Here is a 72,089-nt window from a genome sequence, read left to right as displayed (position 1 = left end):
CTAAATGATCAAAATGTAGCTTGTTTTCACTCCAAAGAATCTGAAAAGTGGCTATGGAACAAAAGATTGGGCCATGCAAGCATGTTCCAAATAAATAAGCTAGTCATAAAGGGATTAGTAAGAGGTCTTCCTTTGATAAAATTTGACAAAGATATCAGTTGTGATGCTTGTCAAATGGGTAAACAAACAAAGAATTCTTTTAAATCAAAGGAAGACATCTCTACTAAAAGACCACTTGAAATGCTACATATTGATCTATTTTATCCAACAAGAACTCAAAGCTTAGGTGGTAAACATTATGGTTTGGTGATTGTGGACGACTACCTGATTTGGTTGGGTTTTGTTTCTTGCTCATAAAAATGATGCATTTGCGGCTTTTGAAGTTTTTAGTAAAAGAATTCAAAACGAAAACGATTTAAAGATTGTTTCCATTAGAAGTGATCATGGCAAAGAATTTGAAAACCAATATTTTGAATCCTTTTGTGAGGAATTTGGAATATCACAAAATTTCTCTTGCCCAGAATACCACAACAGAATGGTATTGTGGAAAGAAGAAATAGAAGCATACAAGAAATGGCAAGAGCTATGTTATGTGAAAGTGATGTTCCAAATTCCTTTGGGCTGAAGCTGTTAATACTGCTTGCCATATTAGAACAATCATAAGGAAATTTTTGAAGAAAACTCCTTATGAATTTTGGAAAGGTCACCTACCAAATCTGAATTATTTACATATCTTTGGATGCAAATGTTTTATTTTGAATAACAAAGAAAACTTAGGAAAATTTGATCCAAAGGCATATGAGTGTTTATTTGTAGAATATTCCACCACTAGAAAAGCTTATAGAGTTTATCATCAAGATGCTAGAATTATTGAGGAGTCCATACATGTTACCTTTTATGACACTAACTTGGTTCAAAGTATCTTAAAAGATTGTGATGCAGGAACTCAAGTTAAAGGCAACAAAGCAGAAGCCCAAAATCTTGAAAAAGAAATTTCTAGGTCACCTAAATTTGAAATTGCTACTGCAGAAGATCCTGCAGGAGACAATTCTGTTTTGTCTCCTGAAATAGGCAAAATTCCTAAGAATATCAGTTCCTTGGATCCCTCAGTGACTGAATCTGCTCTTAAGTCCACTAGACCCCGTGAGTGAAGATTTTTAAAGAATTATCCACAAGAATTTGTCATTGGAGACATCTCTCAAGGTGTCAAAACTTGATCCTCCACTAGAAAAGCAAATAAAGAATCAAACCTAGCTTTTCTCTCTCAAATAGAGCCATAAAACATCAAGAAAGCACTTGATGACCTCTATTGGGTAAATGCTATGGTGGAAGAGCTTCATAAATTTGAAAAAAAGTCAAGTTTGGACACTTATTCCAAAGCCAAATGAAAAGAAAGTGACCAGCACCAAGTGGATCTTCAGGAACAAGTTGGGTGAAGATGGAAGCATAGCTAAAAACAAAGCAAGATTGGTGGCACAAGGATATGATCAAAAGGAAGGAATAGACTTTGATGAATTCTTTGCCCCTGTTACCCGAATGGAAGCCATAGGACTTCTTGCTTAGGCTACTTATTATGGTTTTAAATTATTTCAAACGGATGTGAAATGTACATTTTTGAATGGAGTAATAGATAGAGAACTGGTTTTGAAAATAAAGAGCTTCCAAATCATGTTTTTAAACTTTCAAAGGCTCTTTATGGCTTAAGACTAGTTCCTAGAGCTTGGTATGAAAGACTTAGTTTTTTCCTCTTGAAAAATGGATTTTAAAGAAGCACCATAGAAACTATTCTATTTATGAAAAATTCAAATGATTCTTTCATTCTAGTCCAAATTTATGTTGATGACATCATTTTTGGATATGCTAATGAAACCCTTTGTGCTGAATTTGGAAAACTCATGACAAGTGAATTTGACATGAGTATGATGGGTGAACTTAATTTCTTTCTTGGGCTTCAAGTAAAGCAAACGAAAAATGGAAATTTTATTCATTAAGAGAAGTATGCCAAGGAACTAGTTAAGAAATTTGGTATGGAAAATGCCAAACCTTTGGAAACACCCATGCACTCTAACTCAAAGTTAGAAAAGGGTGAAGCTGAGAAAGATGTTGATGAGAGTAGGTATAGAGGAATGATTGGTTCTCTCATGTACCTAACATCCTCTAAACCTGATATAATGCAAAGTGTTGGAATTTGTTCCAAATTCCAATCACAACCTAAAGAGTCACATCTTTCTGTAGTTAAAAGGATTATTTGATATGTTCATGGCACATACAATTTTGGTTTATGGTATCACAAGACTAACGAGTTTTCTGCAGTTGGTTATTATGACGCAGACTTTGCCAAAGATAGAGTTGATAAAAGAAGTACATCAGGCATATGTTATTTTCTTGGAAGGTCTTCAAATGTTTGGTTTAGTAAGAAGCAATTTACAGCGGCTTTATCCACTACTGAGGCTGAGTATATTGCTGCCTCCTCTTGTTGTTCTCAGCTTCTTTGGTTGAAAACTCAACTTGCTGATTATAAATTAAATGCTAATAACATTCCATTGTTGTGTGACAACATAAGTGCTATAAATATTTCCAAAATTCCAGTGTTGCACTCAAGAACTAAACATATTGAAGTGAGATTTCACTCAATAAGGGAACATGTTTAAAAAGGGAATATTAGCATTCAATTTGTCAAATCAGAAGATCAATTAGCTGATATTTTCACCAAACCTCTAGCTGAGAACAGATTTAGTAAACTAAGAACTAATCTAGGCATTCTGAGTTATGATTCCTTATTTGAAACTTGCTGATGTATTTGTTGAAGTTCTGTCTCTCAGGTTGGGAAGAGACAATTCTGGGCAAATGAAGAACCATCATCCTGAATATAAATTTCTGGGCTCAATGGCAAGTTTTGAATCTTCTGGGCCAACCTTTCAGTTCAGAGTTCTCGTGGTCCAATATGTTTTCTTAAATTCTATTATCTTTGCGCCCAATGAGTGTTACATCATCCATGTGTGCTTTATATTTTGTCTTTTAGTGAAAAAGGTTTCATTTTAAAATTAGTTTTGTTTTACCAAGTATTTTACTTTTTAATAAAATCAAATCAAAATTTTTTTTTGAATGATGTCAAATCTTTTCAAGGTGTAGTCATAGGTGATGCAATTGCATATTTTCAAGAAACCTCTTTTTTGTTGCAGTTACCAAACCTCTCTCTTTATAACTCCTTCCACAACCTCTTCGATTCCTCCCCACTATCAATAGTGTCTTGTTTGTGCGGTACCCTTGTTCCATACCAATGAGGAAGAAAACTGTTATTCAAAATAGTCCCAGGGCCAAAATCTTCAAATTTCCTAAAAAACCTAGAAATTTTCCTCGCTCAAAAGATCAAACTTTTACACCATCACCCTCTCCTCCAACCTCTCCTCTTCGCACCGATCCAATGGCACGTAACAAAATAACTCCAAGGTATCCTTCATCTTCCAAGCTGACGGCTCCACCCAGTGCTCCCTCTCGGCCAAGCACTTTGAAGGGGAATCGTCCTGCTACTGAGGAGTGATAAACCCCATTTTTAGGGTTTATCTTGTGTTGAATTTAGAGGGTTTTGTCAAATTTTCCCACATTTATCCAATGAAATAGCATGGTCTTTGTTTTTCTCCTTTAATTGTGCTTAAGAGTGAAAACATGCTTTTTAGGTCTTAAAATAGCTAAATTTAATTCACCTTGATTCTATTAGATGCCTTGATATGTTTGTTAAGTGATTTCAGGTTTAGGAGGCAAAGATTGGATCAAGGGAATAAAGGAAAATCATGTAAAAATGGAGAACTCATGAAAAAATGAAGTCGCAAAAACTGTCAAGCCGACCTCTTCGCACTAAATCGACCATAACTTGAGCTACAGAGGTCCAAATGATACGGTTCCAGTTGCGTTGAAAAGCTAACATCTGGGGCTTCAAAATAATATAAGATTTGTCATAGTTGCATCGAGGATAGGGGCGCGCATGCACATGGTATGTGTACACGCTGATTTACATGTGATTCATTAAATGCAAATTCGTGGCCAGCGAATTCTAAAGCCTTGTGGGCCCAATCCAACTCATTTATGATGCTATTTAAGCCAAGGATTGAAGGGGAATTGGGGGACTTTACATACTTTTGATCATTAGTTTAGTTTATGTTAGTTTTAGAGAGAGAAGCTCTCACTTCTCTCTAGGATTAGGATTAGGTTTTAGATCTAGATCTAGTTCTTCTTCTCTCTTCTAATTTTCCTTTTCCTTCATTAATTGTTCTCTTGTAGTTGTAGAATTCTTCTTCTCTTGTAATTCCTTTGTATTGTTAGTTGTAGTTTATGAACTTTCTTTTGTAGATCTACATTTCTTCTTTAATGCAATTGGTAAGTTCTTTATTGTTTCATAATTGTCTTCCTTTTCTATTGTTGATCTCTTGCTATTCTAGTTAGATCTCTCTTTAATTCTTGCAATTCATGTTGTTTAATTTTATTGCCTACTAAGTGTTTGTTAAAATGCTTCTTTTAGTTATGAGTTTACTTTTCTATTGTTTTGCCTTTCTATTGTTAGTCTCTTACTTTTGTAGTTGTAGATTCCTTTAATTCTTGCAATTTTACTATGCTTTTATTTTGTGCCTTCTAAGTGTTTGATGAAATGCTTGGTTGGATTTTAGAGTAGATTTTAGTGCTCTTGGCTTGGGAAGGTAACTTAGGAACTCTTGAGTTACTAATGTCCAAGTGATTGACAATTAGGAGCCATTAACTCTAGATCTCACTAATTAATTTGGTGGAGAACTAGGACTTGTGGACTTGGATTGACATAGCTCACTTGACTTTCCTCTACTATTAGTTAGGGGTTAACTTAGTGGGGTTGATCCGTGCCAATTCTCATGTTGTGGTTAGTGATTAGGATAGAGATCCTTGACCACCAACCCTTGCCAAGGCCTTTTTAGCTATTAGTTTAATTCATTGCCATTTACATTTCATGTCTCTTATCAAAAACCCCAAAATATAACTCATAACCAATAGCAAGAACACTTTATTGTAATTCCTAGGGAGAACGACCCGAGGTTTAATACTTCGGTTTATAAATTTAGGGGTTTGTACTTGTGACAAACAATATTTTGTATGAAAGGATTATTGTTGGTTTAGAAACTATACTTGCAACGAGAATTTATTTGAGAAATTCTAGACCACACAAAAGTTCTCTCATCAAAATGGCGCCGTTGCCGGGGAGTTGCAATGGTGTTATGTTATTGGTTATTGTACATGTGTGAATATTGTGAATAGGTTTATCTTTTGCTTGTTTACTAGTTTAGTTAGTTTTATTTTGTTTCTTCACTATGAATTCTCACATTGGCTATGAGTTTGGTTCTTACTATGTTGTAGGAAATGTGGACTTTAATGACAACATGTACCAAGGATGGAACACTTCAAGATGGGAGGAGCTTCAAGGAATTGATCACTCCTATGGGCAACAACCTCCAGATACGTATAGGTATAATTTCCATCCTAATGCATGTCAATTCAATGGCTTTAGTGAAACTTTATGTGAAAATCAACTACCACCATCACATGCCTATGAATCTTGTCCTCAACATGAACCTCAACCATACTCGCAAGCCTTTCCATACCAAATACCTTCCTATAATCCATATCCATTACATGACCAATCACCCATACCATATTCTTATGACCATTATGAGCAAGAACCTTTGGAACCACCACAACCTTATCATGACTACTACGAAGAACCACCTCAATGCACACCATCTCTATACCCTTACCAAGAAGAACCACCTTCCTACTATGAACCCTTTCTCCAAAATAATAAACCCTCTTATCCACCCCAAGCCCCAATAGATGATTCTCTCACCTTGCTTCTTCAAGGCCAAGTGGATATGCAAAGGAACACCCTAGAGTTTGTGACTAATTTGACTAAGGTAGTGGACACTTTAGCCAACCAATGCTTGAACACTTAAGGTGCTTCCGTGGCCACATGTGAAATATCAAAAGAAGAGCAAGGCATGAAAGAGAGATTGAAAAATCTGGTGGAGAAGAAGGAAGAGTCAAGCTTCGTATTGGAACAATTGGAGAAGCCTAGGATCATTGAAGAAAAGGAAGAAGTGGTTGAAGATCTAGGGGATGCGAAACCACCATGGACGTCTCAACAACCTCCGGAGCATATCAAGATTGACGAATATGAGAAGGATGATCAGGAGATGGATTCAATAATCAATGATTTTCTATCAAATATTGACTCCTCTCCCATGGAACATGAAATTGAAGCCCGTGAAGACAACTCAACACCAAACGATGGTGATGATCTCATTGAAGACTCTTCCATCAAATGTGAAGTTGATATGGAAGTAGATCTCACACAACCTCCCAAGTTTGATTTGATTGATGATGAGGAGGAATTGGAAGAAAGCAACAAGCATGAAGAAGATGAAAAAAGTTGTCAAGAGGTGGAAACACACAAAGAGGAGAAAAAGGAAACCGACCTTGCATTGTCTAAGTGTGGGGAGGTCGCCCTCTCTAAATCACCATCCGACACACTATTCAAGTGGGCAAAACTCTTAACCTTAGGCTTCACCTTCTCACTTGAATATGGCTTGATTGAAACGGATGGGCAACTTAGAGCTCTTTGTGAGATCAAGAGTAGAAAGGAGTTGTGTAGTGGTTGGAAGTTTGGAATTAAGCTCATTGAGGTCAAAGCTTCAAAATGTGGAAACTATGATTGGAAGCATGCTACTTTGTGTTGGTCTAGGAAGAAGTCTTGCTATGCTAGAGAGAATTCTTCTTGTTCTACTTGCCAACCACCCGGATGGAAGAATCATGATAATCAACTAGAAGATGGGTGTGAGAATAAGATATGGGATCCCAGATCGAAGCATGAAGACCAACTAAAGAAGCTCATATCTTGGGTGGAACTCCATCCAAACTTGGTGAAGAAGGTTGGAATTTCTATCAACCATTTGAGGAGCATAGATCCTTGGAGAATCAAGGATGAGTACAAGCATAAGCCACCATGACAAAAGCTTTCCAAAAGTGCTAGTGGGAGACACCCCACCATGGTAACTTCTTTTCATTTTCTCTTTTTTTTTTTACATATTGGTAATTAGTTTAAATTCATGTTTTTGGTTGATTTGTTGAGTATAATTGATAGTTTAGTATGTTAAATAAGGTTTTATGGTGTTTTGGTAGCTGTTTGGAGGTTTGGAATGCTTGGATTGGCGCAAAAACATGGAAATTTTTTTGAAAAATAGAGCACCATCCGTGCGTACGTGCACTGCACGCGTACACGTGCATCAAGCATTTTCGCCTACCCATGCGGACACACCATGTACGCGTACACGTGGATTGAGAAATTCCACCCCAAGCCAAAAACCCGAGAGTTGTGCGAACGTTGCGCGCGCATTGTGTCTTTCGCACAAACCAACTCGCGCGTACGCGCACATGACGCGTACGCGCCACTCTGAAAATAAGCCATTGACGCGGACACGCCATGTGCGCGTACGCGTCGCGTCCATTGTACCACCATCCGCGCGCGCGCGCCATGTGTGCGTACGCGCGGATGTCCTTCCTTCAACACATATCTTTTCTTCTCCTCTTTCCATTTCTTTCCTTCTCCTTTTTTCTTCCCTTCTTCTACCCCTCATCCAACACTCCCAAACACCATTGATAACCATTTATTTTAGTTAACTAATTAGTTAGTTAGTTAGTTAGTTTTAGTTAGTTTTCATTTCATTTTCTCTTTTTCATTGTAAGTGTTGGATTGTTATTCTTGTTTACCATTAATTGCTGCTAAGTATTAAAAAGGGATGTTATCTTAACATCATTATGTTTATAATCTTTGTTGGATTCTATTGTCGAGGTTATATTTTGCTACTTAGTTTTGAGTTTTTCATGCTTACCTTTTAAGAATACAAAGTGATGAGAATTGCCTTCGAGCTTGTAACTCTTCTTGAATTGCATAATTTGGCCAACATGTAATTTCAATCCTTTTCCTCGATTAGGCAACCTCTTGATGGATGTTGTGCATTTACTTCAATGCATTGTATTCCATGATCATATGTATCCATACGCTTTTAGCTTGAATGCTCTCATGCTTCCCTAATGCTTATTTTACCTTACAAGCCTACTTAAAGCATCTGAAGCATACTAGAATGAGTAAAGTGCATGCTTCTTTAGTGACATAGCTTTTATGCTAATGTGTGTTCTACACCACGCGCAATTTAGAATTCACACACTTATTTGTCATTAATGTTACACTAATTCACTCACTCAATTCTAGTGATTAGTACCTCATTCTAACAATGTTTTCTTCTTTGCTTTTGTTTTCTCATCTTATGGTGTTATATTTTTGTTTTTTATGAATAATGCACCGCAAGCAAAAACAGAAGCGAGAGAAAGAACATGCTGCAACCGATTGACCTACCAGCTGAAGGTAGCAATCCGGAGAGTCACCGTACCCTCTTGCTCATCTTTGAATGCACCGAGGACGATGCAAAATTTTATGTGTGGGGAGGTCGTCCGACCGGTCGGCGATTTTGGGTGACAAGTTTCTAATCTCAACACTTTTGCATTTCATTTTTAGGTTTTTAGGATTTTTAGTTTCATTTTCTTATTTTTGCATATATATACATAATAAACTTAGTCAAAATAATGAAATTTTTTGAGAAATTTTATCTATAGGGCACCAATTGATTTAAGTGAAAACCTCTCATAGAACTTGCTTGAATTATATACATTGTGGATCATGTTTTTGAGCTAAGAATACAAGCAAGTGAGATTTGAGCCTAATTGTGTGGTTACATTATATAGCCACTTATTTTTCCTTCTTGTATGCATTATTCTCTTTCTATGATTGTGATCTTTGATTTGTTTGATTCTTTATGTCCATTATTTTGTGTACTCATGTATTTATATGATTAAGGCCATCATTTTATTTGGCTCACTTACCCAAATAGTCCTACCTCTTATCATCCATTGTTAGCCAATTTTGAGCCTATGATTAACCCACTTGTTCTTAATTTAGCACATTACAAGTCTAAAGCGGAAAACAATAAATGTCCTTTATTTGGATCTTTGATTGGCTTAGGCTAGTGAGTGTTAGGGGTGGGCAAAAAAATCCAAAATTTGGATTTTAAACCAAATCCAAACCAAACCATTAAAAAAAAAACCAATTTTAAACTAAAAAAAAATCCAAACCAAACCAAATTTATTTTATAATTTGGTTTTAAATCCAATCCATTTAAATGGTTTTAAATCTGAATCCAGATCCAGATCCAGATTAAACTCCAAATCTCAAAAACACCCTAATTCTTCATTTCTGATTTGGTGAACCAGTTTTAATTAGCACGAATCCTTTTCTCCTTCGCCCGCAGCCGGCACCGCCGCACCGGAGTAGGCAACTGTCACTGCAGTTTCGTAGCTGCCACCACCACCACAAGCGCGTCGTGCCACTGCTCTGTTTCGCCATCCACAGTTCCGCCGTCCGCCTTTTCTCGTCGTGACCCAGCTCTGTTCTTCTCCGTTCTCTGGGTACCCTCAAGGCGCCGTCTGCCTTTTCTCGCCGTGACCCAACTTTGTTCTTCTCCATTCTCTGGGTACCCTCAAGGTTAGATAGGTTTACCATTAAGTAATTAATTTGGTAGATTGAAATGTTGTGAAGCAATAGAGAAGAACCACAGAGTGAATCTATCATCTGAGAAAAGGAATTGAGTATTAGATAGGGATTTACTACATTTGTGATTATATAGTTGAAATTGCCAAAGGTGCTTCCATGTTCTTTTCTGTTCTGTTCCATTCCATCAATTTGAAAAACTTAACAAGGTTTGATTGCTTATGCTGTTATGCATATCGAGTGTTTGTGTTAATGCCACTTTTCTATGGTTTTCTTTATTATTTTTTTATTTTCCTATTTTTATAGGATTATGATGATTTATCTTTTTATATTTCTAATAGCCCCATTTTAGTGCTTGGGGAAAACATATGAAGCTTTACTATGAAATAGTAGACATTCGGTTATATGCATGTTTTCTGTAAAAATTAGCTTTTCTAGTGCACAAATAATTTAGTGATCTGTAACTAATTATTCATATTGCATTTGCAGCTAACATTGTACTAGGATCTGGATCACTTATCGGGCGTATTCTATCTTTACCTTTTACTGCTCTAAATGTGCCAAACAATAGGATGCATCCTCTTTCTCTTAGCTCTCTGCAGGTATGTGTAGTGTTATTGTATTTTGAATTATCATGTACTTATCGTTTTGTAAATCAAGTGATCAAGACCTTGATCCTTTGGCAAATAGATTCAAATGCTTTTGCTTTTGAATATTCTCTCTAAACCCCACATATTTTGGAATCCTAGGTGAAAATTCAATTGATAAGCTATGAATTTAACAGACTTTTTTTTTATCATGCCTTTTGAATCAATGCCCATCAACCCCAACTTAGCCGACTGTTGTCATTTGAGAACTAAAGGGTGCACATCAATTAGGAGGTTCAGTAAGTGAAGAAGCTTCAGGATAATTAAGATAGCACAATTTTGTCATTGTATATGTAGCCGACTCAATCTAATATGAAAAGATTGTCATTGTATATGCTTGTATGGTCTCATCACTGGAGTTAGTTTGATATTGCGACTCAGTGTCTTGAATGTCTGAGGTATTGTTTGTAAAGACGTAGGCAGGCAGTGGATGTTTATTTAGAACTGATTATGTATATTTTGTTGAAATATTAATGTAAATTTTTCACATGATAAAAGCAAGCCTTAATAAATATATTCAAACTTATAATTCATCAGTATTTTGATTCCTTCACTGTCTTATTTTTGGAGTGTGCCTATCTTTTATATTAGTATATGTTGAAGAATGGCATCTTATTGCATTTTGTAGAATTTTATCTATTGTTTGTAGTTTATATATTATTTGTTATGTAACCTGTTGCTTATTGTTCTTTGTTATTTATTCCTTTTGTAGGAAGAAAGACTAAGAAATTTGAGGCACCAGCTTGAAGTGCCCTTTGATGGTTCCAAAACAGAGCACCAAGTATGTGGTTAATGCAAGTTTTGTAATTTTCAAATCAATATTCTGAAATTCGCTACTATACCCTGCATTCTATCATATCCAATTTTTTCTCTTGTTTTGATCCAATCTTCACTTTTATGCTACTGTTCAAGTTTGCTTTGCATGGCTTACTTAATAAATAGTCTTAATGTTGTTGATCTACAATGTGGTGACAATAACTACTTGACGTGCAAATTCATGTTAATAAGGAAATGTTTAGGGAGAAATAGAAATATTTTAAATTGAGTTGCCTTATTGGATTAACCAATAGGTTGCAAAGAAAATTACTATCCGTTTCTTTGTTGCATGTCTATATTAGTACATTGATACCTAGTGCACATTATTTTTAAAATTGGATTTTTAAAAACTAGTTTTAAAATTGGATTTTTGTTTAAAGAAACTGATTTTAAAACTGGATTTTCAAAAATTGGTTTTAAAACTGAATTTTTGGTTAAAAAATATGGTTTTAAAACTGGATTTTATAAAAAAAAACCGGATTTTAGATTTGGATTAAAAAAAACCGGATTTTAGATTTGGATTTAAAAAAACCGAATTTAAAACCAGTTTATAAGTAAAACCGGATTTAAATTCTAAAACCGGTTTAAAACCGGTTTTTATTTTTTCAAACCGGTTCAGAACCGGTTTTTCTCTTCAATACAGTTCTGGTTTGGTTTTATGAACCATAAAACTGGTTCTGAAATGGATCCAGTTTGGATTTATAAAAATCCAAACCATGCCCACCCCTAGTGAGTGTGTAACATTCAAGTGTGGAAAAACTTGGGACATTGGGAGAATAAAAGGGTAGTTTTGTATTTTTATTGAAATTATTGGGAATTGGGTACATGCTCATGTATTGATTAAATGTATAGACCTTATACATTGATGTCCTTGTATATAGTTTGAAAGAAAGAAAAAAAAATGAGAAAAACAAAAGAAAAAAAGAGAAAGAAACAAAAAAAAATAAGAGCATAGAAAAGAAAAGAAAAGAAAAAAAATAGAAAAAAAAAGAAACAAATAAAAAGAAAGAAATAAAAAGGGGACAAAATGCCCCAAAATCAAAGCTCAATAAGGGTCAATGCATAAGTGTTGTGAAATGAAAAGGAAATGCATGAGTATGTGAAAAAGTGAAATGGGTAGTTAGGTTAACTTTGAAATTGTATAGGATGTCATAGGTTAGGTGGAAAGTTTAAGCTTATCAAAGATTCAAATTTTAAGCTCACTTGACCAAATATGCACCCTTACCTTGACCCTAGCCCCATTACAACCTATAAAAGACCTCATGATACTTGTATGCATGCATTGAATAAATGTTGATTGTTAGAAGAAAAATAAATCTTAGAAAGCATGAAATAGAGGAGAATTGAGAGAATCAACTCTAAACACTTGAGCGAATAGAGTGCAAACACATCCGGTGAGGATTTGATGCTCAATTACATGTTTTCACCTATAATCATCACTTTTCTTGCAAGTTTGAAAAAATATTTAATAACTCAATTCAATTGTGGATTAGACTTGCTAGTCCTTAGCCCTCGTGCATATATTCGTCTTGGGAATTGATTTATTTTGACCAAGCAATTGCATTCATATAGATAGATGCATATAGTTTAGGTTGCATTTAGATTAGTTCACATTGAATAAATGTTAATACCCTTTGCTTTCTCTTGGTTTAAGCATGAGGACATGCTTGGTTTAAGTGTGGGGAGGTTGATAAACCCCATTTTTAGGGTTTATCTTGTGTTGAATTTAGAGGGTTTTGTCAACTTTTCCTACATTTATCCAATGAAATAGCATGGTTTTTGTTATTCTCCTTTAATTGTGTTTAAGAGTGAAAACATGCCTTTTAGGTCTTAACATAGCTAAATTTAATTCACCTTGATTCTATTAGATGCCTTGATATGTTTGTTAAGTGATTTCAGGTTTAGGAGGCAAAGATTAGATCAAGGGAATGAAGGAAAAGCATGTAAAAATGGAGAACTCATGAAGAAATGGAGGAGTCGCAAAAGCTGTCAAGCCGACCTCTTTGCACTAAATCGACCATAACTTGAGCTACAGAGGTCCAAATGATACGGTTCTAGTTGCGTTGGAAAGATAACATTCGGGGCTTCAAAATGATATAAGATTTGTCATATTTGCATCGTGGATAAGGGTGCGCACGTGCATGGTACGCGTACACACCGATTTACATGTGATTCATTAAATGTAAATTCGTGGCCAGCAAATTCTAAAGCCTTGTGGTCCCAATCCAACTCATTTATGATGCTATTTAAGCCAAGGATTGAAGGGGAATTGGGGGACTTTACATACTTTTGATCATTAGTTTAGTTTAGGTTAGTTTTAGAGAGAGAAGCTCTCACTTCTCTCTAGGATTAGGATTAGGTTTTAGATCTAGATCTAGTTCTTCTTCTCTCTTCTAATTTTCCTTTTCCTTCCTTAATTGTTCTCTTGTAGTTGTAGAATTTTTCTTCTCTTGTAATTCCTTTGTATTGTTAGTTGTAGTTTATGAACTTTCTTTTGTAGATCTACATTTCTTCTTTAATGCAATTGGTAAGTTCTTTATTATTTTATAATTGTCTTCCTTTTCTATTGTTGATCTCTTGCTATTCTAGTTAGATCTCTCTTTAATTCTTGCAATTCATGTTGTTTAATTTTATTACCTACTAAGTGTTTGTTAAAATGCTTCTTTTAGTTATGAGTTTACTTTTCTATTGTTTTGCCTTTCTATTGTTAGTCTCTTACTTTTGTAGTTGTAGATTCCTTTAATTCATGCAATTTTACTATGCTTTTATTTTGTGCCTTCCAAGTGTTTGATGAAATGCTTGGTTGGATTTTAGAATAGATTTTAGTGCTCTTGGCTTGGGAAGGTAACTTAGGAACTCTTGAGTTACTAATGTCCAAGTGATTGACAATTAGGAGCCATTAACTCTAGATCTCACAAATTAATTTGGTGGAGAACTAGGACTTATGGACTTGGATTGACATAGCTCACTTGACTTTCCTCTACTATTAGTTAGGGGTTAACTTAGTGGGGTTGATCCTTGCCAATTCTCATGTTGTGGTTAGTGATTAGGATAGAGATCCTTGACCACCAACCCTTGCCAAGGCCTTTTTAGCTATTAGTTTAATTCATTGCCATTTACATTTCATGTCTCTTATCAAAAACCCCGTTCATACCCTGGATCGAGCTGTCCAACCCGGGATGTTTAGCAACAAAGCAACCGACCTCTTCAGGTCGTACTATCCGACCTCTTCTCAAAGAGCTCGGCCAAATTGACAGGAAAGCCCAATAAAGGGCCCAAATAGAGGAATATGACGCCGATCCGAAGGCAGCCCAAGCCTATAGAGATAAGGGCAGTTCCCTTGAAGATAAGATAACCTCACTCAAAGATAAGATAAGATAAGATAAGTAACTTATCTTATCTAAAAAGGTCACTCCACATCATTATAAATACACTGGAGCACCCAGGTATAACTCATACTCTGATTCTACAAAAAAACCTGCTTAATACCCTTGCATCGGAGTCCCTTGCAGGTACCACCACCCTCCAGTGATAAAGGATCAACAGCATTGCCAGTCCAACAAGCCAGACACGACAGCTCCGGCAGCCACCCACCAGCCGGACACGTCAGCTCAGACCCGTACAGAAGATCTCATCCGAGATCGACCTACAATTTCAGGTAACCCTCAGAACATTGGCGCTGTTACCGGGGAACCTGGAAGTCATCCCGTCACCATGGCGGACGACCATGACAATGACCATGATTCGGATCTAGAAGATAGAACGCCGCACAAGAACGCGGACACTACACCAAAAGATACTCTTCAACCTAACGAAAACAGCGATTCACCAAATGTGGGAGCCGTGGAGGCACTTCAAGATCATTTAAAGCAACTAAAAAAAAGGTGGAGCACCAACGAGAAGCTGAGAGAGATCTACGAAGGGAAGTTAGGCGACGCCGCGAGTTAGAGGACAAGCTCCTAAAACTCGAAGCAGATCTCAAGACCAAGACTACTTGATCCGGTCACGAAGACGACTCCCGCAAGGACCAAGACCCATTCACCAAAGAGATCATGAGGACGAAAATCCCAAAGGACTTCAAACTTCTTGACATGACTTTATATGATGGCACAGCAGATCCTGGCCATCATCTCAGTAACTTCAGAAGTAGAATGTACCTCACCGACGGCTCAGATACAGTTTGCTGCAAAGCCTTCCCGACTACTTTAACAAAGACAGCAATTAGATGGTTCGACAATCTACCTCCTAGGTCCATCTCAAGCTTCGACGACTTAGCCAAGAAGTTTCTGGCCAGATTCTCCATCCAAAAAGACAAAGCTAAGCATGCCCCAAGTCTATTAGGAATCAAGCAAGGAGATCGGAAAAGTCTCCGCAGCTACATGAAAAGATTCAACAAAGCATGTCTGGACATACAAAGCCTACCAACAGAGGCCGCCATTATGGCTCTCATCAATGGCTTACGAGAAGGACCTTTTAGCCAATCTATATCGAAAAAACACCCCACATCTCTGAACGAAGTGCAGGAACGAGCAGAGAAGTACATCAACATAGAGGAAACCTCTCAACTAGGAGAGACCTCAAAATCCGGATTCAACTACTCCTCCCGAGATAAGGATAAAGAATCCAAAAAGAAAGAAGATCAACATAGGGAAAAAATAAAAAATATCACAATTACACCCCTCTTCGGGTGTCCCTTGTGGATGTCTACAGAAAAGTTTGCCATACTGAAAAAATACCCTCAGCTCGACCACTCAAAGGCAGAAAAGGAGGAGGAAATCAGATTGAATATTGTGAATATCATCGAATCCGTGGGCATTCCACCAACGAATGCTTTGACTTAAAGAACATCATAGAAAAACTAGTAAGAGAAGGGAAATTAGGTCGATACATAGCCACCCGAGACGATGAGCAAAGAAAAAGGAGAAGGGACGAAGATGTCGGATGAACTGAGCGATCACCTCGTACACCAGAGAGACACGTCCACATGATACACGGAGGATTTGCGGGAGGAGGAATCTCCAAATCATCTCGCAAAAGATATCTTAAATAAGTATATCATGTCGAGGGAAAAGAGGGAGCACCCGATATGCCCACAATTACTTTTACCAAAGAAGACGCATCCGGCATCATCTCAGGACACGACGATCCCATGGTCATCACTATTATACTGGCAAACGCAAATCTCTACCATACACTGGTGGACCAAGGAAGCTCCACCGACATCTTGTTCAAAACTGCCTTCAACAAACTCGGCCTGGAAGAAAAAAACTCAGAGCATATCCGAACAGTCTGTTTGGACTGGGAGACACTCCAGTTCAGCCACTCGGATACATCCCATTATACACGACCTTCGGAAAAGGAAACCAGTCAAGAACACTCAAGATAGACTACATCGTGGTCAACGTGAGTTCAGCCTATAATGCCTTAATAGGTCGAACAACCTTAAATCAGCTCGGCGCAGTAGTCTCGACTCCACATCTATGCATGAATTTCCTAACTACAGAAGGGATAGCTACAATAAAAGCAGATCAGAAGACAGCGCGCCACTGTTACAACGAAAGTCTAAACCTCAAAGGCAGAGGAGAAGAACTCCACACCATCGAGCTCAGTGGAGTTCAGAGGCGGGAAGAACTCCGCCCACAACCCGAAGGCGAAGTAGAAAAATTCCAGATCGGAGATATCCCAGACAAAACAACCAATATTAGTACAATCCTAAAAGGAGACACAAAAGAATCACTCGTACAGTTCTTACGAGATAACGTCGACCTCTTTGCATAGAAGGCTGCAGACACGCTAGGCATAGACCCCAAGTTAATGTGCCATAAGCTAGCAGTCCACCTAGGATCTCGGCCAGTACAACAGAGACATAGAAAGTTCAGACCAGAACGATCCCAAGCTGTGGAAGAGCAGGTGCAAGCTCTACTGGAGGTAGGATTCATAAGAGAAGTCAAGTACCCACTATGGCTAGCTAACATCATCTTAGTGAAAAAATCAAATGGGAAATGGTGGATGTGCACCGACTACACTGATATCAACAAAGCCTGCCCAAAAGATCCTTATCCACTCCCAAATATCGACGCTCTGGTGGATGCCTCCTCCGGATATAAATACCTCTCATTTATGGACGTATACTCGGGATACAATCAAATCCCGATGTACCCACCCGACCAAGAAAAAACTTCATTCTTAACCCCAAAAGCAAACTACAGCTACATCGTCATTCCTTTTGGAGTTAAAAAGTGCAGGAGCTACTTACCAGAGATTGATGAATAAGGTCTTTACAGATCACATCGGAAAAATCATGGAAGCCTATGTGGACGACATGTTAATAAAGACGCAAAGTGAAGAGACGTTACTGTCCGACCTCACTCAAGTATTCGACACTATAAGAAGGCATGGCATGCGACTTAATCCGGCAAAATGCACCTTCGCAGTAGAAGCTGGAAAATTCTTGGGTTTTATGCTCACACAAAGAGGAATTGAGGCAAATCCGGATAAATGCCAGGCCATACTCGATATGAAGAGCCCGACTTGCGTCAAAGAGGTACAATAGCTCAATGGAAGATTGGCAGCCTTGTCCAGATTTCTAGCAGGATCAACAATAAGATCTCTCCTCTTCTATGCTACTCTAAGGAAGGGAAAGAAGTTTGAATGGACAACGGAGTGCGAGCAGGCATTCCAAGATTTCAAAGGATTCTTGGGACAGCCACCTATCCTATCTCGGCCACGGGAAGGAGAACCACTTATATTATACCTCGCAGTAGGAAGTCGGGTAGTAGCCTCAGCATTAGTTCGAGAAGACGACAGTAGGCAACAACCTGTATATTTCATCAGTAAAGCATTACAAGGATCCGAGCTGAACTACCAAAAAATAGAAAAATTCGCTTATGCTCTCGTACTAACATCCCGACGACTACGTTCGTACTTCCAAGCTCACATCATTAGGGTTCGAACCAACCAACCCATAAAAGGGATTTTGCAGAAAACAGACTTAGCAGGAAGAATCTTGCAATGGGCAGTCGAGTTGTCTGAATTCGACCTTCAATATGAAGTTCAGACAGCCATCAAATCGCAATATCTAGCCGACTTCATTGCAGAATTTATAGCACCCCAGAAATCCCTACAGAATGGAATCTCTATGTAGATGGTTTCTCAAATAAAACTGGAAGCGGCGCGGGCGTGATAATAGAAAGCGACCAGGGAACCCAAATTGAACTTTCCCTCAAACTCGGGTTCCCTGCCTCAAACAACCAAGCTGAATATGAGGCGCTATTAGCTGGTTTGAAACTGGTTAGAGAGGTTGGAGCTCAAAAGCTTATCATCTGCAGTGACTCACAAGTAGTTACGTCACAAATAGCAGGGAGCTACCAAGCCAAAAATCCCACCATGAAAAAGTACCTGGAAAAAACCAGGGAACAGCTCAGACAACTTGGGGAATATGAGGTCTGCCAAATACCCCGAGAACAGAATACCCGAGCTGACGCACTCTCAAAACTAGCCAGTACCAAACCAGGGGGCAACAATAGAAGCCTCATCCAAGAAATGCTGCAGAACCCGTAAATCTCGGAAGAAGAAAAAGTCCTAGCCATAACAAGTCCAGATCAAGGATGGATGACCCCATAATTAACTACCTCAAAACAGAAACACTCCCCACAGATAAGAAGGAGGCAAAGAGGTTAAAAAGGGAGGCACAATACTACACTATCATAAACAATACTCTATACAAAAGAGGGGTTTCAATACCATTGTTAAAATGTATACCGACTTCCAACACAAAGGAAGTTTTAGAAGAAGTACACAATGGCATCTGTGCCAATCATCTCGGAGCACAGGCACTTGCCAAAAAAGTACTCCGGGCAGGATTCTATTGGCCAACTCTATAAAAAGAAGCCACAGAGTTCGTTAAGACGTTTCCACCATGTCAGAAACATGCCAACTTTCACATCGCCCTGCCAGAGGAGCACATCAGTATAACCTCACCCTGGCCATTCGCAAAATGGGGACTCGACCTTCTCGGACCTTTTCCTCAAGGATCAGGACAAGTCAAATTCCTCATAGTAGGGGTAGACTACTTCACAAAATGGATCGAGGTAGAACCTCTAGCTAACACCACTGCTCAAAGAAGTCAAAAGTTCCTATATAGAAACATTGTCACAAGGTTTGGGGTTCCATATTCCATCAGCACGGACAATGGCACCCAATTCACAGATGTAGGCTTCAGAAAGTTAGTAGCCGACTTGAACATAAAACACCAATTCACCTTCGTAGAACATCCCCAGGCCAATGGACAAGCCGAAGCTGCCAACAAAGTCATATTGGCTGGGCTAAAATGGAGATTACAGGATGCAAAGGGAGCCTGGGCTGAAGAGCTCCCACAAGTCCTATGGGCATACCGAACAACGCTACATTCCACCACAAAGGAATCACCCTTCCGATTAGCTTATGGAATGGAGGCAATGATCCCAGTGGAGATTGAAGAAGGGTCGCCCAAAGTGATCTACTATAATGAAGAAGCCAACTCCCAACTTCACAAGGGAAGAACTCGACCTACTTCCTGAAATCCGAGAAAGAGCTCGGATCAGGGAAGAAGCATTGAAACGTCGAATGACTTCGAGATACAATCAAAAGATAGTGCCGTGAAGCTTTGCAGAGAACAACCTCATGCTAATCCGAAATGATATCGGAACAACTCGACCTGGAGAAGGAAAGCTGGCAGCAAATTGGAAAGGACCCTACCGAGTCATAGAAATACTTGGAAAGGGCTACTACAGACTGTCCGAACTCGAAGGGCGAGAGCTTCCTAGGTCATGGCACGCCTGCAACCTAAGAAGGTACTATAGTTAGGGGCAATAAAGGATCTTAGGATAAGGCGCACTCTTTTTCCTGAAAAGGTTTTTTAATGAGGTGCCAAGCCAAGACCTATAAATTGCCTGACTTAGAGGGATAAAACTCCCACATGTATATATTTGCATTTTCTTTTGAATAAAATTGTTTAGATCTTCTACAAATTCTCAAGACGCATTAATCTGAAATGCTAAAACTTCATCGCCCGATTATAAAGCTATAGATCGGCAGAAAGTGAAAATCAAATTCACTGCACGATCGCGATAAAGACCAACAAAGATGAAAATCAAATTCATCAAAAGGTCGACCAAATGGGGATTAAACCCAATTTCTACAAAATCGGCAAAGATGAAAACAGAATAATGCAAGAAGTTATCGAAAGTGATCCATAGAAAGGACCTAACGAGGTCTTAAATAAATGGATTGCTAAAAAATAACTTAAAGACCGGCCGACGAAAAGAAGTCCGACCGGTCGAATACAATAACCAAAGTTATAAAAAGTAAATCCCTGGAAAGAGGTCTGGCCAACCTTATAAAAGAGGATTACTAAAATAACTTAGAAGGGCCCGACATGATGAAGTCGGCCTAGAACATAAAGTTATAAAAAGTAATCCCTGAAAGAGACCTGAACAAGGTCCAAAAAAGAGGATTACTAAAATAACTTAGAAGGGCCCGACATGATGAAGTCGGCCCAGAACATAAAGTTATAAAAGTAATCCCTGAAAGAAACCTAAACAAGGTCCAAAAAAGAGGATTACTAAAATAACTTAAAAGGGCCCGACATGATGAAGTCGGCCCGGAACATAAAGTTATAAAAGTAATCCCTGAAAGAGACCTAAACAAGGTCCAAAAAAGAGGATTACTAAAATAACTTAGAAGGGCCCGACATGATGAAGTCGGCCCAGAACATAAAGTTATAAAAGTAATCCCTGAAAGAGACCTAAACAAGGTCCAAAAAAGAGGATTACTAAAATAACTTAGAAGGGCCCAACATGATGAAGTCGGCCCAGAACATAAATTTATAAAAGTAATCCCTGAAAGAGACCTAAACAAATTCCAAAAAAGAGGATTACTAAAATAACTTAGAAGGGCCCGACATGATGAAGTCGGCCCAGAACATAAAGTTATAAAAGTAATCCCTAAAAGAGAGCTGACAAAGGTTCAAAAAGAGGATTACTAGAAATAACTTAGAAGGGACCAACGCAAAGAAGTCGGCCCAAAAAACCAAAACGTTATAAAAAGTGATCCCTGAACAGAAGACCTAACAAAGGTCCAAACAAAACGGACCACTAGAAATAACTTCAAGCCGAAGTAAGGAAGTCGACATACAAGTTGGACCCAAATCAAGCCACAAGTATGAAAATACAAAGACAATCCAAAGAGGTCGGACAATAAGGCTCCAACACTCCCAAAAAAGCTAAAAGGTACCAGATAGATGCAGACAAACATGTCATAAAAAGCACAAGGTATAATAATAACAAACTCAAGAAGCCACCAAAATCAGCCCTAAGAGCTTGAAAACTACTTTGTTTTTCAAAATAAAGTTGCTAAACAAGCAACTAAGAAAGTAGCAAAAGTCAGAACCACCATTTAGAAAATATAAAAAGTTCAAAAGCCCACAAGCCAGGCTATCTATGCAAAAAATCCAGAATAATCATTGAGGATCCGAAGACTTCTCAGCAGCATCAACACGTGGTGAAGGAGGACGAGTCTAAAGAGGCACCGCATCCATTGTCCCATCATTCCGGTTCAAGATTTGACAATCAGGTTCTGACTCGGGATGACAAACCACAGCTAAAGAAGCTGGAGAAGTCAGCACATCAGAGGCTTTGGCGGCAGGCACAGAAGGAGGTTCAACATCATCGTCATCAGGGTCGTCAGGGATAATTTTACCATCCTTTACGACGTTATCCAAATTGAAGAGAGTAAGGTCGAGCTCGGGTGCAAGATCCCGGATCTGCTCCTTCATGTTCTCATAAGCAGCAGTTACACTACCTACAAGGTGACCCTGGAGCTCGGCATAATCAGCTCGGGCAGACTCTAAATCATCCCTGAGACGCATCATCTCCCTATAGGTCGTGACATAACTCTCCTTGTGCTTCAACGCCGTGTCTTCAGCCAACTTCGCAGAAGCCGCCAAGGCAATAGAACTAGCCTTTTCACCCTCCAACTCTTTCTCCAACGTGGTCACCTTCACCTCAAGCTCCTCCTTCAAACCCTTCATCGGGTTGAACTCCAACTTAGCTTCCTCCATAAAAGCCTTTGTAGCATGAATGGGAAGATCCTGAGCAGTCCGATATAAAGCCGCCCCCATATGAGCCATTTTGATGCTACTCCGAGTAATAAAGTCCAAATGGCGAAGGAGAGAAACATCGTCAGTAGGGATGGTGCCATAAGGACCAATTTGCTGGTCCACAAACTCGACAGCATCAAAATTAGGGGCATCAAGGTTAAAGGGCTCAGCGGTTTTCTGCTTTTTTGGTGGAGGAGTGCCAGATGTGGCAATAGAAGCCTGTGGAGGATCAACCAAACGAACACGAGGAGTAGGAATTATCCTCCTTGGTCCAGGAGAGCTCGGTACGGATGGCTTTGACTGAACCTGAGAAGACCCCTCCACGGCCATCTTGACCGAGATGTTCTGAGCTGCAGTAGCTTTCCTCGCCTTCTTAAAGGCCTTCATAGATTCATTATTTTTAATCATCTCTGCAAACGAACATCGCAGCGAGAAGCCAAGTTATAAATTAAGAAAAGAAAAGAAATAAACTTGACAAAATAAGCAAAAAATAAAAAGAAATCGACCACTACCCAGCTCAGCTCGGAGGAGAGAGGGATTTCCTAGGAATTTCTTTGTATCAAGATGGGGAGGCTGCCCCCAGTTTTCTTCCAACATATTCACAAAGGCTTGCTCAGCCTCATCTAACATCTCCCACATATATTTAGACACCATTACATTCTTTTGCCATTCTAAAGGAAAGGCATGCTCGTCATTCTCATCCAGAAAAAAAGGGCCGATCTCTTTCAACAGCTCGGACCCTGAAAAAGTAATTCTTGAAGTCGCGAAAAGATTCATCAAACATGGAAAAAACCTTCTTCCCCTGGGAAGCTCGGAAAGAAACCCAGGCGGCCTTCTTCTTAACCACCCCAGGCTTTGTCAAAACAAAGAGATAAAAGAAGAGGGATTGCGAAGCAGGGATACCTAGTTCGTGACACAGCAATTGAAAGATTTTTATAAAACCTCAGGAGTTGGGATGAAGCTGGGATGGAGCAACATTACAAGACCATAATATATTGGTCTCAAAGGAGGTAAACGGAAGAGTAATGTTCATTTGACTAAAAAAGAAATCGTATGCATAGAAAAAGGGGCGTTCTCCAACAATTCGGGTAGAAAAACAAACCCTTTCTTCAGAGTCGAGGGATACAAGCTCATAATTCTTTTCATCACTACCATTACTACAAATCCTATGAAATTGCCTAAGCTGCTGACAAAACTCAGAGTCAACCAACGAAACACACAGAAGAACCATATAATCCACCCAATCAACCATGCCCTCAGGGACTTGGGAATATGTCTCAACAATATTTTTGCGAGAAGACATGAGGTCAACTAGTCCTACAGTAAGAAAGAAGAAAATAGATTACTAACCAAAACATCTCGGGCAAAGTCAAAATCAACTCGTAGCAGAGCATGACTTAAGCATACAAACAAGTAAAAAGGAAAACCCCAAGACAAGGTCCAGGGGCATCCTTTGGAGGCAGTGACAGAGTAAGGGCTCAGAAAAAATCTACAAGGCTAACATCCCAACAAAACTTTCAGCAAAGAAAAGTCCTTTTCCAAAAGGCAACATCCCGAGAAGACAGAGATAAAATCAAGTCATCGAAGGAGCAACAAAAAATAGCAGTTCAAATCAGAAAGTAGACAACAAAAATGACGAATGGAGGACATCAAAGACGCAACCTTTTCAAGAGAACCAAACAAAGCCATTATCCCAGAAAGCTACAAAATCAAATAAAAAAGTGGCAAAACATGCAAAGCCCTGAAAAACCTCAATCATCGGAAGAAACGACAGAAACATGCATCACAGCAACAATTGAGCATTACGACGTGAAAAGGTTCAAGCTTTCCAGCATACGTTCAAAACAAAAAAATCAAAAAACCAAAGGCAAAGCGGCGAAAGAAGTAAAGAAGCAGAAAGTAGAAACCAGCCTAGAAAAAGGGGAAAACTTCAAAAAAGTCGAAGACGAAAGATAGAATCTGGAATCGCCTTTCAAAGCATGGAAAGCACTAACAATCACCGAGCAACATCGCAGGGAGAAACGCAAAAATGCAAATTTCAGGCGAAAACAGAAAGTGAGAAAGAAAAGGGAAGTTACGGTAAAGAAAAGAAGAAGAGAAACCGTTTTTCTGAGTGTAAAATTCAAAATAAAGAGGCTAGAGAAATGGAGCATTAAAAATCAATTAATGAGGGTATCAAACCCTCGCACATTCCCAAGACCAGAGCGCTAATACAAAGTGCGCACTTTTAGAAGAAACAAAAAGAAAACGTTTCGCATTCAAAAGAAGACACTACAAAGAGGAAGTTGACAAAATGCTCGAGTTCGGCTTCACCAGAGAAGGATCGAAGACTCAAAACTAAGACTCGACCTCAAAAGAAAGATTGAGCTTGAGCAGGGGCACTGTTCATACCCTGGGTCGAGCTGTCCGACCCAAGATGTTTAGCAACAAAGCAACCGACCTCTTCAGGTCGTACTATCCGACCTCTTCTCAAAGAGCTCGGCCAAATTGACAGGAAAGCCCAATAAAGGGCCCAAATAGAGGAATACGACCCCAATTCGAAGGCAGCCCAAGCCTATAGAGATAAGGGCGGTTCCCTTGAAGATAAGATGACCTCACTCAAAGATAAGATAAGATAACTAACTTATCTTATCTAAAAAGGTCACTCCACACCATTATAAATACACTGGAGCACCCAGGTATAACTCATACTCTGATTCTACAAAAAAACCTGCTTAATACCCTTGCTAACTTAAGCATCGGAGTCCCTTGCAGGTACCACCATCCTTCGGTGACAAAGGTCAGCAGCATTGCCAGTCCAACAAGTCGGACACGACAGCTCTGGCCGCCACCCACCAGTCGGACACGTCAGCTCCGACCCGTACAGAAGATCTCGTCCGAGATCGACCTACATTTTCAGGTAACCCTCAGAACAACTTCCATGGTGATATATATAATCCATCTTGGAGGAATCATGCTAACTTGAGGTGGGGTGAGAATCAAAACCAAGGACAAAGGAACTCAAACTCCAACAACTTCCGCAACACAAACAACCACAACCACCCACCCACTAACACTAACCAATACACAAAACCACAAAACACATACCTTCAACCCCATAACACTTCACAAGTTTCCCAGAACAACTTTTCCACACCTTCATTTAACTTACAAAACACCTTTCCCAGTGCCTCATGTAACAACCCTGATTTTCGAGTACGTGAGATCTTTTCTGAAAGTACGGATTTCTCCAGGAGATTAGTAAGGGGAGAACCTCTGATATATCATCAAGTATCTTGATCCTCATTGTCATTACGTCTTCTTTAATCTAGAACTTTTTTTGAGGCAAGCTCGATAACGCAGTCACGAAGAACCTAGTTTTTGAACCGTATCAGTTAGGAATTTTGATCCTGCTTTTCGTAAATAATCCCAGTTTGACGAACCGGACTCGATTCATAAGAGAAGAGAGATAATAGGATAACATTATCATTATATGTGTATTAGAAGCTTCTTGAATGATATTATAAGGTTACCGGGTCAGTTTTAGTTAAAAACAGAAAATCGGTTTAACCGGGTTCACAGTTTACTAGTGTAGCTTAGCACCAGCATTCTCTGATGACTTTAGCAATGCTAAGGCCTCATCATACATGTTTTATTCTCATAATAAATATGTTACTAGTGTCATTTATGCTAGTAGCTCAGAAAAGAATTTTTAGAGATGTTTTCACAAGTGTTCCGATACATCTAGTTTTAGTAGTTATACACCTAAAATATTTTAATATTCTTTTAATCCACCTCCAAGCCAACCAATCACAACTCATCCTACACCCCAAAACCCCCAAGGCTGGTTCATTTGCTCCTTGTGGCCGAAATTTCCAAGAGAGAAAAAGAGAGAAAAGTTCTTAGTTCCAAATCTTCAAAGCTTGATTTCTGCTGAACTAAAACTCAGATCAAAATTCCAATCCGACCAAAATAATTCTCTCTTCTTTCTCTACATTATCATATGACTCATCAAGGCTAGAATCAAGGTGATTTGGCTGCACCATCTCCCTTTTGCTTCGGTTTCAAGGAAACATGCTTAAACATGTGTTTCCTTGATGTTCTTCCTTAGGAATCATGCTTAACTTGACTTGAGGACCAAGAAACCTTAATTTCCAGCAAGTCTAAGGTGAGAAATCCCTTCTTAATTTAGTATGGTTGTTACTAGTTCAACCCCAATAAAAATAACCGAGAGTATTAATCCCGGGTCGTTCTCCCTTGGAATTACAATGAAGTACTTTATTATTGGCTATGAAGGAATGTTTTGGGGTTTTTGTAGTAAGAGACAAGAAATGTAAATAACAAAAGAAATAAGCTAACAACTAAGAAAGCTCTTGGCAAGGAATGAGAACTAGAAGTCCTATCCTCATTATCATCATCGATTGTGACAAGTATTGTCCATTGCGAAATCAGATTCAGAGGTTGAAAAAGGACTACTGATGCTGTTGGATTCTGACCTCCCTGCACTCAAAGTGGATTTTCAGGAGCTACAGAACTCGAAATGGCGCGCTTCCAATTGCGTTGGAAAGTAGACATCCAGGGCTTTCCAGCATTATATAATAGTCCATACTTTGGCCAAGAATAGACGACGTAAACTGGCGTTCAACACCAGCCTTCTGCCCAAATCTGGCGTCCAGCGCCAGAAAAGGATCCAAAACCAGAGTTGAACGCCCAAACTGGCACAGAAACTGGCGTTCAACTCCACAAATGGCCTCTGCACGTGCAACACTCAGGCTCAGCCCAAACACACACCAAGTGGGCCCAGAAAGTGGATTTATGCATCAATTACTTACTCATGTAAACCCTAGTAGCTAGTTTATTATAAATAGGACCTCTTACTATTATAAATAGGACCTCTTACTATTGCTGTTCCTCAAAGATTAATGCAAAGTACTACTGTTTTCTATTCAATCCTTCTTATTTCTCTTCTAAGATATCCATTCGCACCCAAGAACGTGATGAAGGTGATGATTATGTCATCAGAGCACCAAGCTTTGGAGCCATTACCAGGATTTGTTCGAGCCTGGAGATCACAATTTCGTGCACCAAAGGCATAATAAGAAAGCAAGATAAAATTGCAAGAAATATAAATCCACAACTACCCAAGCAAGGAAATAACAACAAATCAATTAAACAAGAAGAAACATGAAACATAAATTGCATTAAATGGAAATTAAAGGAAACAAAAGTGCATGAACATAAAAATGACTAGAATAAGAAATTAACAAAAGGAAATACAAGAGTAAAGATGTAGCAACAAGAAATTGAAAGGAAAAGTAGATGAAAAAAAGAATTAAAATCTAAATCTAAGAAGAGATTTGAATATAATCTAACCTAATTCTAGAGAGAAGAGAGAGCTTCTCTCTCTAGAATTCTATCCTAAAACATGATAAAAACTAAACTATGACTACTTGGTTCATCCTCTCTTCAATCCTTGGGTTCAATAGCATCAGAAATGAGTTGGATTGGGCCCAAAATGCCTTAGAAATTGCTAGCCACGAGTTGCTCAAAATGGCCCACGCTGATCCTGTGATGCGCATGCATGGGCGATGCATGCGCGTCACCTAATTGCAAGGAAACTATGGTAAACTACACATCATTTTAAAACCCCAGATGTTATCTTTTCAACGCAACTAAAACCACCTCATTTGGACCTCTGTAGCTCAAGTTATGATCGTTTTAGTACGAAGAGGTCAGGGTTGACAACTTAGCAATTCCTTCATTTCTTTATGAGTTCTCCCACTTTGCATGCTTTTCCTTCATTCCTTCAATCCAATATTTGCCTTCTAATCCTGAAATCACTTAACAAACATATCAAGGCATCGAATGGAATTAAATTGAATTAAATTTATCAATTTTTGGGACTAAAAAGCATGTTTTCACTCTTAAGCACAATTTAAGGAGAATTTACAAAACCATGCTATTTTAGTGAATAATTGTGGGAAAAGTTGATAAAATCCCCTAAATTAAGCACAAGATAAACCACAAAATTGGGGTTTATCAAATCTCCCCACACTTAAACCAAGCATGTCCTCATGCTAAGAATAAAGAAGGACAAGAAAAGGGGTATGAACATTTATTTAATGCAAAGAAACTATACAAACCTATCTACATGCATGCAACTAAATGCAAAGTGATTCTACCTACTTGGTTAAAAGTAAATCAATTCTCCAAGAACATATATGAACAAATAGGGCTAACATAGTATGATGATTCATAAATCATATCAATTCAAATATCAAAATGAAGTTCAAATAGACTTGCAAGAAGAATGCTCATGAAAGCCGAGAACAAGGAATTGAGCATCGAACCCTCACCGGAAGTGTGTCTGCTCTAGTCGCTCTAGTGTATAGGGTTAATTCACTCAATTCTCCCCTAATCATGCTTTCCAAGATTTGTTTTTTGTAAGAACCGCAACTAATCAACCGGTTAATTAAGTAATTAATTGCCAAAATTTGATTCCGAAAAGTTAGAATGAGTATTTGAGGATTTAAATGTAATTTTTAGACTTAGTGGGTTTTTCTGAGTCAGAAAATATATTTTCTGCAAAAAATTGTGAAAAACTGCGAACCAGCTGTTGAACCGGTTAAACCGGTTCAAATATGCCCGGTACCGCACGAGAAAAAGTGAAAACCATAAAAAACCTTAGAAAAATATTAGAAGTTGAAAATCGAGTGTTAATTTTAAAGGTTTGGCCCGAAGTTGGGCCAAACGGGCTAAAAACGCTAACGGGTTGGATCGGACCCGAGTTGGGGCCAAGCCCAACATATAAAAGGTTCATTTAATGAACCCATGCAACAACAGCACACATTAAGCACAACACACACATCAAAATTGAAAGAGGGAGAGGAGAAGAGATTTAGCACTATTCACTTCAATCTTCTCAAGCTCATATCTTGAGCTACAGAGCTCCGATCGCCACACCATTTGCGGCTACGCGTTCCTTGATAAGAGCTCTACAAAACACATGTATGAAACTGGTAAGTAAAGCTCGAAATCCTCCCAGTTCTTCTCCTCAAAATTTCGGGTTTTTAGGGCTTTGGGTTAAATGAGTTTTTGTGATTTTGGATGTTTAGGTTTGCTCTAGTCCTTGCTTAGTGATGAGTGGATAATTTATACGCTTTTTGGCATTGTTTTTAGGTAGTTTTTAGTATGATTTAGTTAGTTTTTACTATGTTTTTATTAGTTTTTATGCAAAATTCACATTTTTGGACTTTACTATGAGTTTGCGTGTTTTTCTGTGATTTCAAGTATTTTCTGGCTGAAATTGAGGGACCTGAGCAAAAATATGATTTAGAGGCTGAAAAAGGACTGTAGATGATGTTGGATTCTGACCTCCCTGCAGTCGAAATAGATTTTCTAGAGCTACAGAAACCCAATTGGCGCGCTCTCAATTGCATTGGAAAGTAGACATCCAGGGCTTTCCAGCAATATATAATAGTCCATAATTTGCCAGAGTTTTGATGACGCAAACTGGCGTTTAAACGCCAGTTTCCTGCTCTATTCTGAAGTTAAACGCCAGAAACAGGTTACACACCAGAGTTAAACGCCACAAACAGGCTACAACCTGGCGTTTAACTCTAAGAGAAGCCTCTACATGTGTAAAGCTCAATGCTCAGCCCAAGCACACACCAAGTGGGCCCCAGAAGTGGATTTCTGCACTATCTATCTTAGTTTACTCATTTTCTGTAAACCTAGGTCACTAGTTTAGTATAAAAACTACTTTTAGAGACTTACTATGAATCTCATGACATTTTTACACTTCACATTGTATTTATGACGGCATGAGTCTCTAAACCCCATGATTGGGGTGAGGAACTCTGCTGTGTTTTCATAAATTAATGTAATTACTACTGTTTTTCATTCAATCACACTTGTTTCTATTCTAAGATATTCACTCGTACTTCACCCTGATGAATGTGATGATCCGTGACACTCATCATCATTCTCACCTATGAACACGTGCCTGACAACCACCTCCGTTCTATCTGCACTAGCTTGAGTGTGTATCTCTTAGCCTCATGGTTCATAATCAGAGTCTTTGTGGTATAGGATAGAATTATTAGCGGTCATTCCTGAGATCCGGAAAGTCTAAACCTTGTCTGTGGTATTCCGAGTAGAATCTGGGAAGGGATGACTGTGATGAGCTTCAAACTCGCGAATGTTGGGCATAGTGACAAACGCAAAAGAATCAATGGATTCTATTCCAACATGAGTGAGAACCGACAGATGATTAGCCGTACGGTGACAGCGCATTTGGACCATTTTTACTGAGAGGATGGATGGTAGCCATTGACAACGGTGATCCACCAATATACAGCTTTCCATGGAAGGAGACCTGTGTGCGTGAAGAAGAAGACAGTAGGAAAGTAGAGATTCAGAAAACAGAGCATCTCCAAAACCTCAATCTGTTCTCCATTACTGCATAACAAGTATTATTTATTTTATGTTAATTACTTTTCATAAACCCAATCATTTTTATTATTAGTTTCCTGACTAAGAATTACAAAATAACCATAGCTTGCTTCAAGCTGACAATCTCTGTGGGATCGACCCTTACTCATGTAAGGTATTACTTGGACGACCCAGTGCACTTGCTAGTTAGTGGTACAAGTTGTGAAAAGTGTGATTTATAATTCGTGCACCAAGTTTTTGGCGCCGTTGCCGGGGATTGTTTGAGTTTGGACAACTGACGGTTTATTTTGTTGCTTAGATTAGGAAAAATTTTTCTTTTTGGTTTAGAGTCTTCTATTATTGTTTTTGGTTAAAATTTTAAAATCCTTATTTTATTTTTCTAAATTATTTTAGAAAATTTTCAAAACCAATAACTTCATGATTTAGTCTTCTGTTTGAGTTTAGTTTCATATTTTAAGTTTGGTGTCAATTGCATAAGTTTATTTTTCTTTCATTTTTTCGAATTATTAGTGCTTAGAGCACAAAAATTTTTAAGTTTGGTGTCCTTTGTGTTTCTGTTTTCTTAAAAATATTTCAAAAGTTACTTTTGGTGTTCATCTTGATATTCAAAGTTTTCCTGTTTATTTTCTCTGTTTTGATCTAAAAGTTCTAAGTTTGGTGTCATTTTATTGTTTTTCTCTTTCCTCATTAATTTCAAAAATATCTTTTCTCTCTATCTAATTAAATTTTTGAAATTCTCATTCAAAAATTCAGATTTCTATTTTAAAAATTTTATTTTTCCTTTTTTAGTTTTAAAATTTCAAAATTCAAAATCTTTTTTAAAAATCATATCCAAAGTTTTTTAAATCTTCTTAATTAAGCAATTAATTTGGTTTTCGAATTTATTTTTCCTTTTTTTACTTTTCGAAATCTATATTTTAATTTTTAATTACTTTACTTTATTTTTTTCTTATATTCATTTTTTTAATAAAAAAATATTTTATTTGCAATTCATATCAATTCCCTTTTCTCCATCATGGACTTAAGTGGAAATGAACAGTCTAGAAGGACTCTGGGGTCATATGCTAACCCCATTACTGCTGCATACGGGAGTAGTATCTGTATACTTCCCATCAGAGCAAGCAGTTTTGAGCTAAATCCTCAGCTCATTGTCATGGTGCAGCAAAATTGCCAGTATTTCGGTCTTCCACAGGAAAAACCTACTGAGTTTCTGGCACAGTTCTTGCAAATTACTGACACAGTACATGACAAGGAAGTAGATCAGGATGTCTACAGATTATTACTATTTCCATTTGCTGTAAAAGATCAAGCTAAGAGGTGGTTAAATAACCAACCTACAGCAAGCATAAGAACATGGAAACAGTTATCAGACAAATTCCTGAATCAATATTTCCCTCCAAAAAGGATGACACAGCTAAGGTTGGACATCCAAGGCTTTAAACAAGAGGATGATGAATCCCTTTATAATGCCTGGGAGAAGTACAGAGGGATGCTAAGGAAATGTCCCTCTGAGTGGGTGCAATTAGACATCTTCTACTACAGGCTTACAGAAAAAGCTCAGATATCTCTAGACCACTCAGCTGGTGGATCTATGCACAAGAGAAAGACTATTGAAGAGGCTGAAGAGCTTATCGATATAGTTGCTAGAAATCAGCATCTGTACATAAGTAATGAGTCCTCCATGAAAGAAGAAGCTAAGGCAGTATCAATTGACTTTAGTCCTCAGGAACAAGTTGCTGAACTCAATCAGCAACTATCTTCTATAACAAGGCAGTTAGCAGAATTTAAGGAGATCCTACAAGAAACCAAAATTGCTAACAAGGATATGGAATCACAATTGAATCAGACAAAACAGTAGTTATCAAAACAAATAACAGAGGAGTGCCAAGCAGTTCAATTAAGGAGTGGAAAAACATTAAATATCTCAACTCAAAGTAGCAGAAAGCCAAGAAAAGAACAGTTGGCAGAGGATGAGCAACCTGCTACCCTAAATCCCTCTGAGGACAGTAAGAGCCCAGAGAGGAATAAGTCTGGTGTTCAAATGCCAGAAAAGGGTGAAAAACTGGCATTAAACGCCCAATCCATGTCCAGTTCTGGCGTTCAAACGCCAGAAAAGGGTAGAAATCTGGTGTTAAACGCCCAATCCACATTCAATCCTGGCGTTCAAATGCCAATGAGGGATCAGACACATGCAAGTACTGATAATAACTCCCTCAAGAAGGCTTCTCAACCTGCCTCTATAGGAAATAAACCTGCATCAACTAAGGTTGAAGAATATAAAGCCAAAATGCCTTATCCTCAGAAACTCCGCTAAGTAGAACAGGATAAACAATTTGTCCGCTTTACAGACTATCTCAGGACTCTTGAAATAAAGATTCTGCTTGCAGAGGCACTTGAGCAAATACCCTCTTATGCTAAGTTCATGAAAGAGATCTTAAGTCATAAGAAGGATTGGAGAGAAACAAAAAAAGTTTTTCTCACTGAAGAATGCAGTACAGTCATCCTAACAAGTTTACCAGAAAAGCTTAAGGATCCCAGAAGCTTTATGATACCATGCACATTAGAGGGTACTTGTACCAAGACAGCTCTATGTGACCTTGGGGCAAGTATTAATCTAATCCCTGCATCCACTATCAGAAAGCTTGGCTTGACTGAAGAGGTTAAACCAACCCGGATATGTCTTCAACTTGTTGATGGCTCCATTAAATATCCATCAGGCATAATTGAGGACATGATTGTCAAGGTTGGGCCATTTACCTTTCCCACTGACTTTGTAGTGCTGGAAATGGAGGAGCACAAGAGTGCAACTCTCATTCAAGGAAGACCTTTCCTAGAAACTGGACGAACCCTCATTGATGTCCAAAAAGGGGAAGTGACCTTGAGAGTTAATGAGGATGAGTTCTGGCTGAGTGCTATTGAGGTAATGAAGCATCCAGACACATCAAAAGACTGCATGCATGTTGATATTATTGACTCCCTGGTAGAGGAGATCAACATGGCTGAGAGTCTCGAATCAGAGCTAGAGGACATCTTTAAAGATATTCAGCCTGATCTGGAGGAATCAGAGGAAATAAAAGGGCCTCTAAAAATTCCTCAAGAAGAGGAGAAACCTCCTAAACCCGAGCTCAAACCACTACCACCATCTCTGAAATATGCATTTCTGGGAGAAGGTGACACTTTTTTGGTGATCATAAGCTCTACTTTAAATTCACAGGAAGAGAAAGCACTACTTCAAGTGCTAAGGGCACACAAGACAGCTCTTGGGTGGTCCATAAGTGACCTTAAGGGCATAAGCCCAGCTAGATGCATGCACAAGATCCTATTGGAGGATGATGCTAAGCCAGTGGTTCAACCACAGAGGCGGCTAAATCCAGCCACGAAGGAGGTGGTGCAGAAGGAGGTCACTAAGTTACTAGAGGCTGGGATCATTTATCCTATTTTTGATAGCCCCTGGGTGAGTCCTGTCCAAGTTGTCCCCAAAAAAGGAGGCATAACAGTGGTTCATAACAAAAAGAATGAACTGGTTCCCACAAAAACTGTTACAGGGTGGTGTATGTGTATTGATTACAGAAGGCTCAATACAGCCACCAGGAAGGATCATTTTCCTTTACCATTCATAGACCAGATGCTAGAGAGACTAGCAGGTCATGAATATTATTGTTTTTTGGATGGCTATTTAGGTTACAACCAAATTGCAGTAGATCATCAAGACCAAGAGAAAACAGCTTTCACATGTCCTTCTGGAGTGTTTGCCTACAGAAGGATGCCTTTTGGTCTGTGAAATGCACCTGCAACCTTTCAGAGGTGCATGCTCTCTATCTTCTCTGATATGGTAGAGAAATTTCTGGAAGTCTTCATGGATGACTTATCAGTATTTGGAGACTCATTCAGCTCCTGCCTTGACCATTTAGCACTTGTTCTGAAAAGATGCCAGGAGACCAACCTAGTTTTAAACTGGGAAAAATGTCACTTTATGGTGATTGAAGGAATTGTACTTGGGCATAAAATTTCAAACAAGGGAATAGATGTGGATCAAGCTAAAGTAGAAGTAATTGAAAAATTACCACCACCTACCAACGTTAAGGCAATCAGAAGCTTTCTGGGGCACGCAGGATTCTATAGGAGGTTTATAAAGGATTTTTCAAAAATTGCAAAACCTCTGAGCAATCTGCTAGCTGCTGACACGCCATTTGTGTTTGACACAGAGTGTCTGCAGGCGTTTGAAACTCTGAAAGCTAAGCTGGTCACAGCACCAGTTATTTCTGCACCAGACTGGACACTACCATTCGAACTAATGTGTGATGCCAGTGACCATGCCATTGGTGCAGTATTGGGTCAGAGGCATAACAAGCTTCTGCATGTCATTTATTATGCTAGCCACGTTTTAAATGATGCACAGAAAAATTACACAACCACAGAAAAAGAGTTGCTTGCAGTGGTTTATGCCATTGACAAGTTTAGATCATACTTAGTAGGATCAAAAGTGATTGTGTACACTGACCATGCTTCTCTTAAATATCTACTCACAAAGCAGGATTCAAAACCCAAGCTCATAAGATGGGTGTTGCTTCTGCAAGAGTTTGATATAGAAATAAGAGACAGAAAAGGGACAGAGAACCAAGTGGCTGATCATCTGTCCCGAATAGAACCAGTAGAAGGGGCGTCCTCCCCCTCTATTGAGATCTCTGAAACCTTTTCGGATGAGCAATTATTCGCCATTCAGGAAACACCATGGTTTGCATACATTACAAACTATAAAGCTGTAAGATTCATACCCAAAGAGTACAATAGGCAGCAAATAAAGAAATTAATTTCTGATGCAAAGTACTACTTATGGGATGAACCATATCTCTTTAAGAGATGTGCAGACGGAATAATCCGTAGATGTGTGCCCAAGGAAGAGGCACAGAAGATCTTATGGCATTACCATGGATCACAATATGGAGGCCATTTCGGAGGTGAGCGAACAGCCACCAAGGTTCTCCAATGTGGCTTCTACTGGCCTATGCTCTATAGAGACTCCTGAGAGTTTGTACGTAACTGTGACAATTGCCAGAGAGCTGGTAATCTGCCTCATGGTTATGCCATGACTCAAAAAGGGATCTTGGAGATTGATTTGTTTGATTTATATGGGATATTGACTTCATTGGGCCTTTCCCACCATCATACTCAAACACATATATTCTGGTGGCAGTAGACTATGTATCTAAATGGGTAGAGGCAATTGAAACACCCACTAATGATACTAAGACAGTACTGAAGTTCGTCCAGAAACATATCTTCAGCAGGTTTGGTGTCCCTAGAGTACTAATCAGTGATGGAGGCACTCATTTCTGCAATAAACAGCTTTACTCTGCTATGGTCCGATATGGAATTAGCCACAAAGTAGCAACTCCGTATCATCCACAAACAAATGGGCAAGATGAAGTCTCTAATAGAGAACTAAAAAAATTTTAGAATGGACTGTAATCGCCCGTAGAAGGGATTGGGCAAAAAGCTTGGATGATGCTCTGTGGGCATACAGAACAACATTCAAGACTCCTATAGGAACCTCTCCATACCAGCTTGTGTATAGCAAGGCCTGTCATCTGCCCGTGGAACTGGAGCATAAGGCCTACTGGGCAACCAGATTCCCAAACCTGGATGCTAAGTTAGCTAGAGAGAAGAGATTACTCCAGTTAAATGAGCTAGAGGAATTCAGACTCAATGCTTTCGAAAATGCAAAAATTTACAAGGAGAAAGCGAAAAGGTGGCATGATAAGAAACTGTCATCCAGAGTCTTTGAACCAGGACAAAAGGTTCTACTGTTTAACTCTAGGCTCAGATTATTCCCCGGAAAACTGAAATCCCGGTGGAGGGGACCATATGTGATTACAAGTGTGTCACCATATGGCTATGTGGAGCTTCAGGACATTGATTCTAATAAGAAGTTCATTGTTAATGGACAGAGAGTCAAGCATTATCTTGAAGGTAGTGTTGAGCAAGAATGCTCAAAGCTGAGACTAGATTAAAAGCTCAGTAAGGTCCAGCTAAAGACAATAAAGAAGCGCTTGCTGGGAGGTAACCCAATTTTTACTTATCTATGTTAATTTTCTGTTTTCTATTTTTATTTTATGTTTTCTTTAGGATGATGATCATATGGAGTCACAAAAATCAAAGCAAAATCAAAAACAGCATTAAAAATAGCTCACCCTGGAGGAAGAGCTTACTGGTGTTCAAACGCCAGTAAGAAGCATTAGACTGGCGTTTAACGCCAGAAAGAAGCATCAAGCTGGCGTTAAACGCCAGAAACAAGCTACAGTCTGGCGTTTAACGCCAGAAACAAGTACCAACTTGGCGTTAAATGCCAATAAACGGAGAAAAGCTGGCGTTAAACGCCAAAAATAAGCAGCAACATGGCGTTTAACGCTAGGATTGCACTCTATGGGAATTTTGCATGCCTAAATGAAGCAGGGATGATAAGTCCTTGACCCCTCAGGATTTGTGGATCCCACATAATCCCCCTTCACCAATCACCTCCCCCTACCCCTATATAAACTTCTCACCACTCCTTCATTTTCACACATTACAACCACATATCTCCCTCCATCTCCTCCATTTTCTTCTTCTTCTACTACTTTCTTTCTTTTTTGCTCGAGGATGAGCAAAGCTTTTGAGTTTGGTGTGGTAAAAGCATTGCTTTTTATTTTTTCCATAACCATTAATGGCACCAAAGGCCGGAGAAACTTCTAGAAAGAGGAAAGGGAAGACAATTGCTTCCACATCTGAGTCATGGGAGATGGAGAGATTCATCTCACAAGCCCATCACTAAGAAAGGGATGGAGCAAACAAGAGAGCCCACTCATGGACCAAAACAAGAGCATAAGAAAATTCCTCATCATGAAATCCCTGAGATGCCTCAAGGGATGCACTTTCCTCCACAAAACTATTGGGAGCAAATTAACACCTCCCTAGGAGAATTGAGTTGCAACATGGGACAACTAAGGGTGGAGCACCAAGAGCATTCTATCCTCCTCCATGAAATTAGAGAAGATCAAAGAGCTATGAGGGAGGAGCAACAAAGGCAAGGAAGAGACATTGAGGAGCTAAAGCACTCCATAAGATCTTCAAGAGGAAGAACTAGCCGCCATCACTAAGGTGGACCCGTTCTTTAATTTCCTTGTTCTTTATTTTTCTGTTTTTCGTTTACTATGCTCTATGTTTATTCATGTTTGTGTCTTTATTACATGATCATTAGTGTTCAAGTGTCTATGTCTTAAAGCTATGAATGTCCTATGAATCCATCACCTTTCTTAAATGAAAAATGCTTTAATTACAAAAGAACAAGAAGTACATGAATTTCGAATTCATCCTTGAGATTAGTTTAATTATTTTGATGTGGTGATAATACTTTCTGCTTTCTGAATGAATGCTTGAACAGTGCATATGTCTTTTGAATTTGTTGTTTATGAATGTTAAAATTGTTGGCTCTTGAAAGAATAACAAAAAAAAGGAAAAATGTTATTGATAATCTGAAAAATCATAAAATTGATTCTTGAAGCAAGAAAAAGCAGTGAAGAACAAAGCTTGCGAAAAAATAAAATAAAATAAAAGAAAGAAAAAGGAAAAGCAAGCAGAAAAAGCCGTTCCTATAGATGCCAACCATTCTGAACTTCAAAGGATAAAGTGAGATGCCAAAACTGTTCAGAGGCAAAAAGCTACTAGTCCCACTCATCTAATTGGAGCTAAGTTTCATTGATATTTTGGAATTTATAGTATATTCTCTTCTTTTTATCCTATTTTATTTTCAGTTGCTTGGGGACAAGCAACAATTTAAGTTTGGTGTTGTGATGAGCGGATAATTTATATGCTTTTTGGCATTGTTTTTAGGTAGTTTTTAGTATGATTTAGTTAGTTTTTACTATGTTTTTATTAGTTTTTATGCAAAATTTACCATTCTGGACTGTACTATGGGTTTGTGTGTTTTTCTGTGATTTTAGGTATTTTCTGGCTAAAATTGAGGGACCTGAGCAAAAATCTGATTCAGAGGCTGAAAAAGGACTGCAGATGCTGTTAGATTCTGACCTCCTTGCACTCGAAATGAATTTTTTGGAGCTACAGAAACCTAATTGGTGCGCTCTCAATTGCATTGGAAAGTAGACATCCAGGGCTTTCCAGCAGTATATAATAGTCCATAATTTGCCCGAGTTTTGACGACTCAAACTGGCGTTTAAACGCCAGTTTCCTGCCCTATTCTGAAGTTAAATGCTAGAAACAGGTTATACACCAGAGTTAAATGCCACAAACAGGCTACAACCTGGCGTTTAACTCTAAGAGAAGCCTCTACATGTGTAAAGCTCAATGCTCAGCCCAAGCACACACCAAGTGGGTCCCGGAAGTGGATTTCTGCACTATCTATCTTAGTTTACTCATTTTCTGTAAACCTAGGTCACTAATTTAGTATAAAAACTACTTTTAAAGACTTACTATGAATCTCATGACCTTTTTACACTTCACATTGTATTTTTGATGGCATGAGTCTCTAAACCCCATGATTGGGGGTGAGGAGCTCTGCTGTGTTTCGATGAATTAATACAATTACTACTGTTTTTCATTCAATCACGCTTGTTTCTATTCTAAGATATTCACTCGCACTTCACTCTGATGAATGTGATGATTCATGACACTCATAATCATTCTCACCTATGAACGCGTTCCTGACAACCACCTCCGTTCTATCTGTACTAGCTTGAGTGTGTATCTCTTAGCCTCCTGGTTCATAATCAGAGTCTTCGTGGTATAGGCTAGAATTATTGGCAGTCATTCCTAAGATCTGGAAAGTCTAAACCTTGTCTGTGGTATTCCAAGTAGGATCTGGGAAGGGATGACTGTGACGAGCTTCAAACTCGCGAGTGTTGGGCGTAGTGACAGACGCAAAAGAATCAACGGATTCTATTCCAACATGAGTGAGAACCGACAGATGATTAGCCGTGCAGTGACAATGTATTTGGACCATTTTCACTGAGAGGATGGATGGTAGCCATTGACAACGGTGATCCACCAACATACAGCTTGCCATGGAAGGAGACCTGCGTGCGTGAAGAAGAGGACAGTAGGAAAGCAGAGATTCAGAAAACAGAGCATCTCCAAAACCTCAATCTGTTCTCCATTACTGCATAACAAGTATTATTTATTTTATGTTAATTACTTTTCATAAACCCAATCATTTTTATTATTAGTTTCCTGATTAAGAATTACAAAATAACCATAGCTTGCTTCAAGCCGACAATCTCCGTGAGATCGACCCTTTCTCACGTAAGGTATTACTTGGACGACCCAGTGCACTTGCTGGTTAGTGGTACGAGTTGTGAAAAGTGTGATTTACAATTCGTGCACCACTTAGCATTGAATTTTGGCTATTAAATATGTTGGAAGAGGTAAGAGACATTAAACCCTTGTGATATTATGTTTATGTTGAACCCTAGGTTGATTTGTAGTGATTCATATGTATATAGCTTGATTATTGTGAGTTTGGGAGCTATTGGAACATATTGGTGCTTGTTGGAGTGGAAGTGGAAGCTGGATTGTGGTGGAAAGCTCATTTGGTGCTCAATTTTGAGTTTTTGGACATATTAGAAATCGCCCAAGGTATGGTTTCGGTTTTCTCTATGTAGTATATAATATTCATGGACACTTAGGCTAGTGACCCATAGGATAGGTTTGGATTTAAATGGTTGTTGAGTTGATTAAATGATGGTATGAGATGATTTATGACAAATTGATGATTGTTGAATTTGATTATGATGATTGATAATTGTTCATACCCTGGGTCGAGCTATCCGACCTGGGCGACAAAGCAACCGACCTCTTCAGGTCAGATTACCCGACCTCTTCTCAAAGAGGTCGGCCAAATCGATAGGAAAGCCCAATAAAGGGCCCAAATAGAGGAACACGACCCAAATCCAAAGGCAATCCAAGCCTATAGAGATAAAGGCGGTTCCCTTGAAGATAAGCTGACTTCACTCAAATAAGATAAGATAAGATAAGATAACTAACTTATCTTATCAGAAAGGTCAGCCCACACTACTATAAATACACCGGAGCACCCAGGTATAACTCATACTCTGATTCTACTAAAAACCTGCTTAATACCCGTGCTAACTTAAGCATCGGAGTCTCTTGCAGGTACTCCCACCCTCCGGTGGCCAAGGATCAGCAGTACAGCCAGTCAACAGGTCGGACACGACAGCTCCGGCCGCTACTCACCAGCTGGACACGTCGGCACCAACCAGTACAGAAGATCTGGACCGAGATCGACCTCCAGTTTCAGGTAACCCTCGGAACATTGGCGCCGTTGCCGGGGAACCTGGAAGTCATTCCTTGACCATGGCGGACGAACAGGATAACGACCACGACTCAGATTTAGAAGACAGAACGCCGCACAAAAATACGGGTGCTACACCAAAGGACACTCTGGAATCTAACAGAGACAAAAACTCATCTCATCTGGGAGTAATAGAAGTACTTCAAGATCACCTAAAGCAACCCGAAAAAGAAAGCCAGTACCAGCAAGAAGTTGGTAAGGATCTACAATGAGAGGTAAGGTGACGTCGAGAATTAGAGGATAAACTTCTACAACATGAAGCCGATCTCAAAGCAAAGACTACCCGGACCACCCCTGAAGACAACTCTCGCAAAGATCAAGATCCATTCACTAGGGAAATCATGAAGACTAAAATCCCTAAAGACTTCAAACTTCCGAATATGACTTTGTATGATGGCACTACAGATCCCAACCATCACCTCAGTAACTTCAGAAGCAGAATGTACCTCACCGACGCCTCGGACGCCGTTCGCTGCAAAGCTTTTCCAACGACTCTCACGAAGACAGCAATTAGATGGTTCGACAACCTACCTCCAAAGTCCATCTCCAACTTTGACGACCTGGCCAAAAAATTTCTGGCCAGATTTTCCATCCAAAAAGACAAGGCTAAGCACGCCCCTAGTCTACTAGGTCTCAAGCAAGAAGATCGGGAAAGTCTTCGCAACTACATGGAAAAATTCAACAAAACGTGCCTCGACATACAAAGCTTACCAACAGAGGTTGCCGTCATGGGCCTCATCAATGGCCTACGAGAAGGACCTTTCAGCCAATCTATATCAAAGAAATATCCCACATCCTTAGATGAGGTACAAGAGCGGGCAAAGAAGTACATCAACATGGAAGAAAATTCCCGGCTTGGAGAAGCCTCGAAATCCAGTATCACCTACCGAGATAAAGATAAAGAATCCAAGAAGAAGAAAGATCGAAAGGGCGAAAAAAATAAAAAAGTATCATAATTACACCCTTCTTCGGGTGTCCCTTGTGGATATTTACAAAGAAGTCTGTAACACAGAAAAGATACCCTCGGCTTGACCACTCAAAGGCAAAAGAGGAGCAGGAAATCGAAACGAATACTGTGAATATCATCGAGTCCGAGGACATTCCACCAACGAGTGCTTCGACTTAAAAAACATCATAGAGAAGTTAGTAAGGGAAGGAAAACTAAATCGGTATCTAGCCACCCGAGATGATGAACAAAGAAAAAGACGAAGAGATGAAGATGTCGGACGAGTTGAGTGATCACCTCGTACGCCAGAAAGACATGTCCATATGATACACGGAGGATTTGCAGGAGGTGGAATCTCCAAATCATCCCGTAAAAGTTACCTCAAAGAAGTATATCATGTCGAAGGGAAGGAGGAAGCACTCGACATCCCTGCAATCACGTTCACCAAAGAAGACGCATCCGGTATCATCTCAGGACACGACGATCCCATGGTCATCACCATCATACTGGCAAACGCCAATCTCCACCGGACATTAATAGACCAAGGGAGTTCTGCCGACATCTTATTCAAAACTGCCTTCGACAAACTCGGCTTAGAAGAAAAGGAGCTTAGAGCATACCCGGACAGCTTGTTCGGACTGGGAGATACCCAAGTATAACCACTGGGATATCTGTCGCTACATACAACCTTCGAAAAAGGGAACCAATCCAGAACACTCAAGATAGACTACATTGTGGTCGACGTGAGTTCAGCCTACAATGCCCTAATAGGTCAGACAACACTAAATCAACTCGGTGCAATAGTCTCGACTCCACATCTATGTATGAAATTCCCAACTACAGAAGGGATAGCCACGATAAAAGCAGATCAAAAGATGGCACGTCACTGTTATAACGAAAGTCTAAACCTCAGAGGTAGAGGAGAAGAGTTCCATACAATTGAGCTTGGTCGAGTTCAGAGACGTGAAGAACTCCGTCCACAACCTGAAGGAGAAATAGAAAAAGTTTAGATCGGGGATACCTCGGACAAAACAACTAATATTGGCACGATCCTGAAGGGAGACGCAAAAGAATTACTAGTACAGTTCTTACGAGATAATGTCGATCTCTTCGCATGGAAAGCTGCAGACATGCCAGGCATAGACCCCAAACTAATGAGTGACAAGTTGGCAGTCTATCCAGGATCTCAACCGGTACAGCAGAGACGAAGAAAACTTGGGCCAGAATGATCCCAAGCTGTGGAAGAACAGGTACAAGCACTACTGGAGGCAGGATTCATAAGAGAAGTCAAGTACCCACTATGGCTAGCTAACGTTGTCTTGGTGAAAAAATCAAATGAGAAGTGGTGAATGTGCACCGACTACACCAACCTCAACAAAGCCTGCCCAAAAGATCGTTATCCACTCCCAAGTATCGACACCCTGGTAGATGCTTCCTCTGGATATAGATACCTCTCGTTTATGGATGCATATTCCGGATACAACCAAGTTCCCATGTATCCACCAGATCAAGAAAAGACCTCGTTTTTAACGCCAAAAGCAAATTACTGCTACATTGTGATGCCTTTCGGCCTCAAGAATGCGGGAGCTACCTATCAAAGGCTAATGAACAAAGTCTTTTTAGATCATATCGGAAAAATCATGGAAGTCTACGTGGACGACATGTTAATAAAGACACAAAGTGAAGAAACATTATTGTCCGACCTGGCCCAAGTGTTCGACACTATAAGGAAGCATGACATGCGACTCAATCCCACAAAGTGCACCTTTGCAGTAGAAGCGGGCAAATTCTTAGGTTTCATGCTCACACAAAGAAGAATTGAAGCAAATCCAGACAAATGCCAGGCTATACTCAATATGAAGAGCCCGACTTGTGTCAGAGTGGTACAACAACTCAAAGGGAGATTGGCAGCCTTATCCAGATTCTTAGCAGAATCAGCAATAAGATCTCTCCCCTTCTATGCCACTTTAAGGAAAGGAAAGAAGTTTGAATGGACAATAGAATGCGAGTAAGCCTTCCAGGATTTCAAAAACTTCCTGGGACGACCGCCTATCCTAACTCGACCACGAGAGGAAGAACCACTCGTATTATACCTTGCAGTAGGAAGTCAGGCAGTAGCCTCAGCACTGTTTCGAGAGGACGACAAAGGGCAACAACCTGTATATTTCATCAGTAAAGCACTGCAAGGATCCGAGCTGAACTACCAAAAAATAGAAAAGTTTGCCTACACTCTCATATTGACATCTCGACGACTTCGCCCATACTTCCAGGCCCACACCATTAAGGTTTGGACCGACCAGCCCATAAAGGGGATACTACAGAAAATAGATCTAGCAGGCAGAATTTTACAATGGGCAGTCAAGTTATCCGAGTTCGACCTCCAATACGAAGCTCGAACAGCCATCAAATCACAATACTTGGCCGACTTCATTGCAGAATTCACAGATACCCTGTAAACCCCCACAGAATGGAATCTCTACATGGACGGGTCTTCAAGTAAGACTGGAAGCGGCGCAGGTGTGATAATAGAAAGCAACCAAGGAACCCAAGTTGAGCTTTCCCTCAAATTTGGGTTTCCGGCCTCAAACAACCAAGCAGAATATGAAGCGTTGCTAGCTGGTTTGAAGCTGGCTAAGGAGGTTGGAGCTCAAAAACTCAACATCTTCAGTGACTCACAAGTAGTCACCTCACAGATAACAGGGAGTTACCAAGCCAAAGATCCCACCATGAAAAAGTATTTGGATATAACCAAAGAACAGCTCGGACAACTCAGGGAATATAAGATCTGCCACATACCCCGTGAACAAAATGCCCGAGCTGATGCACTTTCAAAGCTAGCCAGCACCAAACCAGGGGGCAACAATAGAAGCCTCATCCAGGAAATGATACAGAACCCGTCAATCTCGGAAGCAGAAAAAGTCCTAGCTATAACAAGTCAGGATCAAGAATGGATAACCCCCACAATTAATTACCTCAAAAAAGAAACACTCCCCACAAATGAGAAGGAAGCAAAGAGGTTAAAACGGGAGACTCAGTACTACACCATCATAAACAACACCCTATACAAAAGAGGGATTTCAATACCATTGTTAAAATGTGTGCCGACCTCTAACACAAGGGAAGTTTTAGAGGAAGTACACAGCGGTATTTATGGCAATCATCTCGGGGAACAAGCTCTCACAAAAAAGGTACTTCGGGCGGGATTTTATTGGCCAACTCTACAAAAGGAAGCCACAGAATTTGTAAAGACATGTCCCTCATGCCAGAAATATGCCAACTTTCTCATCGCTCCGCCAGAAGAACTCATCAGTGTAACTTCGCCTTGGCCATTTGCAAAATGGGGACTCAATCTTCTCGGACCCTTTCTCCAGGGATCAGGACAAGTCAAATTCCTCATAGTTAGAGTAGACTATTTCACAAAGTAGATTGAGGCAGAGCCCCTAGCCAACGCCACTGCTCAAAGAAGCCGAAAATTTCTATATAGGAACATTGTCACAAGGTTCGGGGTTCCATACTCCATCACCACAGACAATGGCACTCAATTCCCAGATGCAGGCTTCAGAAAATTAGTAGCCGACTTGAACATAAAGCACCAGTTCACCTCCGTCGAACAACCTCAAGTAGGGGTGGCAAAACGGGTCGAGCCCGTCGGGCCGATCTGTTAAACCCGCTAAAAAAGGCGGGTCGGGCTAGGAATTAGAGCCCGCCAAATTAAAAAAATCCGCCAAACCCGCACCGCCAAATTGGCGGGTTTTGAACCACGCCACATTCCACCACAAACGAATCACCGTTCCGATTAGCGTACGGAGTGGAGGCAATAATCCCAGTAGAGATCGAAGAAGGGTCGCCTAGAGTAGTCCACTACAATGAAGAAGCCAACTGGTAACTTCAAAGAGAAGAACTCAACCTACTTCCGGAAATCCAAGAAAGAGCTTGGATCAGGGAAGAAGCGCTAAAGCACCGAATGGCTTCAAGATATAATCAAAAGGTAGTGCAAAGAGGTTTCGCGGAGAATGATCTCATCCTAATCCAAAATGATATTGGAACAACTTGACTCGGAGAAGGAAAGTTGGCAGCAAACTGGAAAGGACCCTACCGAGTCATAGAAGTACTTGGGAAGGGCTACTACAGACTGTCCGAACTCGATGGACGAGAGCTTCCCAGATTGTGGCACGCCTGCAACCTAAGAAGGTACTATATCTAGAGAAGGTAAAAGATCTCATCATAGGATGCACTCTTTTTCCTGAAAAGGTTTTTTAATGAGGCACCAAGTTGAGATCCAGATATTATCCGACTTAAAAGGATGAAAAACTCCAAACATGTATATACTTGCACTTTCTTTTGAATAAAAAATATTTTAGAAACTCTCAAGACGCATTAATCTGAAGCATTCATCGTCCGATTATAAAGCAACAGATCGGCAGAAAGTGAAAAACAGATTCACTGCACGATCACGATAAAAGACCAATAAAGATGAAAATGCGATTCATCTAAAGGTCGACCAAAGAAAGACAGAAACCACCTTCTACAAATCGGCAAAGATGAATATAGAATAATGCAAGAAGTTATCGAAAGTGATCCGAAAAAAGAACCTGACGAGGTCTTATGGATTGCTAAATAATAACTTAAAGACTGGCCGACATAGAGAAGTCGGATCAAGTCAACCCAAGTTATCAGTAAATCCCTGGAAAGAGGTCTGGCCAACCCTATAAAAGAGGAATTGCTATAACTTAGAAGAGATCGACCTAACGAAGTTGGTCTCCTATAAAAACAAGTTATAAAGGTAATCCCTAAAAGAGACCTAACAAAGGTCCAAGAAAGAGGATTACAAAAATAACTTAGAAGAGGACGACATGAAGAAGTCGACCTCCTACAAACAAGTTATAAAAGTAATCCTTGAAAGAGAGCTGACAAAGGTCCAAGAAAGAGGATTACAAAAATAACTTAGAAGAGGACGACATGAAGAAGTCGACCTCTTACAAACAAGTTATAAAAGTAATCCCTGAAAGAGACCTGACAAAGGTCCAAGAAAGAGGATTACAAAAATAACTTAGAAGAGGACGACTTGAAGAAGTCGACCTCCTACAAACAAGTGATAAAAGTAATCCCTGAAAGAGACCTGACAAAGGTCCAAGAAAGAGGATTACAAAAATAACCTAGAAGAGGACGACATGAAGAAGTCGACCTCCTATAAACAAGTTGTAAAAGTAATCCCTGAAAGAGACCTGACAAAAGTCCAAGAAAGAGGATTACAAAAGTAACTTGGAAAAGGACGACGCAAAGAAGACAGTCTCCTACAACCAACAAGTTATAGAGTAGTCCCTGAAAGAGACCTGACAAAGGTCCAAAAAAGAGGAATACAAAAATAACTGGAAAAAGGACCAACGAAAAGAAATCGGTTATGGATTGCTAGTAAGAGCCAGAAAATCGAAATACAAGTGGGATCCAAGCTACGAGCAATAAGCACAAAAGCAATTAAAAGAGGCCGAACAGCAAGGTTTCAGCATCCTCAAAACCCAGAAAAGTGCCAAGACAAGTGCAAACAAGCATGATATAAAATATAATATTATAAACAAGCTTCAGGGTCGAGCCCAAAAGCTTTAAAGCTACTTGTTGTTTTTTCAAAAATCAAAAGTCGCTGAACAAGCAACCGGAAGGAGTATCAATAGTCAGCAAAATATTCAAATTACAGAAATAAAGAGTTTAAAAAGCCCACAAGTTGGGCTATCTACACAAACATCCAAGAAAGATTAGTTAAGATTGGGAGCCTTCTCAGTGGCATCAGTTTGGGGTGAAGGAGGGCGAGTTTGGAGAGGCATTGCATCCACCGTACCATCGTCCCTGTTCAGAATTTGACAATCAGGATCTAATTCTGGACAAGCAATCCCAGCAGGAGGAACTATAGAGGTCGACACTTTAACAGCAGGCGAAGAGGGAGGTTCGACATCATCGTCATCTTGGTCATCGGGAACAATTTTTCCATCCCTCACAATATTGTCCAAGCTAAAAAGAGTCAGGTCGGCCTCGGGAGCAATAATTCGGACCTGGTCCTTTAGATTCTGATAAGCAGCATTCACACTGCCAACGAGATGCCCCTGGAGCTCGGAGTAATCAACTCGGGCAGACTCCAGCTCCTCCCTCAGACGCACCACCTCCCGATAAGATGTAACATAACTGTCCTTATGCCTTAATTCTGTGTCCTCAGCCAACCGCACAGAAGCCGCAAGAGCAAGAGAACTCGCCTTCTCATTCTCCAGATCCTTCTTCAGTTTGGCCACCTTCATCTCAAGCTCCTCTTTCAAGCCCTTCATCCGATCGAATTCCTGTTTGGCCTCCTCCATGAAGGCTTTGGTGGCATGGAGAGGAAGATTCTGAGCCGTTCGGTACAAGGCAGCTCTCATATGTGCCATTTTTACACTACTCTGAGTTATAAAGTCCAAATGACGAAGGAGTGATACATCATCCATAGGAAGGACACCGTAAGGACCGATCTACTGATCTACGAACTCGACCGCGTCAAAGTCAGGGGCATCAAGGTTGAAAGGCTCAATTGTTTTTTGTTTCTTGTTGGGAAGAGCACCAGAGGTAGCAGCGGAAGACTGTGGAGGCTCGGCCAGGCGAACCCGAGGAGTGGGAACCACCTTCCTCGGCCCATGAGAGCTCGCTACGGGTGGCTTCACCTGAACTTGCGAAGACCCCTCTCCCGCCGCCTTGGCCGAGATATTTTGAGCAGCAGCAGCCTTCTTCACTTTTTTGTAGGCCTGCATAGAATCGTTGTTCTTCGACATCTCTGAAAAAACAGAATCAACCATAATAATGGGTTATAAAAGAATAAGTAAAACTAAAAAGCAAGTATGTAAACAAGTCGGACAGTACCTAAAACAGTTCGAACCAAAGACGGGTCACTCAAAAACCTTTTTGTATCAAGATGGGGTGGTTTCCCCCATAAATCTTCGAGAACAACTACAAAAGCTCGTTCAACCTCGTAAAGCATCTTCCAGGTATAGCGAGACACTCTCACATTCTTTTGCCATTCCAGAAGAAAGGAAGGCTCATCATTTTCATCAAGAAAAAAGGGGCGGGCCCCCTCAACAGCACGGACTCGGAAGAAATAATTCTTAAAATCTTTAATAGATTCATCATACATGTCAAAAACTTTATGCCCTTGGGCCGACCTGAAAGAAACCCAGGAAGCTTTCTTTTTGGCAGACCCTCCGGGCTTGGCAAATACAAAAAGATAGAGAAAAAGAGCCTGAGAAGGTGTTATGCCTAACTCTCAGCAAAACAGCCGAAAAATCTTGATAAAACCCCAGGAATTCGGATGAAGCTGGGATGGAGCAATATTACAAGACCACAACAAATCGGTTTCGAAAGCAGTAAAGGGAAAGGTAATGTCCAACTGGCTGAAGAAATACTCATAGGCATAGAAAAAGGGACGCTCCCCCTCGACCGAAGTAGGAAAACAAATCCTCTCATCAGAATCGGGCGCTACAAGCTCATAATCCCTCTCTCGGGCGCCGCTACCACAAATTCTATGACGTTTCCTCAGCTCTACACAAAAATCAGCATCCACCACAGAGACACACATCAAGATAAGGGAGTCCAGCCAATCAGACATCCCCTCGGGAACTTTAGAAGACATCTCTACAATGTTATTGCGAGAAGACATGAGGCCAACTAATCCTACAATAAAGAAAAGAAGATGGGATTACCAAAAAACATCTCGAACAAGGGGTAAAATAACTCGACTAGTATACAGAAGAACAAACAGAAAAGGAAAACCCCAAGACTCAAACCAAAGTCCTGGGGCATCATTTGGAGGCAGTAACAAAGCAAGGTTTCAGGGGAAATCTACAGCTTACGTCTCGGCATCCCCCAAACAAGAAAAGAAGAATTCAAACAGCAAGCATTTTCATAGGAGAAAAGACAAAACACAAAAAAGTACAAAAAGTCAAAGCCACTGTCTTTTTACAGTCTATCAGCAAAAAGCTTCGACAACACCAAACATGCCAAACAGAGAATCGTCAAAAACACAACCTTTTTGAACCAAGCAAAAAACCATCATCAGAAGCACAAGCAGAAATGGCGACAACATGCAAAAAAACCCTAAAAGCATCAAGCAACAGCAAAGGCGAAAAAATACGAAGAAACTCCAGAATACTCAACAATCAGGTGCAGTAAAAGCAAAAAGATCCAAACTTTCTCCAAGAAAAAATCAAACTCAGGCATAAAAATGACAGAGGAGGAAAAATCGAACCTGGAAAATAGAAGAAAACCTCGAAAGAAAGCTGAAGAGCAAAGAAACGACAGAGCCACCCTACGAACGGAAAAAATTCGCTGGAAGAAGATAGAAGGAGAAACCCAGAATCACTCATTTCCCACAGGAAGTGGTAGAAGAGCAGGCGTCGCAGGAAGAAACTGTGAAATTCTAAGGAAAAACAGAAAATGAGAGAGTAAAGGGAGATGTTACGAAGAGGAACGAAGAAGAGAAAACATTTCTGATGGCAAAATTCAAAATAAAACCAAGGGAAACAGAGCATTTGAAGTCAATTAATGAGGGTATTAAACCCTCGCACGTTTCCAAAGCGCCAATATAAAAGCGCGCGCCTTTAAAGGAAAACGGTCCACATTCAAAAAAGGCTCTACAAAGAAAGGAATCGACAAAATGCTTGAGTTCGGCTTCGCCAGAGAAGGACTAAAGTCAAAGACTCGACCTCAACAAAAAGACCGAGCTCAAGCAGGGGCACTGTTCATACCCTGGGTTGAGCTATCCGACCTGGGATGATTGGCGTCAAAGCAACTGACCTCTTCAGGTCAGACTACCTAACCTCTTCTCAAAGAGGTCGGCCAAATCGACAGGAAAGCCCAATAAAGGGCCCAAATAGAGGAACACGACCCAAATCCAAAGGCAATCTAAGCCTATAGAGATAAAGGCGGTTCCCTTGAAGATAAGCTGACTTCACTCAAATAAGATAAGATAAGATAAGATAACTAACTTATCTTATCAGAAAGGTCAGCCCACACTACTATAAATACACTGGAGCACCCAGGTATAACTCATACTCTGATTCTACTAAAAACCTGCTTAATACCCGTGCTAACTTAAGCATCGGAGTCTCTTGCAGGTACCCCCCACCCTCTGGTGGCCAAGGATCAGCAGTACAACCAGTCAACAGGTCGGACACGACAGCTCTGGCCGCCACTCACCAGCCGGACACGTCGGCACCGACCAGTTTAGAAGATCTCGACCGAGATCGACCTCCAGTTTCAGGTAACCCTCGGAACAATAATGATATGATGAGGGTGAAGGAATTGTGATGTTGAGAAGTGGATTGTGTTGATATATATGATGTTAATGTTGATGATTTGGTAGTGTAGTTGGGAAAATGTTAAAGAAGTTTGATTATAATGTGATACATTCATGTTGAGGTTGTGAATGATGAAAGATGAAGGAAAATATGGTAAGCTTGATGTAAAATGACCCAAAGGTTTGATGTTGATGAGAAATGGAGTTTTGAAATGGTTTGGTATGGTTTTGATTGTGTTTTACAAGAAATTGTGAAAATTGTGAAATTGGGTAAAAGTTGGTTTTTGGTGAACTTTGTCTGATCATAACTTTTGCCTCGGTTTTCAAAAACCTAATGAAACTTGTCTAGAATTAAAGATCTTTGAAAACCCTTTTAATCGATATAAAGTTTGTGAAATTTGAAATTTTGTAGAGAAAGTTATGATCATTCAAAGTTGGTGTTGAAAATCTAAAATTCTGCAGAGTTGCAAAATTTTGTGTTTTCTGGTATGTGTGCACGCACAACCGTCTGCGGACGCACACCTCTGTAAAAATTTCAATCTGTGCGCACGCACAGAGCTTTCCGCACGCACATGCAAAGACAGGCAGTCTGCTTGCGGCGCTAGCACAGCTTGTGCGCGCACACACCAAGGAGAAAATTCAACCTGTGCGTACGCACAGACCTGCGCGCACGCACACGTTGGGGAAGCCAGTCTATTGGGAGTGCTAGCATAGGTTGTGCGGGTGAACATGCATTGTAAATTTTGGCACCTGTGCACACGCACAGTCCTATGCGTGCGCACACGTTTTAAAACTCTCCAGGATGTGCGCACGCCCCCTTGAGGACGCACACGCCCTGTTCCTCAAATTTTCCTTTGTTTTCAACTATTCTACCTTCCCAACAAGGTTGTAAGGTTCTCTCAAATCATTTTAGGACTCTTGGACCTAGTTTTGGACATTTAGAACACTGGGAAAGAATTTAATGGCTTTAGATGATATTATTTGGAAAACTTAGAAAACGGAGGCCTAGGATTCTGGCGTGCTGAGGATGGTGTGATGGTATGTGATGAATGCTGATGTATGAGATGGACACTGAGGGACCGTTGAGTTCGTAATTGGAAATGTGAATTGGTGGTGGTTCAGATGAGTCGAGGACTCGAATGTGTGATGAAGAATCACTAATGTATTGAAACTATTTTTTGAAAAACCACTGTACTATTGTTTTATATTGAGATTATGAGACGCTATGCACCCGGCAGGGACGGTGGTTGGATCCCGCCTGTTGAGGTAGCGGCGGTGGCATAGGGGCGGTGGTTTGTCCTGCTTGTGTTGAGATGTGAGGTCTGTGGCAAAAGTATCCCGCTTGCATCCCTTCAGATCTATAGGGCGTGCAGGAGAAAGTACCTGGACAGTGATTCGAGCACTATATCTCAGGGGTTCCCACATGAGGATTCCGAAGGGCGACGTCTCCATGGAGATGTGTCGGGTTGGCAGTTGAACTGATAATGTGATTGATGAACGGAATTTTGATGGTATAGAATTTCACAATTGAAATCTCGTCGAAGTATAGTTTCTAAACCAACACTAATCCTTTCATGCAAAAATTTGTTTGTCACAAGTACAAACCCCTAATTTTTCTAATAACCGAAGTATTTAAACCTCGGGTCATCTCTCAAAGGAAATTTAGGTAGTGTTCTTGTTATTGGCCATGGACATGTATATTTTGGGGTTTTTATTAGGAAACAAGAAAAGTAAATGATAAAGGAAATCAAATGACAAAAAGGTCTTGGCAAGGTTTAGTGGTCAAGGTTCTCTATCCTTATCACTAACCACAACATGATAATTACAAGGATCAATCCCATTAAGTCATCCTCTAACAAGTAAAGGAAAGTCAAATGAGCTATATCAATCCAAGTCCATAAGTCCTAGCTATTCACTAATTGAATTAATGAGAGCTAGAGTCAATGGCTCTCAACTATCAATCACTTGGACATTAGCAACTCAAGAGTTCCTAAGTTACCTTCCCAAGCCAAGAACATAAAATTCTACTCTATCATCTTCTCAAGAATTTTGACAAACACTTGGAAGGTATAAAAGGAAAACATAGTAAATTGACAACAAGAATGAAATCTAACAACAATTATTGCAAGGAATTAACAACAACAATAAAAAAGAACATTATTGATATGAATTACCTCAAATTGAATTGAAAGAAAAGTAGAAGAGACAAGAGTGAATCTACAACAAAGCATGAGAACAAAATAGAAGAAATTACAAAAAAAAGAATAGAAGAACAACATGTAACAACAAAGAATTAAAGAGTAGAAGTAGAAGAGAGCATGAATTAAAACTTAAATCTAGGCTTATTGACCTAACCCTAATCCTAATCCTAGAGAGAAGTGAGATCTTCTCTCTCTAAAACTAACTCTAAACTCTTAACTAAGCTAAAACTATGTGTGAATTCATGTGAAGTGATGATTTCCCCTTCAATCCTTCTCCTTTTATGCATTTCCTGCCGAAACTCAGCTCCAAATGGGGCCAGAAACCCTGCAAAATCGCCAGGCACGAGTTCTCTTTAAAAATCACGTGCGGCCTTCGATGCGTACGTGTACAGCGTGCGTACGCGTCCATGGAGCATTTCACGATCAACGCGTAGGCGCATAGTACGCGAGCACGTCTATGGGCGTTTTCCAAATCTTTGGCTTTTCATGATTTCTCCACTTTTTATGCTTTTCTTTCACTCCTTTGATCCTTTCCTAGCCCTTTTCGATCTGAAATCACTAACAAAGACATCAAGGAATCTAGTGGAATCAAAGGTGAATTAAAATCATCAAATTAAAGGTCTAAAAGTATGTTTTCACATCTAAGCACATATATGGAGACAATCACAAAACCATGATATTTCATTGAATAAATGTGAGTAAATGTTGCTAAAATACTCTAATTTCAACACAAGATAAACCCTAAAAATGGGGTTTATCAGTGATATCACAGCCGATAGAACAGGCATTCATCATATGCATTTTTTATCTGTTTGTATGCTTTGACTACTTGAAATGGCTTGCCTATCTGTATAACATGCCTATTTGCTATTTGAATTATTTTCTTTATATGCTTCTACTTGTGATTTACTTGCATTGTAAGTAATTGTGTTTGCTACTGGGATTGAGGAGGTTCGGAAGGCGGTGGCGATGGGATCGCATGGAGGATAGGTTGATAAAGGTTGTGGGACAGCGGTGTTTGGTTAGAATAGAAATCCCCTAAGATAGATTATCCGGTTTAATTATGTTAAGGTTTATATTATGCTTATTTGTTTTAGTATGTTTTAAGTTTGAATTCTTGTGATGAATATGAAGTCTAGGATTGCCTTTGGCATCCCAGGGTCTTATATCCTACATCACTGGGCACTGTTACCATACTGAGAACCTCCGATTCTCATACCATATTTCTGTTGTGTTTTTCAGATGCAGGTCGCAACCTACTTAGGTGAGTTGTCTGGTTGGTGACAGGAGTGGAGGATTCGACATCTTTTTGAGTCTTTTGGTTTATTTTATATATGTCTCTCACTCTTGTATTTTGGTTTTGCCTAGAGGCTTGTATTTGAGAGAACAAAATTGTATAAGTTGTTTTTACTGTCTGATTCTTTTTGGTCTGTATATGGCTAGTCGGCTTAAACTCCGCGAGCCGTGGCTAGTTTCTTATGATATTATATACTTATCTTTTGTTGTATCCTATCTGTTTCTTGTGCTTTAAGTTAGTAGCTTCGTTAGTACATTTGCGCTTTTCAAATCCTGTTTTGAGCTATATTCTTTATCGGGCTTCTCGATTATATTAATCCTTTCTATATATTATATGTATGAGCTTAGAACTGTCGTGATCTCTGATTAACCTTTGCTTTACGACGCGAGGTAAAGCTTAGGCTAATTAGGGTGTTACATTTTGTGGTATCAGAGCAGTTCGTTCTCGTGAGCCTGAGGGATGGACCGATTGTGCTTCATTGCATACTCTGTGTGTCTTTTCTTTGATGCTATTAGATTATCTGCTTGATATTGCATATCATGCTTGTTTGTGAGTGCCTGTTTGGGATAATTGAAACACTAGGCTTTTGATATTGAGACTGATCACCTTGATATCGATTGTTTGGTGTAGACAGGAACCCTAATGGCCACTCGTGGACGAGGTCGAGCACGTTCACGAGAGAGTAAGAATGCGCAATCGGCTGACAACCATGCCGAATTCATGGTGGGAATGGGTAATTTGCCAAATAATATGGAGGCTAATGCTGCTGCAACTCTGCAAGCAGTGCAGAGATTGGGCCAACCGGCCGGGAACGGAAACGGGAATGGTGAAGGGAATGCAATGATAATGCTGAAGGAAATGGCGATAACACGGGTGGTTTTCTGATGACCTTGGCGACGTTCCTCAAGGTTCATTCGCCAATTTTCCGAGGATTAACTAATCCTACTGAAGTAGACAACTGGTTCCAGGATATGGAGCGTGCTTTATAGGCACAGCACGTTCTGAATAATCAATATGTGGAGTTTGCCACTTATCAGCTTGCGGGAGAGGCTCAACACTGGTGGCAAGCAGAGTGTTGCTTGCTACAGCTCCAGAACGCCGATGTTCCTTGGGATGTGTTTCAGACAGTGTTCATACCCTGGGTCAAGCTATGCGACTGGGGTTGATTGATGACAAAAGAGACCGACCTCTTCAGGTTGGATCGCCCCGACCTCTCCTTTAAAGAGTTTGGCCAAATCGCCATAAGAGGCCCAAGCAGGCCCAAACAAAGGGACACAGCCCAATCAAAAGGCAGCCAAAGCCTAGAAAGATAAAGGCGGTTCCCCTTAAAGATAAGATGACTTCACTCAAAGATAAGATAAGATAACTAACTTATCTCGAAGAAAGGTCACTCTCCGCTACTATAAATATACTGGAGCACCCAGGTATAACTCATACTCTGATTCTACAAAAAATACTTGCTCAATGCCCATGCTAACTTAAGCATCGGAGTCTCTTGCAAGTACCACCACCCTCCGATGATCAAGGATCAACAGCACCACCAGATCCAACAAGTCGGACATGATAGCTCTGGCCACCATAACAGATCTCATCCGAGATCGACCTTCAGTTTCAGGTAACCCTCGGAACATTGGCGCCGTTGCCGCGGAACCTGGAAGTCATTCCATCATCATGGCGGACAACCTTGACAACGACCACAACTCTGATTTGGAAAAAAATGCCACATAAGAACGCGGACATCACACCGAAAGATACATCTCAACCAAATGGAGATAAGCATTCGCCAAATACAGAAATCCTGGATGCCCTACAAGCTCAATAGGATCATCTCAAACAGCTCAAAAAAGAGGCCGAGCATCAACGAGATGCCGAGAGGGACCTCCAGAGAGAAATTAGGTGACGCCGAGAGCTAGAAGACAAGCTCATAAAGCTCGAGGCTGATCTCAAAGCTAAAACTGTTCAGTCCAGTCACGATGACAACTCCCACAAGGACCAAGATCCCTTCACCAAAGAGATCATGAAAGCTAAAGTTCCAAAGGATTTTAAAGCTCCCGACATGACCCCATACGATGGTACCTCTGATCCAAGCCATCATCTCAGCAATTTCAGAAGCAGAATGTATCTCACTGATGCCTCAAATGCCATTCGATGCAAAGCCTTCCCGACTACCCTAACAAAGACAGCAATAAAGTGGTTCGACAGTTTGCCTCCTAGATCCATCACAAGTTTTGACGACTTAGCCAAAAAATTCCTTGTCAGATTCTCCATCCAGAAGGACAAAGCTAAACATGCCCCGAGCCTATTAGGGATCAAGCAAGGAGATCGGGAAAGTCTTCGCAACTACGTGGAAAGATTCAACAAAGCGTGTCTGGACATACAAAGTCTGCCAACAGAAGCAGCCATCATGGGTCTCATCAATGGACTGCGAGAGGGACCCTTTAGCCATTCCATATCAAAAAAGCATCCAACATCTCTAAACGAGGTACAAGAACGGGCAGAAAAGTATATTAACATGGAGGAGAATTCTCGACTAGGAGAAACCTCAAAACCTGGATTCTCCTACCCTTCTCGGGACAAGGATAAAGAGTCCAGGAAAAAAGAAGATCAACCCAGTGAGAAGCCTAGAAAATACCACAATTACACCCCTCTTCAGGTGTCTCTTGTGGATGTTTACCGAGAAATATGCAATACTGAGAAGATCCCACCACCCCGCCCAATCAAAAACAAAAGAGGAGGGGGAAGTCGGACGGAGTATTGCGAAAACCACCGAATTTACAAATATCCTAATAACGAGTGCTTCGACCTAAAGAATGTCATAGAGAAATTGGCAAGAGAAGGGCGACTAGATCGGTACTTAGCCAACAAAGCGGATGAACCAAGAAAAAGAAGAAGGGACGAAGAGGTCGAACGGGTTGAACGACCACCCCACACTCCTGAGAGACATGTTCATATGATAAATGGAGGATTTACAGGAGGAGGGATCTCTAAATCATCTCGCAAAAGACACCTTAAAGAGGTATATCATGTCGGGGAAGGAGAGAGGTCATCCGACCTCTCCACTATTACCTTTACCCAAGAAGATGCAACATGCATCATCCTGGGGCATGATGATCCCATGGTCATTACTATCATATTGGCCAACGCTAATCTCCACAGGACACTGGTAGACCAAGGAAGCTCCACGGATATCTTGTTTAAATCCGCCTTCGACAAACTCGGTTTGCAAGATAAAGAGCTCAGAGCATATCCGAATAGCTTGTTCAGACTGGGAGACACTCTAATCTAACCACTTGGATATATCTCACTACACACAACCTTTGGAAAGGGAACCCGGTCAAGGACACTCAACATAGACTATATCGTAGTCGACGTGAGCTCAGCTTACAATGCCGTAATAGGTCGGACAACACAGAACCAGCTCGCCACAGTGGTCTCAACTCCGGAAGGGATCGTCATGATAAAAGGAGACCAAAAAATTGTGCAACATTGTTACAATGAAAGTTTGAACCTTAAAGGCAATCCCAAAGGAGAGAAAATCAACACTATCGAACTCGGGGGAGTTCGAGCTCGCGAGGAACTTCGTCCACAACATGAAGGCGAGACTGAAGAAGTCCAAATCGGCGATACCTGGGATAAGACAATAAATGTCGGGGCAACCTTAAAGGGAGACTTAAAGGAGCCTCTGATACAACTCCTAAAGGATAACGCCGACCTCTTTGCATGGAAGGCCGCAGACATGCTGGGCATAGATCCCAAACTAATGTGCCACAAACTGGTGGTATACCCAGGACCTCGGCCAGTGCAGCAGAAGCGTAGGAAGCTCGGACCGGAAAGGTCCCAAGCTGTGGAAGAGTAGGTACAAGCCTTAATGGAGGCAGGATTCATAAGGGAAGTCAAGTACCCACTATGGCTAGCCAACGTTGTCTTGGTAAAAAAGTCAAATGGGAAGTGGCGGATATGCACTGACTACACCGATCTCAATAAAGCCTGCCCAAAAGATCCCTACCCACTCCCAAGTATAGACACTCTAGTGGATGCCTCTTCCGGATACAAGTACCTCTCCTTCATGGATGCTTATTCAGGATACAATCAAATTCCAATGTATCCACCCGACCAAGAAAAGACTTCGTTCCTAACCCCAAAAGCAAATTACTACTATATCTTTATGTCATTCGGGCTCAAAAACGCAGGAGCTACCTACCAAAGATTGATGAACAAAGTCTTTGCAGACCACATTAGGAAACTAATGGAGGTTTACGTAGACGATATACTGGTAAAAACACAAAGTGAGGAATCCTTGTTGCCCGACCTCACCAAAGTGTTCGACACCATCAGAAAGCATGGTATGCGACTTAATCCCCCAAAATGCACCTTTGCAGTAGAAGCTGGCAAATTGTTGGGCTTCATGCTAAGGCAAAGAGGAATTGAGGTGAACCCAGATAAATGCCGGGCTATACTCGACATGAAAAGTCCGACCTGCGTCAAAGAGGTACAACAGTTCAACGGAAGACTGGCAGCCCTGTCCAGGTTTCTAGCCGGGTCAGCCATAAAATCTCTCCCCTTTTACGCCACACTAAGGAAAGGAAAGAGGTTTGAATGGACCATAGAGTGTAAGCAAGCCTTCCAAGATTTCAAAAATTTCTTGGGGCAACCACCCAATCTTACCCGACCACGGGAAGGAGAAGCACTCATATTATACCTCGCAGTAGGAAATCGGGCAATAGCCTCAGCACTAGTCAGAGAAGATGAAAGTGGGCAACAACCCATCTACTTCATCAGCAAAGCTCTACAAGGGGCCGAGCTAAGCTATCAAAAGATAGAAAAGTTTGCCTACGCTCTCATACTCACTTCTCGACGACTTCACCCGTACTTTCAAGCTCACACTATCCAGGTTCGGACCAACCAGCCCATAAAAGGCATCCTACAGAAGACAGACTTAGCTGGAAGAATCCTGCAGTGGGCAGTCGAGTTATCCGAGTTCGATATTCAATATGAAGCTCGAACAGCCATCAAATCACAGTATCTGGCCGACTTTATTGCCGAGTACATTGATACCCCGGGAACTCCCACAAAATGGAATCTCTACGTGGACGGCTCTTCAAACAAAACCGGGAGTGGCGCAGGTGTGATAATAGAAAGTGATCAGGGAACCCAAATCGAACTCTTGCTAAAGTTTGAATTCCCTGCTTCAAATAATCAGGCCGAATATGAGGCATTACTGGCTGGTTTAAGGCTGGCTAAGGAGGTAGGAGTTCAAAAGCTTACCATCTTCAGCAATTCACAAGTAGTTACCTCACAAATAGAAGGGAGGTACCAAGCTAAGGATCTGTTCCGAGGGTTACCTGAAACTAGAGGTCGATCTCGGACGAGATCTTCTGTACTGGTCGGAGATGACGTGTCCGGCTGGCTGGTGGCGGCCAGAGCTGTTGTGTCCGACTTGTTGGACTGGATGCACTTCTAATCCTTGGTCACCGGAGGGTGGGGGGTACCTGTAAGAGACTTCGATGCTTAAGTTAGCACGTGTATTAAGCAGGTTTTATGTAGAATCAGAGTATGAGTTATACCTGGGTGCTCCAGTGTATTTATAGTAGTTGTAGAGTGACCTTTCTGATAAGATAAGTTAGTTATCTTATCTTATCCCGTTTTGGATGAAGTCAGCTTATTTTCAAGGGAACCGCCTTTATCTCTATAGGCTGGGATTGCCTTTGGATTTGGGTCGTGTTCCTCTATTTGGGCCCTTTATTGGGCTTTCCTGTCGATTTGGCCGAGCTCTTTAGAAGAGGTCGGGTAGTCTGACCTGAAGAGGTCGGTCGCTTTATCGCCAATCATCCCGGGTCGGGTAACTCGACCCAGCGTATGAACAGTGCCCCTACTTGAGCTCGGTCTTCTTTTTTGAGGTCGAGTCCTTTGACTTCGATCTTTAGTGAAATCGAGTTCAAGCATTTTGTCGATTTCTTCCTTTTGTAGACTCTTTTTGAATGTAGAACGTTTTCCTCTAAAAGCGCGCGCTTTTATATCAGCGCTTTTTTTTTGGGAATGTGAGAGGGTTTAATACCTTCATTAATTGGTATTAATTGCCCTGTTTTCTCTTGGCTTTTATTTTGAATCTCTCAATCAAAAAACGGTTTCTCTTCTTCGCTCTTCTTCGTAACTTCTTCCTTTACTCTCTCATTTTCTGTTTCTTTCGTAGTTCCTTCCCGCAATGCCTGTTCTGCTACTGCTTTTTGAGGAAGTGGGGTGATTTCCAGATTCCTTCTATCTTCACAGTTTTCCGCTTTGAGGGGTGGCTCTGGTGCTTCTTCTCTTCAGCTTCCTTTTTATTTTCCAGGTTCGATTTTCTTCCTCTGTTTCTTTATATGTCTATTTTTTGAATTTCGCTAAGAGAAAGTTTGAATCTTTTCTACTTTTACTGTACCTGATGTGTTCTGGAATTTCTTCATTTTTGGTGTGAATCTTTTTTCTTTTCTTGTTGCCTGAATCTAAAAATTGGGGCTTTTGCATGTTTGTTGTTGTTTCCGCTTGTGCCTTTGATGGTGGTTTTGCTTGATTCTGAAAAAGTTTGCGTCTTTGGTGATTTTCTGCTGGGCATTTTTGATTTTGACAATGCTTTGGCTGATAGACTGTAGGAAGGTAGTGACTTTGTGTTTTTTACTTTGCTTTCGTTTTGAAACCTTATTTTCTCCTTTGATGAGTGCCGGGACGTAAGCTGTAGAATTTTCTTGAAACCTTGCTTTGTTACTGCCTCCAAAGGATGCCCCAGGGCTTTGGTTTGAGTCTTGGGGTTTTCCTTTCCTGTTTGTTCGTCTGTCGAGTTGTTTTGCCCCTCATCCGAGATGTTTTGTTAGTAATCCACTCTTCTTTTCTTATTGTAGGATTTAGTTGGCCTCATGTCTTCTCGCAATAACGTTGTAGAGATGTCTTCCCAGGTTCCCGAAGGCATGGCCGATTGGGTGGACTCGATGGTTCTTATGTGTGTCTCTTTGGTTGATTCCGAGTTTTGTGTGCAGCTTAGGCAGTTTCATAGGGTGTGTAGTAATCCTGGTGATGAGAAGAATTATGAACTTGTCCCTCCCTCTTCTGAGGAGAGAGTTTGTTTCTCTACTCGGGTTGTTAATGATCGCCCTTTTTTCTATGCTTATGACTTCTTCTTTGTTCAGCTGGGTATCACCCTTCCTTTTACTGAGTTTGAGACCGACCTGTTATGGTCCTGTAATGTTGCTCCCTCTCAACTTCACCCTAATTCCTGGGGTTTCATTAAAATTTTTCAATTGTTGTGTAATGGTTTTGGTATCCCTACCTCGCAATCTCTCTTTTTCTACCTATTTGTTTTGACAAAGCCTGGAGTAGTGAAAAAGAAGGCAGCGTGGGTCTCCTTCCGATCTTCCCAGGGAAAGAAGGTCTTTTCCATGTTTGATGAATCATTTCGCGATTTTAAGAACTATTTTTTCAAGGTCCGAGCTGTTGAAGGGGCTCGGCCCTTCTTCCTGGACGAGAATGATGAGCCCGCCTTTCCCTTGGAATGGCAAAAAGATGTGAGAGTGTCCAGATATACGTGGAAAATGTTGGATGAGGCTGAGCGAGCTTTTGTGACTGTCTTGGAAGAACACTGGGGTCAATCCCCCTATCTTGATACAAAGAAATTTTTAACCAATCCCTCTCTTCTTCAAACTGAGCTGGGTATTTTGCGTTTCCTTTGTTATCTGTCTATATTGCTTGTGAATGCCTTTCCGACTTGTAGCTTAATTTCTTACTGTTGTGTCTTAATTGCAGAGGCGATGAAGAATAATGAATCCATGAAGGCTTTTAAGAGGGCGCAGAAGGCGACTACTGCCAAAAACATCTCGGCTAAGGCGGCTGGGGAGGGATCTTCCCAAGTGCATGTGAAGCCATCCATGCCGAGTTCTCCCGGGATGAGGAAGGTGATCCCTACTCCCCGAGTTCGTCTGGCTGACCCTCTTCCAACTTCTGCTGCTACTTCTGTCGCTCCTCCCAATAAGAAACAAAAAATAGTTGAGCCCTTTGACCTCGATGCTCCCGACTTTAATGCTATTGAGTTTGTGGATCAGCAAATCGGCCCCTATGGCGCCCTGTCTATGGACGATGTGTCCATCCTTCATTATTTGGAATTTATGACCCGAAACAGCATAAAGATGGCGTTTATGGGGGATGCTCTGCACCGAACTGCTCAGAATCTACCTCTCCATGCCACCAAAGCATTTATAGAGGAGGCAAAGCAAGAGTTCGACCGGATGAAGGGGTTAAAGGAGGAGCTCGAGGTGAAGGTGGCCAAGTTGGAAAAAGATCTAGAGAACGAGAAGGCGAGTTCCCTTTCTTTGGCAGCTTCTGTGCGGTTGGCCAAGGACACGGCAATGATGCATAAGGATAGTTATGTTATGTCCTATCGGGAGGTGATGCGCCTGAGGGGGGAGCTGGAGAGCGCCCGGGAAGATTATTCTGAACTTCAAGGTCATCTTGTTGGCAGCGTGACTGCTGCTTATGAGAACCTGAAGGAGCAAGTTCGGGTTATTGCTCCCGAGGCCGACCTGACCCTCTTTAGTCTGGATAATGTTGTCAAGGATGGTAAGATTGTCCCTGATGATGAGGATGATGATAATGTCGAACTTCCCCCTGTGTCCTCTGCTAAGGTGTCGACTTCTGCTGTTCCTACCGAGGTCGACCCTCCTGCCTCTGATCCTGACTGCTAGATCTTAAACCGAGATGACGGTACTGTGGATGCTGTTCCTCTCCAGACTGGCCCTCCATCTCCTGCTAAAAAGTCTTCTGACCCTTAGCTTCATTTATTCTGGATATTTATATAGTTGGCCCGGCTTGTGGGCTTTTTAAACTCTTTATGTTTTGTTAACTGCTGACACTTTCTTGTTGCTTGCCTAGCAACTTTTATTTTTGAAAAACAAAAGGTAGCTCGCTTAGCTTTTTAAGGTAGGTTTCGGTGGCCTCCAAGGCTTTTATAACTTTTTGTAGACTATATCATGCTTTTTGTGCTTAATTTGGTATCTCTTCTGTTTTCTGAGAATGTTGGAACCTTGCAGCTTGACTTTTTTGGATTTGCTTTGTACTTTTGTAGCTTGAATCCTTTGTGGTTGTGGTTATGTGGGTCTAACTTGTTTTTTGGTTTTTTTTGCTCTTGCTCGTATTTTTGTCGATCTATAATCGATTTCTTCAAGTTAGTCTTCCATGTTGTTTTGGTAGTCTTGTTCCGGTTTTCTCAGGGGTTACCTTTGTAACTTGCTTTGTAGTAGGGCGACTTCTTTACGTCGTTATTTTCTAAGTTATTTTTGTAATCCTCTTTCTTGGATCTTTGTCAGATCTCTTTCAGGGATTGCTTTTATAACTTTTTAGTAGTAGGAGTCCGACTTCGTTATATTGGTCTCCTTTAAGTTATTTTTGCAAATAACTTTTTAGTAGTAGGAGTCCGACTTCGTGATATCGGTCTCCTTTAAGTTATTTTTGCAAATAACTTTTTAGTAGTAGGAGTCCGACTTCGTTATATCGGTCTCCTTTAAGTTATTTTTGCAAATAACTTTTTAGTAGTAGGAGTCCGACTTTGTTATATTGGTCTCCTTTTAGTTATTTCTGCAAATAACTTTTTAGTAGTAGGAGTCCGACTTCGTTATATCGGTCTCCTTTAAGTTATTTTTGTAGTCCTCTTTTTTAGACCTGTGTCAGGTCTCTTTCAGGGACTACTTGTATAACTTTTTAGTTTTGGGCTGACTTTGTTATGTCGGGCCCTTCTAAGTTAAAGTAATCCTCTTTAATAGGGTTGGCCAGACCTCTTTCCAGGGTTTACTTATAACTTGGGTTGACTTGGTCCGACTTCTTAATGTCGGCCAGTCTTTAAGTTATTATTTTAGCAATCCGTAAGACCTCGTTAGGTTCTTTTTTAGATCACTTTCGATAACTTCTTACATTATTCTGTGTTCATCTTTGCCGATTTGTAGAAAGTGGTTGTCATCTTTAGATCGTCCTTTGGGTGAATCGCGTTTTCACCTTTATCAGACGGTTATCTTTATCGTGATCGTGCAGTGAAATTATTTTTCACTTTCTGCCGATCTGTTGCTTTATAATCGGACGATGAATACTTCAGATTAATGCGTCTTGAAATCTTGTAGAATATCTAATATATATTTATTCAAAGGAAAGTGCAAATATGCACATGTGGGAATTTTTCATCCCTTTATGTCAAATAGTGTTTGAGTCTCAAGTTGGTGCCTCATTAAAAAACCTTTTCAGGAAAAAGAGTGCATCCAATGGTGAGATCTTTTACTTTTCTAGCTGTAGTACCTTCTTAGGTTGCAGGCGTGCCATGATTTGGGGAGCTCTCGTCCATCGAGTTCGGACAGTCCGTAGTAGCCCTTTCCGAGTACTTTTACAACTCGGTAGGGTCCTTTCCAGTTTGCTGCCAACTTTTCTTCTCCTGGTCGAGTTGTTCCAATATCATTTCGGATTAGGATGAGGTCGTTCTCCGTGAAACTTCTTGGCACTACCTTTTGATTATATCTGGAAGCCATTCGACGTTTTAGTGCTTCTTCCCTGATCCGAGCTCTTTCCTGAATTTCAGGTAGTAGGTCGAGTTCTTCCTTCTGAAGTTGAGAGTTGGCCTTTTCATTGTAGTGGACTGCTTTGGGTGACCCTTCCTCGATCTCTACTGGGATCATTGCCTCCACTCTGAATGCTAGTCGAAAGGGTGATTCATTTGTCGTGGAGTGTGGCGTCGTTCGATATGCCCATAGGACTTGCGGAAGTTCTTCGGCCCAAGATCCCTTTGCATCTTGTAGTCTCCATTTTAGCCCTGCCAATATGACTTCGTTGGCAGCTTCGGCCTGTCCATTGGCTTGAGGGTGTTCGACGGAGGTGAACTGGTGCTTTATATTCAAGTCGGCTATTAGTCTCCTGAAGCTTGCGTCCGTGAATTGAGTGCCATTGTCCGTGGTTATGGAGTATGGAATCCCGAACCTCGTGACAATGTTCCTGTATAGGAATTTCCGACTTCTTTGAGCGGTGGCGCTGGCTAGGGGCTCTGCCTCAATCTATTTTGTAAAATAATCTACTCTGACTATGAGGAATTTTACTTGTCCTGATCCCTGGGGAAAGGGTCCGAGAAGATCAAGTCCCCATTTTGCAAATGGCCAGGGCGAGGTTACACTGATGAGCTCTTCTGGCTGGGCGATGTGGAAGTTGGCGTGTTTTTGACATGGTGGACATGTCTTTACAAATTCTATTGCTTCCTTTTGTAGGGTTGGCCAATAAAATCCCGCTCGAAGTACTTTTTTTGGCAAGAGCTCGTGCTCCGAGATGATTGCCACACATGCCGCCGTGTACTTCTTCCAACACTTCCTTTGTGTTGTTGGTCGGCACGCATTTAAGTAGTGGTATTGAGATCCCTCTTTTGTACATGATGTTGTTTATAATAGTGTAGTATTGTACCTCCCTTTTTAATCTTTTCACCTCTTTTTCCTCCGTGGGGAGCATCTCTGCTTTGAGGTAGTTAATTATGGGGGTCATCCACCCTTGGTCCTGACTTGTGATGGCTAGGATTTTTTCTGCTTCTGATATTGACGGGTTCTGTAGCATTTCCTGGATGAGGCTTCTATTGTTGCCCCCTGGTTTGGTGCTGGCTAGTTTTGAGAGTGTGTCAGCTCAGGCATTTTGCTCGCGGGGTATGTGGTAGATTTTATATTCCCCAAGTTGTCCGAGCTGTTCCTTGGTTTTATCCAAATACTTTTTCATGGTGGAATCTTTTGCTTGATAGCTCCCTGTTATCTGCGAGGTGAATACTTGTGAATCGTTGTAAATGTTGAGTTTTTTAGCTCCAACCTCTGTAGCCAGCTTCAAACCGGCTAATAACGCTTCGTATTCCGCCTGGTTGTTCGAGGCCGGGAATCCGAACTTGAGGGAGAGCTCAACTTGGGTTCCTTGGTTGCTTTCTATTATCATGCCTGCGCTGCTTCCAGTCTTATTTGAAGAACCGTCCACGTAGAGATTCCATTCTGTGGGGTCTCCAAGGCATCTGTGAATTCTGCGATAAAATCGGCTAGGTACTGTGATTTAATGGCCGTCCAAGCTTCATATTGGAGGTCGAATTCTGATAACTCGACTGCCCATTGTAAAATTCTGCCTGCTAAATCTGTTTTCTGCAATATTCCTTTTATGGGCTGGTTGGTTCGAACCTTAATGGTGTGAGCCTGGAAGTACGGGCGAAGTCGTTGAGATGTTAGAATGAGAGTATAGGAAAACTTTTCTATTTTCTGGTAGTTCAGCTCGGATCCTTGTAGTGCTTTGCTAATGAAGTAGACGGGTTGTTGCCCACTTTCGTCTTCTCTGACTAGTGCTGAGGCTATTGCCCGGGTTTCTACTGCGAGATATAGTACGAGTGGTTCTCCTTCTCGTGGTCGAGATAAGATAGGCGGTCGTCCTAAGAACTCCTTGAAGTCTTGGAAGGCTTGTTCGTATTCTATCGTCTATTCGAACTGTTTTCCCTTCCTTAAAGTAGCATAGAAGGGGAGAGATCTTATCGCTGCCCCTGCTAGGAATCTAGATAGGGCAGCCAATCTCCTGTTGAGTTGCTGCACTTCTTTGACACGGGTCGGGCTCTTCATGTTGAGTATGGCTTGGCATTTATCCGGGTTTGCTTCAATTCCTCTTTGTGTGAGCATGAAACCTAGGAATTTGCCTGCTTCTACCGCAAAGGTGCATTTTGCCGGATTAAGTCGCATGTCGTGCTTCCTTTTGGTGTTGAACACTTGAGCCAGGTCGGACAATAATGTATCTTCGCTTTGTGTCTTTACCAACATGTCGTCCACATAGACTTCCATGATCTTTCCAATGTGGTCTGAGAAGACTTTATTCATCAGCCTTTGATAAGTAGTTCCTGCGTTCTTGAGACCGAAAGGCATTACGATGTAGCAGTAATTTGCTTTTGGTGTTAAAAACGAGGTCTTTTCTTGATCTGGTGGATACATGGGGATTTAGTTGTATCCCGAGTATGCGTCCATAAACGAGAGGTATCTATATCCGGAGGAAGCATCTACCAGAGCGTCGATACTTAGGAGTGGGTAAGGATCTTTTGGGCAGGCTTTGTTGAGATCGGTGTAATCGGTACACATTCGCCACTTCCCATTTGATTTTTTCACCAAGACGACGTTGGCTAGCCATAATGGATACTTGACTTCTCTTATGAATTCTGCCTCCAGTAGTGCCTGTACCTGCTCTTCCACCGCTTGGGATCGCTCTGGCCCAAGTTTTCTTCGTTTCTGCTGCACCGGCCGAGATCCCGGATAGACCGCCAACTTATGGTACATTAGCTTGGGGTCTATACTCGGTATATCTGCGGCTTTCCATGCGAAGAGATCGACATTATCGCGTAAGAATTGTATCAGTAATTCTTTTGAGTCTCCTCTTAGGATCGTTCCGATATTAGTTGTTTTGTCTGAGGTGTCTCCGATTTGAACCTTCTCTATCTCGCCTTCCGGCTGCGGACGGAGTTCTTCTCGTTGCTGAACTCCGCCGAGCTCAATTATATGAAACTCTTCTCCTCTGCCTCTGAGGTTTAGACTTTCGTTATAACAGCAGCGTGCCATCTTTTGATATGCTTTTACCGTGGCTATCCCTTCTGTAGTTGGGAATTTCATGCATAGATGTGGAGTTGAGACTATTGTGCCGAGTTGATTGAGTGTTGTCCGACCTATTAGGGCATTGTAGGCTGAACTTACGTCGACTACGATGTAGTCTATCTTGAGGGTCCTGGATTGGTTCCCTTTTCCGAAGGTCGTGTGTAGCGATACGTATCCCAGTGGTTGTACCGGGGTATCTCTAGTCCGAACAGACTATTCGGGTATGCTCTAAGCTCCTTTTCGTCTAAGTCGAGTTTGTCGAAGGCTTTTTTGAATAAGATGTCGGCAGAACTCCCTTGGTCTACTAATGTGCGGTTTAGATTGGTGTTTTCCAGTATGATAGTGATGACCATGGGGTCGTCGTGTCCCGAGATGATGCCGGATACGTCCTCTTTAGTGAATGTTATCATAGGGATGTCGGGTGCTTCCTCCTTTCCCTCGACATGATATACTTCTTTGAGATATATTTTTTGGGATGATTTGGAGATCCCGCCTCCTGCGAATCCCCCGTGTATCATGTGGACATGTCTTTCTGGTGTCCGAGGTGATCGCTCAGCTCGTCCGTCATCTTCGTCCCTTCGTCTCTTTCTTTGGTCATCATCTCGGGTAGCCAGAAAGCGATCTAATCTCCCTTTTCTCACCATTTTTTCTATGATATTCTTTAAGTCGAAGCACTCGTTGGTGGAGTGCCCTCGAACTCGGTGGTATTCACAATATTCCTTCCGGTTTCCTCCTCCTCTTTTGCCTTTGAATGGCCGTGCTGGGGGAATTTTCTCCGTATGGCAGACCTCTTTGTATACATCGACCAGGGATACTCTGAGAGGAGTGTAATTATGGTATTTTTTGATTTTTTTCCCTTGTCGATCTTCTTTCCTTTTGGATTCCTTGTCTTTGTCTCAGTAGGAGGCCCCGAATTTTGAGGTTTCTCCCAGCCGAGCATTCTCTTCCATGTTGATGTATTTTTCTGCTCGCTCCTGTACTTCGTCTAAGGAGCTGGGGTACTTCTTTGATATAGATTGGCTAAAAGGTCCCTCTCGTAGGCCATTGATGAGTCCCATGATGGCGGCCTCTGTTGGTAAACTTTGTATGTCCATGCATGTTTTGTTGAATCTTTCCATGTAGTTGCGGAGACTCTCCCGATCTCCTTGCTTGATCCCTAGCAAACTGGGTGCGTGCTTGGCCTTATCCTTCTGGATGGAGAATCTGGCCAGGAACTTTCTGGCCTGGTCGTCAAAGTTTGAGATGGACTTTGGAGGTAAGTTGTCGAACCATCTGATCACTGTCTTCGTGAGGGTTGTTGGAAAAGCTTTGCAACGAACGGCATCTGAGGTATCGGTAAGGTACATTCTGCTCCTGAAATTGCTGAGATGATGGTTGGGATCTGTGGTGCCGTCGTACAAAATCATATCCGGGAGTTTGAAGTCTTTTGGAATTTTGGTTTTCATGATTTTCCTGGTGAATGGATCTTGTTCTTTGCGTGAATTTTCCTCAGGAGTAGTCCGAGGAGTTTTCGATTTGAGATCGGCTTCTAATTGCTGTAGTTTTTCTTCCAATTCTCGATGTCGCTGTACCTCTCTTTGTAGATCCTTTTTGATTTCTCGTTGTTGTTGGGTTTCTTTCTCAAGTTGTTTCAAGCAATCTTGAAGTGCCTCTATTGCTCCTGGATTTGATGAATTTTTGTCTCCGTTGGATTCCGGGGTGTCTTTTAGTGTGGTGTCCGCATTTTTGTGCGGCGTTCTATTTTCTAGATCTGAATCGTGGTCGTTGTCATGGCCGTCTGCCATGGTGTTGGGATGACTTCCAGGTTCCCCGGCAACGGCACCAATGTTCCGAGGGTTACCTGAAACTACAAGTCGATCTCGGACGAGATCTTCTGTACTGGTCGGAGATGACGTGTCCGGCAGGCTGGTGGCGGCCGGAGCTGTTGTGTCCGACTTGTTGGACTGGATGCACTTCTGATCCTTGGTCACCGGAGGGTGGGGGGTACCTGCAAGAGACTCTGATGCTTAAGTTAGCACGGGTATTAAGCAGGTTTTATGTAGAATCAGAGTATGAGTTATACCTGGGTGCTCCAGTGTATTTATAGTCGTTGTATAGTGACCTTTCTGATAAGATAAGTTAGTTATCTTATCTTATCTTATCCCGTTTTGGATGAAGTCAGCTTATTTTCAAGGGAACCTCCTTTATCTCTATAGGCTGGGATTGCCTTTGGATTTGGGTCGTGTTCCTCTATTTGGGCCCTTTATTGGGCTTTCCTGTCGATTTGGCCGAGCTCTTTAGAAGAGGTCGGGTAGTCTGACCTGAAGAGGTCGGTCACTTTGTCGCCAATCATCCCGGGTCGGGTAACTCGACCCAGGGTATGAACAAGATCCTACCATGAAAAAATATCTGGACAAAACTAGAGAACAACTCGGACAATTCGGGGAATATGACGTCCAACATATACCTCGAGAATAGAATGCTCGGGTGGATGCACTCTCAAAATTAGCCAGCACCAAACCAGAGGGCAATAACAGAAGCCTCATCCAGGAAACATTGCAAAGCCCATCGATCTCGGAGGAAGAAAAGGTCCTAACCATATCAAATTAGGATCAAGGATGGATGGCCCCCATAATCAACTACCTCAAGTCAGAGACACTCTCCACAGATAAGAAAGAGGCAAAGATGTTACCTACTACATTATAGTAGGTAACATCTTATATAGGAGAGCTCAACACCCCTCCTAAAATGCGTACCAACTTCCAATACAAGGGAAGTCCTGGAAGAAGTACACAGCAGTATGTGTGGCAACCACTTGGGGGCACGAGCTCTTTCCAAAAAGGTACTCCGAGTAGGGTTCTTCTGGCCAACTTTGCAAAAAGAAGCAACTGAGTTCGTTAAAACGTGTCCACCATGTCAGAAGCATGCTAATTTCCATATCGCTCCACCAGAGGAGCTCATCAGTGTTACATCACCCAGGCCATTCGCAAAATGGGGGCTCGACCTCCTCGGACCCTTTTCCCCGGGGGTCGGGACAAGTCAAGTTTCTCCTGGTAGGGGTAGACTATTTCACAAAATAGATTGAGGTAGAGCCCCTAGCTAATGCCACCGCTTAAAGAAGTCAGAAATTTCTATACAGGAACATTATTACAAGGTTCGGGGTCACTTACTCCATCACCACAGATAATGGCACCCAATTCACTGACATAGGTTTCAGGAACTTGGTAGCTGACTTGAAAATAAAGCACCAATTCACATCCGTAGAACACCCACAAGCCAACGGACAGGCAGAAGCTGCCATCAAAGTCATACTAGCTGGGTTAAAACGGAGACTACAGGACGCAAAAAGAGTTTGGGCCGAAGAGCTCCCACAAGTCCTATAGGCATATCGGACAACTTCGCACTCCACCAAAGGAGAATCACCCTTCCGAATCGCTTACGGAATGGAGGCAATGATCCCAGTGGAGATAGAAGAGGGATCTCCCAGAATGATCCTCTACAATGAAGAAGCCAACTCGCAAAGGCAAAAGGAAGAGCTCGACCTACTTCCAGAAGTCCGAGAAGGAGCTTGGATTAAAGAAGAAGCACTAAAGCGTCGAATGGCTTCAAGGTATAATCAGCAAGTAGTCCAACGAAGTTTCGCCAACAACGATCTTATCTTGATCCAAAATGATATCGGAGCAGGTCGATCAGGAGAAGGGAAGCTAGCAGCTAAC

The sequence above is a fragment of the Arachis ipaensis genome, chromosome B07 (assembly GCF_000816755.2).
Source record: "Arachis ipaensis cultivar K30076 chromosome B07, Araip1.1, whole genome shotgun sequence".
NCBI lineage: Eukaryota > Viridiplantae > Streptophyta > Magnoliopsida > Fabales > Fabaceae > Arachis > Arachis ipaensis.
The sequence above is the reverse complement of the archived record's forward strand: the minus strand, read 5'-3'. Positions refer to the sequence as shown.